Source organism: Lactuca saligna, chromosome 8, assembly GCF_052625555.1.
Source record: "Lactuca saligna cultivar CGN05327 chromosome 8, ASM5262555v1, whole genome shotgun sequence".
Taxonomy (NCBI): domain Eukaryota; kingdom Viridiplantae; phylum Streptophyta; class Magnoliopsida; order Asterales; family Asteraceae; genus Lactuca; species Lactuca saligna.
Window position 1 is genome coordinate 273,583,667 of NC_136424.1, and position 72,089 is coordinate 273,655,755.

Genomic DNA, 72,089 nt, shown 5'->3' on the forward strand with positions numbered 1-72,089 from the left:
CGAGCTCCATTTTTAACGTTCTTTATATCCACGCGAAGGCGAGAACGTACTCTACAACTTTCGTTTAGACACCGTTGACTAATTTTGAATTTATTTTAAAATTTATATTATTAACAGGCCAGGATAGGATTGGTTCGTTAAATTCTCATAACTTCTTCATATGACGTCCGTTTTCTCCCATTTTTTTCTCATTACGCTACTCTTAATGAGATCTTCGATTCTCATTTAGGTCGTGTTGGCTAAAAACTGCTCGATCTATTATTCGAATTTCAGGTTGTACACCGCTAATCCGAAACTTCAAAAAATCATAACTTCCTCATACGAAGTTAGATTTGGGTGTTCTTTTTATGGACGCTCTCGGTTTAACGTATTCTATGACTTTCTTTTAGACGGCTAAGGCTAAATCTCGCTCTATTGTAAATTCACTATTTACGCTTCCCAGTATCGTGTCGGTTTTAACGAAAAACTTCGACGGGCCATAACTTCTTCGTTATAACTCGGATTTCGGCATTTTTTGTGTGTACAGAAACCTTGTAACATATACTAAAAAAATTTAAGATTATTTATTCTAAATAATTATTTGTCGAAACATCATTTTCGACACTTATTGCCTCTAATTTGACTAGCCCGGATCTACGAGCATTACAATTATCTCCCCCTTAGGATGATTACATCCCAGAATCATCAACAAAACAGGTCTCACATGATGACTCCATACGTTATATCTTCATCCTAATTCATAACATTGATGTTCTTTCAAACGAGTATCTAACTCTTAGACTCTTTGACTACAGGCGGTGCTAGATCTTGCATCCGCTCTTTATCTCATGTTAGACTTCCAATCATGATCTTCATGTTCTTATGTGATTTAGTCACGTCGTAGTACTTCTAACTACAATTTTCTTACTTTAACAGTGATCAAAATCGCTTTGAGTATCTTCAATCTTCTGGCTTAAGTCGGATGTTACATCGAACTTGGTTCTCTGAACCAAGTAACATACTCATCGTAGCCGGACTTAACTTGATATGACCTTTAGGGTCGAAATAACAACAATCTTCTTAGTCGTTACTGAAACAATGGTAACAACATGTTTGAATAAAACGGTATCAATTACTAGCTTCTTGGTAACCTTGTGACTTTTCCTGATTCAAGTGTGAGTCCTGTGCTTCCGGTAGTATATGCATCTACTACCTTTCACACCTACTCATATTCGTCGCAAGTATTGTCTCGCAGTCCCCAAGTCCTAAAATCACAAAACAATTTAACACATACGAGTGTGTCCAAATAAATATAAAAATTTCCCTAGACTCTACTAGGACTTCTTCCATGCGTATCTTCAATCATCAGTTCTGCTTCAACTCGGTTGGTGATGGAAATTCTAGATGATAGGAAAACTTTAGGAACTACACCAATCATTCTATCATCTCGCGAATCAAATGTTTACATTCAGATGTACAATACTTCTCTAGGCGTACTGCTATTTTATCAGAAGTATTCTAAAGGCAAGATACATATCTTATGATATCTTCCGATGGGTATCATTCACTATCGTAAGCCATCTCATTTCCTCTATTTTCTCAGTCTATCATGGTTCCCATCACTTTCTGCACTTCTACCATTGTGATAGGTTCGGGTGCAGGCGCAACGACTGATGCATGACCCATCATATTCTTAGGCTCAGGTTGTCATCTTCCTCGAATATTTCCTAGTCTATCTTCACCATGCCGTTTTATACAACCAAGCAGACGTTCGGTGTACCGATGCGAGGATTTTAAGATAAGAAAGATTTAGTTTACGATAGACGTATATATCACCTTGTCACACCGAAAAGTTATATGTCAGTTCTAATACCGTAATCAAATGTTTAGAAATCTAAACACATAAAATTTCCAGATCCGGTCGGAAACAGACCATAGATTCGAACAAATAATAGCATATAAGGTATTTTTATAGCTATAACATAAAACATTTAGCACATAAAACATTTTAGGCCTCATTCCTAAAATAAACTAGTACTTGTGTCTAAAATATAGTAGACACTCATCTCACAATCATCGCTTAGCATTCTAAGTTTAAGTCTATAGATTTCCTACAAATTTCTAGTTCGCTTAAACTAATGCTCTGATACCAACTGTGACATCCCCATTTTCACGGCCAGAAAAGACCGATTTTGTTTATGCTTTGTTTGAAAATTAGAGTAACATTTTAAATAAATGTGTTGCGTAATTTGTCCCAAAACAAAATATGATAAAGATTTATCAAAAGCATTTCCAAGGAAATGTATTTCATTAAAAGACTTGGGATGTCATGTTCAATACAGATCAAAAGCAAAAACAACACAATATAAGCCTTACTACATTATTTTGTATCTAAAGGCCTATATCCATAATCCCTCATCCAAAACATCACATCTATGCTCATGCGCCACTACCTGTAACACAAGAAACTGAGTGGGTCAGGCTGGGGAGCCTGGTGAGCACATAGGGTTTTCAACCCACAATAAATAAGTTTATTAATTTCATCAATCAACAATAATCCAATTACCCGTTCCCGTTATCCTCACTTTACGTCCCTAAATACCTATCATAAGTGACCTAGCCTAAGGATCATCATCGGGATGGACACTATTGCTAAGGGGATTCCTCAGCAATAAATGTCCTTAAGCCATCTTAAAGGATTAAGCCCCTACTCTTCAGATCGAAGCTTCTTGTTTCTCATATACACTGAAAATCTCCTTTTAAGGGTAAAGTTTCCAACTTTACCCATTAATACGCTCCTTTATTAGGTTTAGCTCAAACCCTAAATCTTTAGGACTTAGATCTTGGTCCACAAGTCATCCATACACCAAACTAAAGCATACAAACAAAGATCTAGGCCTTAAACATCATTTGGACACATAAAGTTTCTTTCTTTACCTCCGTGCATGACCTTTTGGGGCTTAAAATGCCAAAATGACATCTTAGAGCTTACATGTGGGTTCTAATGGCTTAAAGCTTGCACCATTATTCCATAACAGTCCTTCAAGGTCCTAGGTCTGGGAGAATTCCAACTTGGTTTGTCCATTTCCCAAAAGCTAACATTCTTGGACCAAAAACCCCATAAAAGTGAAATGAAGAGATCTAAGAAATCATTGAGCAAGTTTGAGACTTGCGTACTCGAAAATGTTTCAAATGGAGTGAAGTTTCTGGATCTACTCTCTTCTTCTTGGGTCCTCTTATAATACCCGTAAAATTCAAGCCAATTTAAAACTTTTTAAACAACCCAAAAACCATTATTTATTACAAACTTGTTTTCAAAATGTAGAATATCACAGTATCCCAAAAACATAGTCTTAAAAAGTGAGGAGTTGTACGATCACGCCTTTGCCCTGCCACGATCCTCTGATGCACCTGAAACAATAAACTGAAATTGTAAGCCCGAAAGCTTAGTGAGTTACCCCCAAAATACCGATACGCATACAGTCCACATAGAAATATCAACTTTAACATATCATATCAACCAAAACAGAAAAACATGTATTGGGTCCACGGCTTTACAAGCTGGACTACCCCTGGGCCCTCAGTACGAGTCTAAAATGCCTACCGGGCCCTTAGCTCGTATCTGGAATGCCATCAAGCCCTCAGTACGAGTCTGGAATGCCTATCGGGCCCTCAGCTCGTATCTGGAATGCTCCCGAGTCCTCACTATGAGTCTGGAATGCCTACCGGGCCCTCAGCTCATATCTGGAATACTCCCGAGTCCTCTGTATGAGTCTAGAATGCCTATCGGGCCCTCATCTCATATCTGGAATACTCTAGGGTTTTTTGGCTATCGCACGGAGCAGTACAAGAGGGGCATATCGAGATTTAAACATGCCATTGAAAAGTTCAATGAATCTCAAAGGATCTAGGAGTTTTTATAGATTTAAAACTTAAATTTCTTTTTCGTTTTTCATGGTGGAAAATTAGTGAATCGTCATTAACTAACCTTCAGATATTATGCAACTAGATTACGGCATCCCTTTTCTAGGTTGTAGCATATTGTGTTGGGTCCTAGCCTTAATATCTCAATTGGGTGATTTATTAAGGACTCAATCTATCAACTAACTTGAATTTATGTTTTCTCCCATTTTGTAGATATCAAAGTTCGACAACTATGGTCTTCCCAAGTCCCGTGGAACAAGTATTCCACATGAAGATGATATTCCACGATTCGATCGAGGAACAAGAAATCATGCTTCACTTCCTCCTCCTCCTCCTCCTCCAATTATTCTCCCTAACACCCAAGATCGAAGAATTGACAGGTTCAATGTCAGTAAAGCCCTATTGGAAATGAAACATGAAGATGGTAAACCCGTGTGTCCCCACGTTCTAGGAATGAAATCACACATTGATAGGTTGAGAATGTTGGGTGTGTCATTCTTGGATAAGTTGGTTAGTGAACTGGGTTCTGCAGTCACTTCCCGAATCATATAATGAGTTCAAAAGAAAGTATTATATGATGGATCATGACGAAAGCCTCATTGACCTAACTTACATGCTCATTGATGTTGAATCAGAAATGATTTGGCAAAGCAATGGAGCGTATTTGTTGGGAAAGTCAACCAACCATGCTTCCGAGGACGTTCTAGGAGAACCGACCTGCGTTTGCTGCCAAGAGAAAGGGCGTTGGATACAAGTCTTCCCTAAGATCTTGAAGAGTCCAGAAGATGGGAGAGTCAAAGAGTATGGTTGTACTTCAGGTAAAATCAACTATCTAACTCGATTAAGTTCCTATTCGTTGATTCTTAATACATAATGTGATAAGATTGCATTTGAATGTTTTGCAGGATCGATGAAAAGAGAGGAAATAGCAAGATGAATCTAATCACGAAGACATGGATTCGAAGATTAGATTTTGAGCTTAGATAGAGTTGTTAGCAATATTTATTACATAGTTTTTCAGTTGATTTTGCATTGTAAGGACAAATGTTTTCCGCTGCTTTTATAAATAAAATAAATTTTGTTTGACGTGTTTATTTATTTATTTCCTTGCAATGAAATCGTTATGAAAAATTGGTGTTCGACAAATGGATGTGATTCTTAATTATGTTGTTTGTGGAAATGTCAAGAATTTACCAAATAAGGAAAGTTTCTCATCGCCCAAGTTTCTATTGGATAGAGATTTGGAATCGTACAACAAGAATTGTATGATGAATGAATAAACTTTCAGATTTGGAAATTAGACTAATTCGTTGACAAAGTGTCAAGTGATGGAAAGGAGATCGAGTACACAAAGTTGTGTATTGATCAAGTCCACCATAAGAGTCACAAAGATATTCGTCATGATTACTAAAGGTTTAGTAAATATGATTATACTTATAAGATTAAGTGTAATTCTGAATTGATTGAAAAAGGTTTAAATCGATAGCAAAACGAATAAGAAGAATAAAGTAGGCAGAAAGATAAATGTTTCTCCATTCTAAGAAGAAGGGAGGGTACCTTTTCCGCTTTATGATAGGTCTTAATGATTAAGAACCATATCTCAATTGATCCTCTAAGTGAGTCTTAGTACAACTATATGTCTAAGAAGAGGAATCAAGAATTGAAGAAATGGTTAAATCAAGAAGTCAATCATATTTCATTCCAAAACAAGTCTTAGAGTTAAGATTGTGACATTGAGTAATAAGAAGGTTTATAACATTCATCAAATGAGGAAAGTTGTGACCAACTACGACTTATTTATGAAGTGTTTTGATAAAAACTACACTAACTCTTGAATATTTGTCAAGAAATGTTTATTGACAAGAGAATCTTATATGTCGAAGAGTCAGTGGGAGTCTTAATGGTCTTGAAAGGTTTCAAGAACAAATCAAAATAGACCTTACTGATTATCACTAGCACACGACTTGAGGTTTATAACCTATCATGTTGATGTTATTTTGTTTTTGTGCCATTCAAATTGAGTTAGTTATGCATGTGAGTTCTATGAGTTCTCATTTGAATGAATAAAAGGAAAGGACCTTAATCAATGAAAAGTACATTGACAGGAAAGGGTGAGCTACTTAACTGCTTGGAAGACATGGTGGACAGCCGTGTTACCATAAGGCAAGAAATCAAGATTGAGAATGTTCGGTCCATATGAGTTTGAATTTGTCGCAAACTTTGGTTTTGACAAATTCACATGGATAGGAACACACACATACACCATTAAATCTAAGTTTCATAGATTCCCTCCTTCATGAAAAGGACTGTGAGGAAATGCTTTCACTAAGAGAGATTTTAAGAGGATAGCAATTGCAAAATTGTATTTTCGAATTCGATTATCGTTACGGTATCCCTTTCCATGATTCGAATTGTGAGATTTGGCAATTGGTCTTAAATGTTTAGACACACATATGAGCTATCTAAAGGAAAGGTGTATAATCTTAAATAAAGGATTATCAAAGCATTTGGTATTAGAAACATGAACATATGAAATTCAACAAGTATTGTTTTTCTGGAAGTTAAGCTGGTTTCTGAATACATGTCAAAGCTAGTGGGAGCATAAGTGTTATGTTTATAATAATCATCATAAGAGTGGGAGCATAAATGTTATGATAGAGTATGATTATTATGGAAAGTATTGCAAGTTAGCAATATTAATTATAGAAAACAAGAGTTATACTTTGCAAAGTCGCAATGGTTGAAAAGTTGTTTTGCTATAATTAAGGGAGAGAATATTATGTTTCATTTCAAATATGAAGGCTTAGGTTGTGGAATGTTAATAATTTAGTCAAGGATACATAGTGTGTTCTCAAATTTCGATTATGAATTGTGAGAACATAGTACATAGAATATTATGGTAGAAGATTGATAAAGTATCAAATCTTTATGTAAGACATTATGAATCGTGTCCCATACGCTTCGGGTATAGGATCGATTGCGAATGCTATAATATTTGAACATTCTAAATTTTTCCAAATGTCTAGCGCATTTAGAGGGAAAAAGGACAAGAATCGGTTTTGACTAAGATAATTAAACAACTATCAAAGGACAATCCAAAGTTCGCCGAGGATTGGTCGCTTGTGAGTAGTTGGAAGTATAGTATTGGATGGAGTATATCGACATTATTATGAATCGATAAGATTTTATTAAGAATAAGTTGTCATATGGTAAGTATGGAAAGGTTTCCGTATTGGGAGTTCGATATTGAGAATCTATGTCTAGATTAGAAACTTTATGCAAAAGGATGTTCAAAGAAATGTACTTTGAGTGAGAGACATCACAACTATAGAATTGTCTTGTAACAATCTCCGATAGAGGACTTTGTAATTTCATTGGCAATAGTCACTGTGATAAGTCACATGAATTTGATATTCTTACACTTGTGATAAGGATTGGGAGTTGTGGAATGAGTATGATTGGAAATGTGTTCATTTGATCTATTTTACAAAGTAAGAACCATAGGTAAACATTGTGCACATGCTGAGAGCATGGGACAAGTGTTATAATTCAAGTAAGAAGTTGATTACCCGAAACAACAAATAATCAGTAATCGATATGCTGATAAATAAAAGGTGTTTTATTTATACTCAAAGGTTTGAGGCCATATGGGATTAGTATTATTCTTGTGTTTCACTTTGCATTTTTTGACTTCCTGAATAATTTAATTGGTTGAGAACAATCAAATTATTCGAACGGGCCACAGTCGTTCATATGTTGGAAGTAGGTATGAATGAAGACTGTCGTGAATTGGTGTGTGGATTGTCTAAAGAGTATTAGATATAAGCAAATGTTTGCTGCAATGTTCATGAGTGCTTATGAATATGATTTGAGCATTGGATTAAACTCACGCTCACTTGGTTCACTCCATGAATTGTATCACAAGTGATTGGTGAGACGATAATATCTTATATTCTTGAAACCGAGATGTGTGAGTTGTATCTTGCGAGTCGGTTGCACATTGATAATATGTAAACACACCAGTAACTTGGTGTTATAAAACATATTGTTGTGTGTGATTTGGTGAGTAAGTGCAAGTGGGCATTGAGTCAAATCCGTTCCTTTTATCCAAAGTAGGATAAAAGCAATATATTTGGGCCCCTCTATGACTTAGTGATGACAAACGTAAATGCTCGGCCGGGCTAAGGCTAATTTGATTTGTTCAATTAGTCATTCATCATAAATCGAAAGTCAGGAAATAGTATAGAGAGAATGATCAGAATTCATGTCTTACGATATCTAGAATGGAGGAATATATGATCCCTTATCTAAAGGACACGCGTATCTGATAGGATCAGAGTTGACAGCGGCTTTAGAAAGCTACGATTGCAGATTAGGATCTGAAGTCATACGCATAATAGTTATTAGACTTATCCAGGTGGGAGATTGTTGGACTAGTGTCTAAGTCCATAACTATTTTGGTATGAACTAGACCCGATGGTGCATGGTCCTTTTGGGTTGCCTTCACCAAAGCAACTTGATAGGATGAATTATGGAGAAAAAGGATTAAATATGATTTATTAATACATTATGGGAATAATATATTAAAGGAGAAATCATATTGTTTAATTAATATTAGTCAAGAATTAATAAGAATTAAGTTTGTGACTAAAAGAGATTAATTAAACCTAAGGGACTGGAATTGTAATTATAAGATAATTGCAATTGGGCTATGGATTGCCTTATATTATAAGGTTGGACGAATTCTGTGGGGAAACCCATTGGAAATCGTCCAAGGCCTTTAAGAAAGGAATCCATGGGCTGCTTAGGGTTTAAGCAGTTAGATTAGGGTTTCCTAGTTTAAAACCCTAATAGCCTACATGTATAAATAGCACACTTAAGCCCCAAAAACGTGGTGAAGAGATCCTCTAGGGTTTTGGATGATTTTCGGCAGCTTCCACTCTCCTTGTTCTTCATCCTCTTGCTCTTGGTGTTTGTGAACCATTAGAGGAGTGACATTTGTGACTCTAAGCTTTCTAAAGTCATTACAAGGAGGATTTGAGATTGTTATTGCTACATAACAATTAAGGTATGATCTAAACCATAATTATATGTTGTATTGATTATCATATGCTAGATCTAGGGTTTATAGTCTTGGATAAATTGCATGTACAATAGAGAAACCTAGATCCAAGCATTAGGTTTTGTATGAGCACATAGGATGTTCTTATGGCTAAAACCCAACACTTAACATGTCGACATGTAACAAATAAATGCACATACAGGTAATCAATCAGTATCACAAGCAGTGCTACAGATCTACCCGACTAGCACATCAACTGGCATACATTACTAACTCAACTCAATATATCAATAACTACTAGGATATCAAATCCAATGGGCCGGTCATGGTGCCTTAGACCCCTTAGTATAGTGAGGATAACTCACCTCACAACTGCTGACTGAAAAGATAAGATCACGCTGCTCCCACCCCCGATACAAACACCACCACTAATCAATATCAAAAGACTGAACTCAATCAATACCAATAATTACCAAAATACACCTAAAAGTCAACCGGTCATCTCTTGGTCAAAGTCAAACTCCTCAATCAAAGTTAACCTTCCCGACTGACTCTACTCGCCGAGTCAACCCTCTGACTCGTGGAGTCCTTATACTCAGAAACTCCCAATCCATGACTCAACTCGCCGAGTAGCCCCAAGACTCACCGAGTCCAACAAACTCTGAGTCACTTCTTGCTCAACTCACCGAGTCGTCCCTCGACTCACCAATTCACAACTCAACCAAAAAGGTTAGGACTTCACGACCAAACTCGCCGAGTCCAAGAATAGACTCGCTGAGTCCAAGGCAATCTTCAACAGATCCGCCGAGTTGTTCTTCCAACTTGTCGAGTTCATGCATATATTCATACTACTCGGCGAGTTCACCCATGTGAATCGCCGAGTCCAAACGTGACATCTTCATCTAGACGATTTCAGGGCATTCCAATGCTTCCAATACACAGATCTTGACTCCTAGGGCCAGATTCACACGTAAAGTTTCCAACTTCACGTGTATGCAAGGCTCAACAAGCTTCAACAAGCTAAAAATGAAGGTTTAAGGCAAGGACGCTCTCAATCACGCCGCAAAGCTATCACTTTCTGATCACTTGGCTCCAAACCAACCTAGATCTGAAGTTGCAACCTCAAATCTAGTCTTCATACCCAAAATAGATCCCAACTATGCTAAAGAACCCCAAGTCACACACCATGGATGAAATAACAAGGAAATAGCTTAACGTAAGGTCCTTTTACCTTAGAGATGAGTCTAAACTGATGTAGGCTTCAGATCCACAAGCTCTCTTGATGCTATCCTCAACTTCCTCCAATGTTCTCTTCACCAATTCCTTCTTCAAAGCTTCAATTTTCTCAATAATGGAGTTACACACGCGATGAGGGTTTCTGGATCTCAAGTAGGAAGGTAAAGAGGCTGAGGGTGGCTATAATGAGCTTTATATATGGCACAAAACTTGGATTAGGGTTTTACTCCCTTCAGCACCAACTTGCCGAGTCCAGCCGCCGACTCGCCGAGTTGGTCACTAAGCACGTCACCAAAACCACGACTCGACTCGTCGAGTCTACCCATGGACTCGTCGAGTCGATCCTCCTCAATTACACCAAGCACCCTGAATCTGCACTTCAGAACTCGGGGTGTTACAATTATCCCCCCCTTAAATTAGGCTTCGTCCTCGAAGCCTGCAACAACACATCCCAGATGACACTCCCTCAATACATCTCCTAGTCTCAACCGACCCAGGTTCCTCCGAACACTGCTATCGGACCTCTATAAAGCCCAACTCTTTCTCATAGAGTCACGACACTACTTCAAGTCGGCCACCGGCTTCTTTTTCTGATAATAACCCTTGCTAACCGATGACCAACCGATGATACTTTCTTTATTCCAAATCCAACTCGTTCCTTCCTGAGCTGACAGGATGACACATCCTTCAGCTCCTGAGCATTCCCATGAGCTCTCCTTTGCAATCACATACACATGTTGTACCTGATCCAACATCCTCGGGCTGGAGCACCCGACACACTGATGATACCTCCAGACATCCCCAGGATGAATTACCGCTCCATACATAGCCTCCTGATCACAACCATACCGAAATCTAAGGCTCTATCCTTGCATCCTTTCCAAACTACTCCAGTTCTACACTACTGGAAATTCTTTCGCAACCTCAAAAAACACCCAACCCGAATGCGTTTCCATACCACTGGTACAAACCCAATACCTCTTACTAATGATTGAGACACGTCGGTCATCTATTTTCTCCACTTCCTCCCTAACGGAGGACCCACGCTCCTTCCGGAGCTACATACCCTTTCCTTTCTAGGAAATCCACTCAACAACTCTTACGCGCCTGCACGTGTCACTGAGATATACTTCTCTCTACATTATCCCTGTAGAACAACTGATATGCTCGAACTTCCATATACTCTGAATTTGTTCGCAAGGACTCTCGGGTCCATGCACCGCTTTCTACTAACATGACCCATGCTTGGGGCCAAACCCCATCAATTATCATCCCCTGGTGACGCTTTTTTTTTCATTCTCCTCGTACCGATCCACTAACACATACAGAGTCTTCAGTATGACTGGGCCGCCTTAACAAGCCTTCAGCAAATATGGACCACTCTCAAAACCTTCATCATGTCTGGACCGCCCTTCGAGCCTTCGGCCTGACTAGTATGCCCACCAGCCTTCTGTCTATCCGGACTGCTCAAATTATCATACATCATCCCGAGCTATCCTTCCTGGGAATCTCTCCCGTACATACTGTTCTAGCCCTCTAGGGGTTCCGAACTCTAACTCCATTCTATACACTCAAATCTTGGCCTAATTCTAGGCCTCACTCAACCAATTACTTTTTTTTTAAAAAACCTTGGTCTGTACTCCGCTCCATTTGACTACCACGTACTAATACCAGCCCACACTCTTGGCTGATTGAAACACTACTGAATCCCAATTAGCTAATCATCCTCAATTACTTGTTGATCCTCCTGAGAATTCTCCAATTCTCCCCACTTAGAGCACTGACTTCCGACCACCAGTGACCCAACCAGCATCAAATAAAATACCCTACTCAACACACTCCCATTATACATGAATTGATTCCCTTTAAAATGAGCAACCTTCACGAAATCACATCCCGACATCGCACAACTCTAAGGGAGTTCGACCCTCAGCTGAACACTCCTCAAATTGCAAATACTATACCCAACATCAGGCCAAGAAGCCTAGCCCCCCACTAAGAGTCCCCATGGATGATAACCATCTAAGCCTCCTAATGCTAAGACCCTCAATCATACGATAAACCCGATAAAAGGACGAACGAATACAATACCATGAATCATGCGAACGAGGCTAGCAGATATACAATACTCCATAATAACCATAAGATAACAAAATGGAAACATGCTTACAACTGCATCTGGCTTTGCCTTGACCTCCTCGACAGTAAGCTGAAAAGCTCGATCCTGAGCCCTCAGAGGCTCCGCTTCACCCTGACCCCCGTCAGTAGTCCTCAAAGTGATCGGGGCCAGAGCCGGAACCAGTCTTGCAACAAGCTGTGGATAGTTGACCCTCAAGTGTCCAACCTGATTTTCCCAAGTTCTGCTATGAAGCACCGAGAAAATGCAATATACATGCTAGGGAGTTTTACCAAATTCCCAACTCACAAAACACTGAAACCAGGTAACCACTAAGGTTGTCTTCCTTCCTAACAACTACGCGAAGGTTATCCCATGTTCAAAACTGCTCCTACTTTTGAATCCTGGAATAATTCTCCCCCACTTAGATTTGACTAAGTCCTCACAATACATTAAAGTTGAAGAACTCCCAATCCTTCTTACTTTCCATCGATCGATCTGATGACAACTAGACTTTTCCAAGTAGTTCTCCCTTAGTTGCCAATCCCGAATGATCACACGCTTCTAACAACTAGATGAACCCTTCGTGCATCCCAGGAAAAGAAACAGTCCCTAAAGCTCGAATGATCCCACACCCAATTCCTAAAGTCCAAAAATAGATGCTCCAACTAATATCTCAACAACGCGCTACTTCCCTTAGCGCTCTTATCCGCCAGTTAATAACGGTTACTAAAACCACTGAATACTGATAATGTTGAATAACCACCCTGTAGGACCCTGTCCGTAGACCTCCTACATAATAACCTTCTTCCCAAAGTGATCCAACAAATCTCCCGCTCTTGGCTCCAGAAATCATATAATTCAGGGTCTCGCACCCCTGACTCACTCACCTGCTCAATCATCCATAGCTAAACTGTAGTAGCTGAAATAACATCTGCCCTAAACCGGACTACAGACTACTCCCAAGACATAGTATTCAATCATGAAAGTGCAATAGATCGCATAATCAATCCTTACCGTCCGATACAAGAGATCCAAGGCGAAATGGACTCCAAAATACTTATGTTGCATCGACCCACCCATGCTCGCCAGCGTTGAAATACTATCGCTAATCCTGGCGACCAACTAACCCGAGATGGAACACAACCTGATCCTAGGGTTGCAAGCTTTCTCACTCCTTTGAGCTCGAAAAGATAAGAGGCATAGTTCTTGCCCTACAAAACGACAATCCAATCCATCAATTAACCATTCCCCTTCCAGCTGCAAAACCTCAACTGAATATAGTCATCCCTCCTTTCCGGAGTCCCCACCACTCTCATTCTGGCCTCGAGCAACCCTCAAGCCAAAAATCTAGAAACTCATGTACTAGCCTCTCCCGCCCAACCCGCGAAAAAGACAAATACAGATCATCTTCCTGATCCCAGATAACTGCAGCCCTCTGGTCATCAGAATATGTGCCAATAAAAAGTCCCAACACTGGAAAGTTCGACCAGCTCCTCTCCTACCGTCGATACAGTTGCTGAAGCTGTTGCGGTAGCCATCTATGCAATGGCTGCATAGCGCTTGTCAAAATACGCAACCATGGCGGTCTTAATAGACCCAAACATTCTCGGTAACTGTCCTCGAATGATCTTGATCACCTCCTCTCGGATGATCTCACTGACACAATTCCTTGGCAATACTGGCCTATCATGGCTGCCAGCTCCCGATCCCGATCCAGATCCGGTTTTAAAACATCACGCAATCGCCATACAGAAAATACACCACAAGATATAAGGCATTCCCCATAATACTCCGAGAACTAGCTCCTAACAAAACCCTAGGGTTGTGACTTCCTTGATATGCGTATGGGTCCTGTGCTTTCAGTAGTACGGGCCCATACTACCTTCCACACCTACCCATATTTGTATCAAGTATCACCACAACACCCTAGCAATAGCATATAGATAATCAACACTCGATCCCACTCCTAGAGGAGCATCACTATCTCATAACCGACCTACTGGTCTCACACAACCCACTCATCCATGAAACTTCCACCAACCCTGCAGCACTAGTGTATGCTAGCCGTATATAATGTTGGACCCCATAAACTTTCGAATATCCAATCCTACCCTAAGCTCCCAATCAAAAAAGAACAGAACATAAGGCCAAATCAAATATTCTCAGGCTATAAGATCTTAATTATGTACAACCATGATGCATACACTAAGCAACTATAGTAATGATGTCAATTTCATATAAAGAAATCCTTAGGCTATCTGGCATCATATAATCAGGCAATTCTTTCATGCAATTCCTGAAAATCCCTAGCCTACTACTAGCATGCTTTTCTAACATATCACAATATCAATTAACAGTATGGTACTTCAGGGGTCTACTTACTGGCTTCGACTGATCGTACACTTCGCATCCTCTTTTACTTATCTTGAAAATCTTTCCTTGATTTGAGACTGGATTCACACGAGTGTTCCTCCAATTCACTCAAACCAAGGCTCTGATACCAACTTGTAATACCCGTAAAATTCAAGCCAATTTAAAACTTTTTAAACAACCTAAAACCATTATTTATTACAAACTTGTTTTCAAAATGCAGAATATCAGAGTATCCCAGAAACATAGTCTTAAAAAGTGAGGAGTTGTACAATCACAGCTTTGCCCTGCCACGATCCTCTGATGCACCTGAAACAATAAACTGAAACTGTAAGCACGAAAGCTTAGTGAGTTACCCCCAAAATACCGATACGCATACAGTCCAGATAGCAATATCAACTTTAACATATCAAATCAACCAAAACAGAACAACATGTATTGGGTCCACAGCTTTACAAGCTGGACTCCCCCTGGGCCCTCTGTACAAGTCTGGAATGCCTATCGGGCCCTCAGCTCGTATCTGGAATGCCATCGAGCCATTAGTACGAGTTTGGAATACCTATCAGGCCCTCAGCTCATAACTGGAATGCTCCCGAGTCCTCAGTATGAGTCTAGAATGCCTGTCGGGCCCTCAGCTCATATCTGGAATACTCCCGAGTCCTCAATATGAGTCTGGAATGCCTATCGGGCCCTCAGCTCATATCTGGAATACTTTAGGGTTTGTTGGCTACCGCACAAAGCATTACAACCTCAACCCATCCCACTTAACATGTTAACATGTAACAGATAAATGCACATATAAATAATCAATCAGTATTACAGGCAGTCCTACAGATCTACCCGACTAGCATATCAACTAGCATACGTTACTAACACAACTCAACATATCAATAACTACTAGGATATCAAATCCAATGGGCCGGCCTTGGTGCCTTAGACCCCTTAGTATAGTGAGGATAACTCACCTCGCAACTGCTGACTGAAAAGATAAGATCACGCTGCTCCTACCTCTGATACGAACTCCACCACTGATCAATACCAAAACACTGAACTCAGTCAATACTAATAATTACCAAAATACCCCTAAAAGTCAACTGGTCAACTCTTGGTCAAAGTCAAAGTCCTCAGTCAAAGTCAACCTTCCTGACTGACTCGACTCGCCGAGTCAACCCTCTGACTCGTCGAGTCCTTATACTCAGAAACTCCCAATCCACGACTCAACTCGTTGAGTCGTCCCAAGACTCGCCAAGTCCAACAAACTCTGAGTCACTTCCTGCTCAACTCACCGAGTCGTCCCTCGACTCAGCGATTCACAGCTCAACCAAAAAGGTTAGGACTTCACGACCAGACTCGCCGAGTCCAAGAACAGACTCGCTGAGTCCAAGGCAATCTTTAACAGATCCGCCGAGTTGTTCTTCCAACTTGTCGAGTTCATGCATATATTCATACTACTCGGCGAGTTCACCCATGTGACTCGCCGAGTCCAAACGTGACATCTTCATCTAGACGATTTCAGGGCATTCCAATGCTTCCAATACACAGATCTTGACTCCTAGGGACAGATTCACACGTAAAGTTTCCAACTTTACGTGCATGCAAGGCTCAACAAGCTAAAAATGAAGGTTTAAGGCAAGGACGCTCTCAATCACGCCGCAAAGCTATCACTTTCTGATCACTTGGCTCCAAACCAACCTAGATCTGAAGTTGCAACCTCAAATCTAGTCTTCATACCCGAAATAGATCCCAACTATGCTAAAGAACCCCAAGTCACACACCATGGATGAAATAACAAGGAAATAGCTTAACGTAAGGTCCTTTTACCTTAGAGATGAGTCTAAATTGATGTAGGCTTCAGATCCACAAGCTCTCTTGATGCTATCCTCAACTTCCTCTAACGTTCTCTTCACCAATTCCTTCTTCAAAGCTTCAATTTTCTCAACAATGGAGTCACACACGCGATGAGGGTTTCTGGATCTCAAGTGGGAAGGTAAAGAGGCTGAGGGTGGCTATAATGAGCTATATATATGGCACAAAACTTGGATTAGGGTTTTACTCCCTTCAGCACCAACTTGCCGAGTCCAGCCGCCGACTCGCCGAGTTGGTCACTAAGCACGTCACCAAAACCACGACTCTACTCGTCGAGTCTACCCATGGACTCGCCGAGTCGATCCTCCTCAATTACACCAAGCACCCTGAATCTTCACTTCAAAACTCGGGGTGTTACACCTCTAGCTTCGTCTTCTTCCACAAGCAGGAACCAGGCGTTACACGACACAAACCCATCGTCTCTATCACTTGCGGGTCGTCACCATCAAGAATCCCAATAACAATGGGTGAGTTAGCGAGCAGAGGATGGATGGTGCGTTTCTGATGTAAACGCCAACCAATAGTACTACCACCGATATCCTCCTTAAGAGTGGAATCCGTAACAGCAGACCGACGTCAGGAGATGACTTGACTGCTAGCCACACCCGATCACTAACCGGAGAAGTAGCCCTAACCTCCGCTTCGACAGGAGGGACATTGCCCTTCAAAACAGGGCTAACTTTGGCTGGAGCTAATAGTGTCTCCACTTGAGGGACTTCCTGATATTGAAGATCCCCTTCCAAATCCCCTCGCAACACTTGTTCAAGAGATAAAAACCTCTCGCTACCTGCAACGACAATAACGCAAAACCCCCTTCTTTTCAGCAAAAGAAACTCAATATCAAATAAAGAAAGGCAAAAAAAAAGGGGGGGGAAGGAATGTAGCACTTACGATCATTGTCCACAAAAAACTGAGACATCTTTCCACGCGATCGCCAAGAAGCGCTCATTCCCGTTGCTACCAATACACAGTCCGGTCAATATTCACCGTTAAAACAAATCCCTCTTAACACATGAGATACCAAAAAACCGACCACCGATAGTTGGGGTGCCCGATCCGAAGCCATGGGTACACAAGGATAGCCAACCCTGACCAAATCACTATTAACCCACAGCTACCGATCATGTCAATTCTTCTAGGTGCGTTCTAGTTAACTATAAAGGAATGTGTGTTACGGTGCTGACAAAAGGTGTGAACACCCAAATGGGTAGATGTATTGAAGAAAGATTGGAATGCTTGAAGATGGGGAAGCACATCCAATGCTCGACACCCTAACATAAACCCAACTATCTTGTTCACAGCGTTGGGGGTCAAGTCGTGAACAGATAAACCATATTCTTGTGAGTAAATTACTGAAATCGTCCCTGTAGTTTGGTTAAAATTGCATATTTGGTCCCTAAGTTTTATTTTGCACTCGGATCGTCCATGTGGTTTGATTTTGTTGCATTTTTCGTCCCTGTGATTTGGTCAAAATTGCATGTTTGGTCCCATACTTTATGTATGTAAGGGACGAAAAACGCAACAAAATCAAACCACATGGACCAAAATTGCAACAAAATCAAACCATAGGGACGATCCGAGTGCAAAAGAAAAGTTAGGGACTAAATGTACAATTTTAACCAAACCATAGGGATGATTTCAGTAATTTACTCTATTCTTGCATAACCTTATTGGAGAAATAAAAAACAGGAAGACGAAACCCGGCCTCGAAGATCGCTACCGGAATACCGACCTTCCCTGCTGGCGGTTGATAAACTGTAGACCCTTCCGACAAGAATTGAACTCCATGCTCATGCATGAACCCAAACCGGAATTGAAGAGACTCGAACTCCTCGGGTGTAGGAGCTATTCCAGATCTAACAAAGGCCATCAAGAATTGGAGAGAAAATATGGGAGAAAGGAGAAGCAATAAAAGAGGATGAGACGGAGGACTATGGAGAGAGGAAGCATATAACCATTCTTAAAGATAGAGGGACCTTATAAAAAAGAAAAAACAATAAAATGAAATGACGCTATCTCGCTAGAACGACTTTATTACATCAGAAACACGTCATGAACCGTTCCTACCGAACGTGTGCCCAAGTCTAAGCTAGAACTACTCAACTACCCTAAGCAAACGCTGAGTTCAACTAGCCTAAGGAACTTGTTAATATATCCCACCAGGAATATGTCAAATATAGCGGAACCGTCTGTCTGATAGACGGTTTGGGCAAAGAGCAGCGTATGCCTAACACTGGGTCCTCACTCTTACGATCCTATATTCATTCCTTGGCACCCAAGGGCCAAAGCCAGTGTCAATACAAAATAGTACCAATCTCCTCTCAGAGTGATAGGTGTAGTGCTCAGAATATTTCTCCTGGAAAACCAACACCAATGGAAAACGACCACGTGCGGAGCATGATCTACTAATCAAAGGACGTCTATCCCTGCCAAACTGAAAAAGGTAAAAGATGTTGTCGGGGATCTTCTCCCCTAACCACAAGTATAAAAAGGTCCCTTCTCCTGCAAGAGAAGGGATCGAGAAATAAACCCTAAAACTCTTACATAACACTTTTTCACCTTCTAAGAGACAAACTGACTTGATCGTCAAAGTTACATTTCGTGACTGCCTCTCGGGCAATGATTGACGATCTTGTTTTCTTTGTTGTGATTCTCAGGCCCTTCATTTCCATCCCTCAAAGAGATGGAGTTAAGTTGGAGACATATCACAACACATACGATTTGGCATCCATGATTGTTTGTAGAAAAATGAATATTGTACCTCAAAGTGAAATCTTTTTTGGATATCCCTTCTCTAGTAGGTTGTATAATGATCACTACCCAACAACTCTGCAACAAAATGTCCCAACACTTTTTTGCTTGCTTGACGATGGTTTGGGTTCAATTGTTTTGAAAAACAAGTGTGTTGGTCCATAAGTTTGCGGACTTGGAACATGCTACAATTGTCCATTTTTACAGATGAAATACACCAATGACAATTTTCATCAAAACATGCTCCATGGAACCTCTTTTTTTTATACATATGATAATTTTGTACTGAAATACCACCTCCATATTTTTTCAGTTCTAGTGCTAGTAGTAGGGTGTCTTTGTATCTATTTTGTGGCTGTTTTATCGTATATGTAGTGTTTTGGATGTTTAATGGAGTGGTTGAATACATCGCGTCAGGACATGCTAGTATATCAGGCATACCAAAGAATGGTCTTTCTGAGTAATTATTTACTTCAACCACCCATTCATTTTTAGAATCATTTGCTTCTAAATCTAATATACCAAATCAAACTTCATCTGTTGACTCCTTAATTTCTATATAATCATCATTACCACCTTTGTTCTAACATGTACAAGCATCAACAACATTCATGAGTATACTATAATTATCATCATTGTTACATGTAACATTATTAGCCTCATTGTTATATGCACCAATCTCAACATCATTTTTATCTGTGCTAAAATCGTCATCAACTAAGTATTGATATTTTACTGGATCGGCATAATGAATTTGTTGTTCTACCTGCATTTGATAAGGACCTGTCGGCATTTGATATGGTACTATTAGTGTTTGATATGGTACTACCGATGTTTGAAACAATACATCATATCCATGATTGGCAAATTGAATGTGTCGATACGTATACATGTTTTCATAAACAACTTATATATTGAATTGTTGTTGTATCTGTGTTCTATATGCAATATATCAACCAAGATTATAAAGATCGTTTAGAGAGATTAAATACATTCTTGATTGTTGCTAGCTTTTCTGTTAGATCAGTTCTCATCATAGCTTTTGCCTCTTACGCTACTCGAGCCTCTTCTGTTGGATTGGTTCCTACCACCAACAGACCGCATTGTGGAATCGTATTAATCAGTTTATGCCACTTCCATAAGATTATTATTCACCAGATACAAATGTACATGAGTTGGAAGTTGATGAATAATTTTTTTAAATATTTCACATCACCCTCATTAATTATCTTTATAACATACTTCAATTTAGGTTATGGAAAAAAATACTGATATTAGGCATATCTCCAAAATATGTTTTTTGTTTGTGTAGCTACGTCAGGTTCTGTAATCGGTTATTCGGTTGTTGGGTCTAGCTCGTATATCCTTTGGGTGTGCGTAATGGTTGGATTTCGACTATAACACCTAGGCAACAATAAGAAAAAAAGACCGTTAAACTTGCCCCAATGACTGTTCCTTGGGAGCAAGCTCTGATGATTAAGTTAGATAATTAGTGTAGAGAGAGAGAGAGAGAGAGAGAGAGAAAGAGAGAGAGAGAGAGAGAGTGTGTCGAATCCACCTAACGGGTTGGATCCAATTGTGCGGAGATAGAGATGTTTCCATAAAAGAGGTTGAAATGAGTAAGAGGCGCTTACCTGGAGTGTCGAGATGAGTTAGTATTTATAGGAAGAGAAATGAAGCCCTTGGCAATATTATATTAGCTAGTGTACTAGTCTAATACTATAATAATAGATTTTATGTCCTTGCCATATCTCTTTTTACCATGTAGGAATATAAAGAATGGTTTGCTAACTGTCATAAACCATAAAAACGCACCAATAAAATACTATCCTGAAATATTTGAAGTCATGTTTTCTTTAACAAAATCAGAAAATGATAAGATGGTGAATTTTGCTAACAAATAAAAAACAGCAAAATTTGTTGAGAAATTTAGATAGCGCAAAATGAAAAGCATTTTTTAACAAAAAAATGTCTTATAACATAACTGTAATACGCTTACGTTGTACGGATTTTCATATTTGATGACAAATTTAGACAATCAAAAGCGGAAAACATGTTTTAACAAAAAGATGTCTTATAACATAACCATAATATTGTGTACGGATGTTCATAGTACATACTATGATTTTCGTAGTTCACTAGACATGCCAATACATGTTTTTTTTTTCTAGAAAGAATAAGCTTTTGACCAATTTTCACAGGTCCACTGCCGCTAGCAAAAATCTTAATTTTCGCAGGTGCATGCGATTTCCGCAGATGGTGACTTACAAAATTTATGACTATTTCGGTACATTTGCTAATCGTTGACTACTTTTTAGAAATAATATGTAAGACTAACCTAATTTATCATTTTCTCTTGAATATTTTGAAATTTGATTAAGTCCGATAACTCAGTATTTTTAATAATTATTCATCGACATCACATTTTTACATTATTATAGTAGAAATACATAGAAAATTAATTACGGGAGTAAATATTTTGTATATTAACGTCTATATAATAGTTTATAGATAATGCTTAACCCTGAAAGCTAAACTCACGATTATAAGTTAGCTTAACTATATATAAATACGTGTACAAACTTAAATTTGTTCTTGATAGGCATTTAGGATAAGAAGATATACATATTTAGGGTACGCCAAATATTGTTTTGCACAATCTTGTTCTTGATATGTATTTAGGATCATAAGATATACCCCAAATGCGTATAAATTTATAAACATCTTGTATTTCTTAAAATGTTTCATTTTATTGATATAAATAAATAAACAAATTAATAGGTAAATTTGAATCTCTTTTGACCAGTTTCATTGGTACATGAGTAGTCAATTGCTTGAAGCTTAAGGATCACAAGTCATGGACCATTACTAATGGTGGTGGTATGGGGGAATGCATATCTATAAGTCAATGGTCATCGGGAAAACTTAATCGAAATGCAATTTCCATGACAAGTCCTTGTAAAGTAAGTTTTTTTTTTTAATACTTTCCATTGAATTAATTTATGTAAAGCATATAAAACGAGTTGAATATGCTTCACCAAAGTAAATGGAATGAAACATGCATTTTAATTTATATACCATTTTTATATTTAGTTATTATGATATAATAAAAGTTTTTATATTTAGTTATAGTACACCTAACAATCGTGTCGTGTTCAGGTAGGCGGGTCAAAATAAATCAACCCAAACATAACTCATTTAAATATACATGTTACGGGTTGACAGGTCGCGGGTTGACGGGTTTGAAACATAAACCTATATATGACCCGTCAACCCATTTATTTATACAGCTTCACAGGTTGGCGAGTTCGTAGATCAGATTTGGGTTTGTGGATCAGATTTCATAAATAAAATTAACAATTAAATATGAATAAATTCTTGATGGTTGATACAAACATATCCGAATTTTAAACACTTAAATCTTAAACATCCAAATGAAAATTAAAAACATTTATGGAAACATGTTCAAACTAAACATTAATACAAATATAGATAATTCAAATGCTAAAGTAACAACCACAATTTCTATTTTTTTCTCCTAAAAAAACAAAATCAATTCTCCAATATGATTTCGATCCCTGATTTCAATCACAGAGTAACAGAGGGGAGAGTGAGACTGTGGAAGACTGGAAGTCTGGAAGAGGGAGATACACTCGTATGTGATTTGAAATTTAGATTATTATTTAGTAAAAATGGGCAAAATGGTTACAGACTTAGCCTTATAGGTTACGACTTACGACCTTAGATCATCCACCACGAGTTAAAATGTCAAAACAATTAAATCGTCTATGAATCAATACTATATATTATATAATACTTATTAAATATTAATACTTGATACATAAATATATTTAAAAATAAAATAACTTTTTTTATTAAAAATAAAACGGGTTGGCGGGCCAACCCGTTTATTTTTTAAAAAAACTCATATATAACCCGTTTAATAAACGGATTGGCGGGTTAAAAAACTCAATCCAAACTCATTTATTTTGTGTCATGTTACGGATTGTATCGAGAATTGTTGGTCCTAAGTTAACCAAACCGTATTTGTTATATTAGTTCTCCACTACAATTAACAAACAAAATCTCTTGAAAAAACATATTATTTCCAAAAGTAATATTACAACATAATATCAACAAATAATCCAAAAATGTCAAACTCCAAATTTTGTAACGACATATTACAAAAGAAATAGACCTCCCAAATCCCAATTTTATTTCCAATAAAAAAGTCACACATTGTATGTATTTCTGTACACAGCTTTCAAAGAATCTCTGAATCGACATGTTCACCAAAAACTACAACAAAATGATAAAGTATAAACCAAAAGATTCTATTTTTTTTTTTTTTTCTTTTCTTAATGAAATTAAATTAAATAATTAGAGTTATCAATTATTCAATCCAACGGTTGATATTGATTCTTATGCTGATGAAGATCGTACGGCTGCCAGAGATAATCCAATGGACAAGGTCTCCTTTCATCGAGTCTGACCCACGGCTTCCCTTTGCCACTCCAATGAAGCAAGCTCACCGGACCGGAATGCAGCGACCGACAGCTGCCTTTCACGTTATCTCCGCCGAGTCCGTGTTGGTTCCAGCGGTGGTGAATCGGCTCAATGTTACCGGCGAACACCAGTAGAAACGGCGGCAAGGAACCCAAGTCGTAAATCCTTTTTTTTCTTTGCAATTCCATCCAGTTTTCGATTCTCCGGCGATAGTTCCCAGCTCTCCATTTCACCATATCCATTACCATCACACCGGTGTTGAAATAACATGGATTCTTCGATGCGAATACCCGAGACATTAACGGGTCGGACCAGAACGTTTCTGTGAAGTATTTCGTGAAATTCGCGTGGCAATACTCCGGAGCTCCGATCACACGGTTGTTCTGCAAAGTGATGCTCCATAGCTTGTTAATGTCGTCGACCAAAACGACATCGGAGTCGAGGTAGATAACCCGTTCGACAGTCGGGTCGAGAATTTCGCCCAGATAGTTTCGGGCGTAGTTTAACGGGTTCTCGAGAGCGACCCGGATCGACGACGATATCAGATTGATCACTGTGTCTTCCCGGAAAATGTAGACTTTGAAGTTGAGAGACGGGAACGTATTCCGGACAATCCGAGTTAAGACCCGTGGACTCGCTCGGTCGAACTCGGCGGCGATGATGTGGAAAAACACGTTTTCTGGGCAAGAAGCGTGGCGGAGAACGGAGTGGATGGCGGCGACTGAGCCACGAAGGTACTCGGAATCGAGTGTCATTGCGATGTGGATAGTATTGTTTGAGCATTCGACTCCGTTACGATACTCCGGCGCTTCCGTGAAGCCAATCAAATCCGTTCCGAGCTGAGTCAAGATTTCTCCGTTCACCGGAAAAGAACGAATTCCAAAGCACACCAACGGGAGAGAGAGAAACAAAAAGCCAGCGACGACGGCGAGCACCACATCGCCGTTTGACGGCTTCCCGTGAAGCCGATTTCTACCCATCTCCGTTGGTTAATGGATCATGTACATCAATGGAGTCTCTCTCTCTCTCTCTTCTCTCTCTCGCGATGACTTTCTTAGAATATATATACAGGGTTTAAAGATAGGAGGCAGCGCGTGTAGTTTTCGTTTACTCACGCGCCGTTGCATTACACGCGCTGGTTAGGTTAATATGCTTTTATGATAAAATGACATAGTTGGTAGTTTATGTACAGGTATTTTTTTTTTCCCTAAAACGATAATTACTAAAATATATAAAGTTTCTATAATTATCTTTATTTTTTTATTAATTATATATATAATTTTAAATTTAAATTTTTTAATTGATGAAAATGTCAATTTTAAGATAAAAAACAATAAAGAGCAATAAGAAAAATGATATTTCATGAGCATTTTTAGCTTATATATAGAAAACAAATTACTTTGAGTTATTAAAAAGATTAATAAAAATAGGTCAAGGTGGATGTATGTGTGAAAGTTGACCCAATGTATTTAATTTTTACGTCTTTTAACCCATTTTAGGTTTTACAAAATCAGTACTTTTTTGACCCCTCGAATAGCCGGTCCATTTTTGTTATATCTAAGAGTTAATGCCTTTAATAGTTTTTTATTTACTATAACTATTTCCTTCTATCTTTGATAAACTATATACTTTTTTACCATATTCAACAATATATACAGATATTGGAAACGGATTAATTTAACGTTTTTCCTTAATGAGATTTGAAAGTAACGAAATGTTGAACGGATTAACTTGGATTACATTTCTTTCATATTCGTTGAGCACAATAACTTTTAGAAGCATCATCAACGTTAGAATTTATGATTCCTATGTAGATAATGATAAGTTATTGTTAAAAATAAGAAATTTCAGAAAATTTTCCAAACAAATACTAAATGACAATTAAAAACCAAAATCATAATCCCCAAGGATAGTTGTCGTAGTCTGAGAATTACTAAGCAACGGCAAGCTTTAATTTATTGAAAGGATCATAAATTTAATATTTGGAAATTCAAGTATAAACTTGTGTTATTGTAAATTTTAAAATGCTAAGAGGTTGAGGTTGTAACAACACATCAAGAAATAACATTTTATAATATGTAAACAAAAAACGTTGATCTTAATTTTCGTATTTAATCATAATTTATTATTCTGAAAAAAAAAAGGATATATAACAGCATTTGCAATTGCCGATGAGATGTATAATATTTTTTTGCTCTTTTACGTCACTTTTTTTTATTAATTTTAACAAAACAAATAGCTATTAACTTAAATTCTTCAATATCCTTGAGCAATTGAGCTATTAACTATAATATAATATAATTAACTGTTATGTTTATGAAATATTTTATAAAACTCGATCATCAATTTTTTTTTGTACACATATGTAAAAATTTTAAAATTAAAAATTATTTAATCAACCACAAAAACCGTTTGTACTCCCATTAGATTAAGGTTGAAAAAAAAGTAGCTAACAATAACATCAAATAAAATCGGTATATAAATAATAAAAGTAAATAGATAATGTTCAATCTAAAATAAAAAATTAGTAATAATTTTAAAATTATGTATAGTTAGAGTAGATAGGTGAAACAAAAAGTTATTGGATAAATAAAACTTATTGCATAAAATATGAAACTATAAATATACTTATCATAATAATAAAAAAGTTTGATATTATTAAAAAAAAAAAGACATGGGGTTGATTCTTCTTATTATTCCAGCTTCTAAAAAACTTCTCCGAAGATAAATAATATTGAGAAAAAAAAAAAAAAAAAAGTTAACCAAAAATAGATTGTGTTCTTGCGTGTTGTTTCGTATTTTATAGAACTTAACTTCGATTCGTTAAATATGCGAATCTTGTGTTTTGAAATTAACTGAAAAATAAAATAAAATAAAATAAAATCTGAGCTGGACAATGAAATTGGGCGATGGGAACAGCCAGCTGTCAAACTTAATGTTGCACCAACGCCCCGCTGTAATTGCAGGAGTAAAAGTTAAAGTGTTTGTGTGGGTTCCGGAAAGCTCCAAAATCTGATGTTGACGGCTTAAATTTGGTTGTCAGCCGCATAGGGCATTGCCAAACCTGGTCCCACTGCCAAGTGTACCACGTGCCCCCACGACCTTTTGTTTTTACGACAGCTCAGCACCACTTTCAGCTTCTGCTCTTTCTTTTCATTGGCTAACAACAGACCACAAGACACAAGTGTTCCTTTTTAAATTGGGAAACTTCATATTTCCTCATTGTGTATATATAGAAGGCGATCAAATTGTTACGAAGTCAGTCAACCCAATCAAAATCTTGAATATTAGGAAATAAAGTTAATTAAAAAAAGTCGGTTGATAAGGTAACAAATTATTTTGGAATAACAATGATCGGTTTTTGGTGACTTCTTTAGTTAACACTAGTTTATAATCCGTAAGAACCACGGTTATACAATTAATTAAAATTTTAAAATAAAATCTAAAAATTATTAATCAATTATTTTAAAATAATTATTAATTAAGAGATTTTTTTAGTTATATAAATTTTAATCATTGATTTAAAAAAATGTGAAATGATATCACTTTATAATTTGTGTTAAGCTTATTTTAATTTTTATTCTAATGTTATTAATTTAATGTAATTAGAGTGGGAAATTTAAAATTTAAAATTTAAAATGGAAAATCAATAGGTTTACAAATGTCATGTATTAATTAAGAGATATAATATGATGACACGTGACAAAAAGAGAATAAAATATGCATTAATTAAGAGGCTTAATAAGATGACACATGTCAAGAGGGGAATAAAACTATTCTTTTATTAGATAGGGAGATTTTTTTTTATCTCTATAGATTTTTTTTGGTGATATTACCGATAACATTCTCATTCTTAGAACATCCTTCTGATATGTGTCTTCTCAAACTCCCACCGCACATATCTTGAACTTCGGTCTTCGACTCCTTATGTATGCATGTTAAATGGTTCATCATCAAAACACAACCCTCGTATACTTTCCATCACCAACTTTTTCTTTGATCCTCAATGTCATCGCTCATTCATCCACTTGTATCTTGCCGGTAGTCTTTCTCTTACATTTACTCATCAAAATATAATTTAGGAAGATAAAGTCTCACATAGATACCGATGTTCATTAATTAAAATAATTGAATGAAATGAGCAAACTAATACCAAAGGGTGAAGCTCTATATGTATGAGATAATAGTGATTGAGTGTTCTTTTTAACCGAAATCTTTCAAAATACTTAGTCTTGTGGCTTGTATACCATTGAGTTATTACAATAGGAAAGTCTCATATCTAAAATCGTAAATATGATGGTGATGGAGTGAATACATATAGGTTTCTCATGGAAAATGGAAGATAGTGATGAGAGAAGATATAAATGATGATAAGGAGAACAAGGTAGGAATTGATATTCTTATTAGAAATTGTAGTTAAAATGACAGGGAAATGAAAAGTCATTAGATGAGTTGTTGGGAACCCGCTATATCGATTTAAGAGCATCCGCAATGCACTGAATTCATTAGGATGGAGGGAGTGGTGTCAAGTTTGTCACGATCCATATAGCCACCACCTAAAATTTGCCACACTCTCTCTAATCTTTGTTATTTACATGACGTGGGTTGTCACACTTGCATGCCAATTTTTTTTTCAAGCATACTATGTTTTTAAGCATAAATTTTCATTTAACTAGAATTATAATTAAGATTTATAAGTCAATGATTGATTTTGTAATTTCAGAAACTATTTATGTAGAAAATATTTAATGTCACACCCCCAAATCGGAATGGTGGAAACGTTCGGGGTTGGAGGACATCATGTTTAGTATCACAACTCATTCATCATAGTAATCAAATTAACAAACAACCATTGCATTAATATTTAAAGTGTTTACAAAGTATGTGATTCACAAAAGATTGACTTTAAGAGTAAATAACAAAACAAGACATGAAGCTACTATACTCCATCTTCTGAAGCCCAATGCGTACCTATCTACTAGTTTCCTAAGAATACAAGTTATTTTCAAAGAGAGGATCAACATTTAAGCTGGTGAGTTCGTAAGTATTTAAGTGATGTAAAGTATGTTGTAAGTTCTTTTAGAAAAGTTCGCATGTTCCTCCAGAAAATCAAGTATTTTCTTATATGATGGAAGATAAGTAAAAATGACTCCATAATTCCTTCTATGAGTACTAAATGGATACAAGTTATATACAGTTTAGGGTGAACAGACAATCGATTGTGTGAATCTGCCCTAAGCCCACAACCAAACAAGGAATAGGGAATGAGGCGGAAGTCACACATCCCATTGTTTGTTAGATCTTCACTGTATATAACCCTGATCTATTCATTTGGTACTTACAAAGTTAACTGTAACAACTCTTTATATTTGATGAAAACATTCTTTAAGGAAATCATATATTTCCTTTAGTAAAAACAGTAACCACAATAGTTCCTTCTATAATCACTTAGTTTATACAAGCTATATATAATCTAATATCAAACGGACCGTTAAATGGCTGAATCTGTCCTAAGCCCACAACCAAAAAAGGAACAAGAAGTAAGGCGGAAATCACACATCCAACTATCTATCGGATATAAATTATATATAACCTTGATGTATAAACTAAGATATTATAGAATTTACCAATAAAGGTCCTTTAAGTTATACTGGTTTAATAAAATGGATTAAACCCTTTTACTGATAAGTTTCTAGTTTAGCTTGCTAAATGTTCTATCTGAAAAGTATGTTTTTGTACTAGAAAAGGGTATATTGAATTTGTATACTATGACCTGACCTATAACTGGTACTCCTTATGATTACTTGGTGTATACAAAATGTATATCTAGCCAAGATCTAATAGATAATAGACTGGGTGAATCTGCTCTAAGCCCACAACCAAACAAGGAACAAGAAATGAAGCATAAAACACACATTCTACTGTCTGTCAGACCCGATTAATACATATCCTGAGTGTATCTACCGAGGAATCATAAATTTAGCATTATAGGGCACTTTCTAAATGAATGTACTAAGACTTGACTATACTGTTTGTCTTTTTAAGTTTTCCCAAGTTTAAGACTATCTCTACTAGAAAATAGTTTGCATTACCTTTTATGTGAGAAGATCACTATATGAATGTAATGGGAAAATGAAAGTGTATAGTAGTGTTGAAAAAGTAACTACTGACAACTAACTACCTTAAAACCAATTTGTTAATTAAGGTTAAGATGTGATGTGGTTGTAACCATACTGGGGTGTCAATCCCGTAAAGATCTATACACAAACTCATGCTCTCCCTGCAAGAGACTCTAGTTACAAAACGCGACCTAACAAGTATATTGCTAAGCCATGAAGTAGACTAACATTAATGTTATCTTGTTTTTGTTATTGTATGTTCCTCCCTGTTTCTCATTGTAGTATATTCTTTCTGTTTCTCGTTATAGTATGTTCTGAACCCCTAAACTATACCTATTATAGTTAACTAGTATTTTTGTTTTGAATTTTCTCTGATTTGTAGAAAAGACTCGATTATCTACTGAGTTACGCTCATTCTTTAAAACGGAGTTTTATTACCAATAAAGTAGCGTTACTTAAAAAGAGGTTTTGAAATGATTTTGATCATTTATAAAAGAATAAGAAATCCTTTAATGTGATGGTTATCACAAATAACATTTACACAATTATCATTGTGTTTAACTTGTATTCCCCCTTAAAAGCATTTAAAAACATTTAGAAGATTGATTATATGGGTATAAACTCACCTTATGTGGGTGATTCAATTGAAGATTCGCGTATGTAACACCTCGATTCTTCAGGTATTGATTTTATGAGAATTGTATTGATTTCAAGGCCTACTCGATGAGTTGACGATCTTACTCATCGAGTAGCAGCGAGTTGGTTCGTGTGTTTTAGTAACCTACTCGCCGAGTCCAAGAAGGGACTTGATGAGTAGGAGCTGGAGGGTGAAACCTAAATTTCTTGGGTTTTACACCTTATTTAAGGTACACTTATCCCCCCTTAGCCTCTCTTACCACTCCCCTCGAATTCGAAAAAAACCCTAATTGTGTTTGTTCTCTATATTGGTGTGCTTCTTAGCTTGAAAGAGGAATTTTGGTGAGGGATTTTGAAGATCAAGAAGGTTTTGAGCAAGGAACAGCTGAGGATCTGAAGTCTACCTCAGTTTATCACCATTTGGAGGTATCAAGTCGTCACTTTTGAGCTTCTTCTAGTTAGGCCCCTTCTATATTTGAGTTTTGGGTCCATTTAGGGCATTTGGTGTTGCATTCCGAGGGATGAACCAAGATCTGAAGTTGCAACTTCTGATCTAGGCTCTTCTTAGCTTTTATCATGATAAAGTCTTAGTCTTTAGCATTTTGGTGAAGATCTTTTGCCTAGAATCTATTCTTTAGCTTGTTTTGGGTTCTTATCACCTTGCATGCACATAAAGTTTGCAACTTTACGTGATAAACATGCCCTAGGAGCTTGGATCTACAATATGGAACCTCAACATCGCTTAAAAATAATATATATGGATGAAGGAACGATTAGACTCGGCGAGTCGGATGAATGACTCGACGAGTCCGATGAAGATAGTCGTAGACTCGGAGAATCGGATGAACGACTCGGCGAGTCAGATGAAGATTGCCTTAGGCTCGGCGAGTCGGATGAATGACTCGGCGAGTCGGCTAGGGTTTTTCCTAACCTTTGTACACGTATGAATGTGGCGAGTTGTAAGGGGAAAAACTCGCCAATTTGGATAAGAAGTTACGACTACTGACATTAGGAACTTGACGATTCACTCAAGTGACTCGGCGAGTTGGTGAGCATGCAAGGAACTCGGTGAGTGACTTGTTGTACTTGTCGAGTTGAGGTTATATGGACTATTGACTTGGACCTTGACCAAGGGTTGACTTTTGGACTTCTAGGACATTTTGGAAAAAATTGGAAATTTACCAGCATGGTTCTATGGTGCATTTAGGTGGTGGAATTGTACCGACAATCTAAGAGCTTAAGTTATCTTTGAGTCGACAGTGCGAGGTGAGTTATCCTCACTATATCAACAGGGTCTAAGGCATTGATGTCGGACCTTATCGGATTTGCATCCGGGTTTATTGAATGATATGTTTATTGTTTTACATTCTGGTCATTAGAATGGTTGCTATACTAGAAATCAGTTAGATCGGTATCCTGGTTATAAGATGAATGTTATGTTAGGCATCGGTTAAATCGGTACCATGGGTATAGGATGGTTGTTGTAGCATACACGTTTTGAAATCGTGTTTTAAATAAATAAAATTATGAAATATTATGTGAATTTGAATGTTGAGTTATAATAGATAGTTTTTACTAGAAATGAAGTAAAACTATGTTTAGAATCACTCATAAAATATTGGAAGTCTTATGAGATTCATTTAAAATCCAAATAGTAAAATATAGCGAAAATATAAAATTTGAAATAAGAAAAATTTTATTATTGAAAATTGTAGATAATCTCGTTAGAAACGCGTAGGCGAAAACCTCATCGAAATCCGAGTTATAACGAAGAAGTTATGACCAATCGAAGATCCACGACAAAAACAGCACAACGCCAAATGATGTAAAAAGTGATTTTTAATAAACTACTTTTTAGCCTTAGTAATCTAAATGAAATTCGTAGTATTCGTTAAAACGAGTAGTTCGATAAAAAGAACGCCAAAATCCGACTTCGTATGAGGAAGTTATGATTTTTTGAAGTTTCAGCTTAGCAGTAGACAGCTAAAAACTCGAATTTTAGATTGAGTAATTTTTCGCCGACACAACCTAAATGAGAATCGAAGGTCTCGTCATTAGTAGTACAATGGTAAGAAGTCTGACGAAAACGAACTTCAGATGAAGAAGTTATGAATTTTTAACGGATTTTCCTGTCTCGGTCTGTTAAAAATAATAATATCAAAATTAAAGTCAAAATTAGCTGACGAAGTCTAAATGTTTTTTTGTAGAGCATAATTTTAGCTATGTGTTCATATAAAGAACGTCAAAAATGGAGCCCGTATGTGAAAGATATGGATTTTACAAGATTTGGCACAATTTCCGAGAAATTCGCATGGATTGGAGTCGGCCACGTCACCCTCACGAGATCATGCCTTGTGTCCGACACGCGTCGCAGTCCAGTTCGCCCAGAGCTTCGGTCCAATATGCGTACGACGCACCTTTCCCGTGTCACACTTCGGAGCCTCGCACCAGGCCCCTCGCATGCGCGCCACCTGCCTGCTGACTCACCCTCCAAATCGGCCGACTCCGGATCTCCTCCCTTTATAGAGGGCCTACGAGACCTTTCGGGTAGTTTGAGAAATTTGGCACTTTCACCCCCTTTTTGATATTTTTACTATTCTGACTTCCCCCGAAACTCCGGTACTGATTCCAAAGCCTGAAACACGCCCCGAGACTCCCGAGAAGCCCAGAAAATTTATCTTTTCGGTTTTGAAGCTCTACCTTTGCAGAGCCCGGTTATCAAGAAAACTCTTGGTTTTCAACGAAGAAAGTGATATTTAGAGCCGAAGTGCTGCCCAAATTAATATTTTATTCCCCAGTTATTTCACGGTGAGTTTAATATATAGGAGCAATTGTATGTTATGTGTTATATGTGCTATGTGCTTTTCAGTGTTATTATTCCGGGTTATTTTCCTGAGTTATTTTTATTCGCTATTTTTAATAGCAAAGAAATACCTTTGACAATGTGATCAGTGAAAGGACTTAGATTCGCGTTGGTACTGGTATGCAGCCTCTGGCCATGTAGAACGTGTCTCCGTAAGATAATGATTTCTATTCTATGGTATTGGCAGAAGGTTAGACATGGCTATAAGCCTGAAATCTACCAAAATGTTAATCCGAAGTTGTATGTCTTCTGTGCCATTTGGGCCAAAGCTTTATTGATGTATATCAAGCATGGAAATTGTTATGTCTCATTGATTGTATATCTTTAAATCAAATCAATGATTGATATGGAATGTTTGTCACATGATTCACATATGCCCTTGTTGTTCCTTGTTCCTCTTTGTTTCTGCCATATTGAAGTATATATATGACATAACGTTATATTGTATCTATTATTGAACTCACTAAGCGTCACTGCTTACCCTCTTAATGTTTAACAAATTGCAGGAGATAAGCATCCAGTATAGATATATACTGGTAAAAGATTTTTGAATAGTTTGAAACTATTGTATCGATAGAAACTTGTGAATAGTTTGAAACTATTGTATTTTGCACTCCTATATGTATAAAACTATAGAATCCTCGAAAGTTATGTAATATATAACACTTTAAAATAGTCGGTTTGTCTCCAGTAGTTTGTAACCTCTTTATCAATGTAAAATATTGTTTTTATGAATATGCAAGTAGTATGTTTTGGAGTAACTAAATTGTCAAGTATGAAAGTTTGGGCCTTTCATAAATACGAAAGTGAGGGTCTTTCAGTTGCCATGATTAGTGATCTGTTAGATATGCATCCTTAATTGTTTATATTTTTTGTACATGTTTGTTGGTTTGGGGGAAAGGGTTGAGGCAGGTCCTGTTGTGTGCAGTAGGCCAAGATACCCTGGGAGGAACCGGGTAGACTGCAGGTCCGGGCCGGGCAAGTCTAGTCAGGTCAAAGGCCCAACGAGCGGTCCGGATAGGCTGAAGGCCCCGAGGGCGGTACAGATTTGCCGAGGGCTCGGAGAGCGGTTCAGATAGACTATGGACTGGGATTGGGTCAAGTCAGACTGATGTCTCATTATGCATGTTGTTATGTATCTGTTTTCTTATATGTTATATGATATGGTTATAACTGTTTGATGATTGGTATTTTGGGGGAACTCACTAAGCTTTCGGGCTTACAGTTTCAGTTTATTGTTTAGGTACATCGGGGGATCACAGCAAGGAAAAGGCGTGATCATACAACTCCTCATCTTTTTGTTATGGTTTTTGGGAAAAACTTTGATATAGACTATTCTGGAAACAAATTTGTGATACCTATTGACTTAAAGTGTTATTGGAAACTTTAAATTTGGCTTAAATTTTATGGGTGTTACTATTTGGTATCAGAGCCTTGGTTTGAGTGAATTGGAGGAACACTCGTGTGAATCCAGTCTCAAACTAAGGAAAAGATTTTCAAATTGATTTTTTTTTTCAAATGGTTTTCACAATACAAAAGAAGGATGCAGGGTGTACGATCAGACGGAGCCAGCAAATAGACCGCAAAATACCATACATTTATTTGATTATGTGGTATGTTAGAACAGTATGCTAGTACTAGGCTAGGGATCTTTAGGGATTGCATGATAGAATTGCTTGATTACATGATGCTTGCTAGCCTAGGGTTTTCCTTATATGAGATTGACATCATTACCGTAGTTACTTGTGTATGCATCACGGCTGTACATAATTAAGATCATATAGCCTGAGAATGTTTGACTTGGCCTTATGTTCTGTTCTTGTTTGATTGGGAGCTTAGGGTAGGATTGGATATTCGAAAGTCTATGGGGTCCAACATTATGTATGGCTAGCATACACTGATGCTGCGGGGTTGGTGGAAGTTTTATGGATGTGTGGGTTGTGTGAGGCCAGAAGGCCAGTTAGGTGATATTTAGTATTCCTCTAGGAGTGAGGGATGAGCGCTCGTTATAATTATGCGTATTGTTAGGGCGTTGTGAAGATACTTGAGACGAATATGGGTAAGTGTGGAAGGTAGTATGGGCCCGTACTACTGAAAGCATAGGACCGATACGCGTAGCAAAGAGGTCACAACCCCTAAGGTTGGGTTGGGAATTGGTTCCCTATTTTCTTTTATGTGGATACCTGATATCTTCCTGTTATATTTCCAGTATGGTGGTTACGAGATGCGTTACGACTGGGTCAGAATTAGGATCGGGAGACGGAGGCCAGGAGGGGCCAACAGCACCTGAGACTGTGACACAGATGGGTACAAACGAGTTGGATGCCAGGATCCAAGAGATCCTGCATGATGAGGTTTTTGCTATGTTTCGAGCACAACTACCGGAGATATATGGGTCCATTAAGACCACTATGGTTGAGTACATTAATGAGTGTTATGTAACCCTTGCAGAGACGGCTGCCGTAATAGTTGCATCAACTGTATCCGTGGCAGGGGGAGGAGCTAGTAGGGGTTTCCAGTACCAGTACTTCGATAACACAAAGCCCCCTAATTTTGATGGGATCCAGGACCCCATCAAGGCTATGAGGTGGTTGTCTGATGTGGAGGGGTGTTTCTTCACATGTTCATGTCCTGTTGACCAAAGGTCAGATGTGCCCGGAACTTGTTGTAGACTAGGGAAAAGGATCGGTGGAGGCTAGTGACAGGTGATGGGTTTTGGTCATAAGACATCCTATGTGCTCATACAAACCCTAATGCTTGGATCTAGGTTTCTCTATTGTACATGCTTTGAATCCAAGACTATAAACCCTAATTCTAACATACAAGTAATCATATTAATATGTAATTAGGTTTAAGATCATACCTTGATTGTTATGTAGCAATAACAATCCTAATTCCTCCTTGTATTGACTTTGGAAGGCTTAGAGTCACAAGTGTCACTCCTCTAATGGTTCACAAACACCATAAGCAAGAGGATGAAGATGAGAGAGGTTGGAGGCTGCCAAAACGTGTGTAAACCCTTACAAGAAGCTTAGCCAAGTTTTTGAGCCTTAAGGGGTCTTTATATAGTTGGGCTATTAGGGTTATCTAACAAGGAAACCCTAATTTGGATGCTTAAGCCCTAAGCAACCCATAGACTCCTTTTATTAAGCCCATGGACGATTTCCTTATGGGTTTCCCATTAGAATTCGTCCATCCCTTAATACAAGGCAATCCATGGCCCAAATTGCAATTATCCTATAATTACAATTCCAGTCCCTTAAGTTTAATTAATCTCTTTTAGTCACAAAACTAATTACCAATTAATTATTGACTAATATTAATTAAACAATATGATTTCTCCTTTAATATATTATTCCCATAATATATTAATAAATCATATTTAATCCTTACTCTCCATAATTCATCCTATCAAGTTGCTTTGGTGAAGGCAACCCAAAAGGACCATGCTCCATCGGATCAAGTACATACCAAAATAGTTATGGACTTAGACACTAATCCAACAGTATCCCACTTGGATAAGTCTAACAACTATTCTGCGTATGACTTCAGATCCCGATCTGCAATCGTAGCTTTCCAAAGCCGCTGTCAACTCTGATCCTATCAGATATGCGTGTCCTTAGATAAGGGATCATATATTCCTCCATTCTAGATATCGTATCAGATATGATTTCAAATCATTGTCTTTGTACTATATCTCGATTTCCGATTTATGACGACAGACTAATTGAACAAATCAAATTAGCCCTAGCCCGACCGAGCATTTACGTATGTCATCACTAAACCATCGAGGGGCCCAAAAGATATCGCTTTTATCCTTCTCTGGATAAAAGGAACGGATAAACTTTGATACAATGCTTGCTTGCACTCACTAACCAAATCGTACAAAACAATATGTTTTATAACACCAAGTTACTAGTGCGTTTACACATTATCAATGCGCAACCGATTAGCAAGATACAACTCACACATCTCGGTTTGAAGAATATAAGATGTTATCGTCTCACTAATCACTCGAGATAGTGATCCAAGTGAGCGTGGGTTTAATCCAATGCTCAAATCATATTCGTAAGCACTCATGAACGTTGCAGCAAACATTTGCTTATGTCTAATACTCTTTTAGACAATCCACACACCAATTCACGACAGTCTTCATTCATATCTACTTCTAACATATGAACGACTGTGACCCGTTCGAATAATTCGATTATTCTTAATAAACTCAATTATTCTGGAAGTCAAAACATGCAAGGTGAAACACAAGAATAATACTAATCCCATATGGCCTCAAACCTTTGAGTATAAACAAAACACGTTTTATTTGTCACCATATCGATTACTCATTATTTGTCGTTTCGGGTAATCAACTTCTTACTTGAATTCCAACACTTGTCCCATGCTCCTAGCATGCACACAATGTTTACCTATGGTTCTTACTTTTGTGAAATAGACAAATTGAACACGTTTCCAATCCTTCTCATTTTACAACTCCAAATCCATTTTCTTAAGTGTAAGAATATCAAATTCTTGTTACTTATAGAATATACTAGATTCTAACACTTTATGCAACGATCCTTTCGTAATGCCACTGCACCAAAGTCACAAAGACTATTGCCAATGATATTACAAAGTCCTCTATCGGAGATTGTTACAAGACAATTCCTTAGATATGATGTCGCTCTCTCAAAGTACATTCCTTTGAACATCCTTTTGCATAAAAGTTTCTAATCTAGTCATAGATTTTCAATATTTACTTCCCAATATGGACACGCTTCCATATTTTCCATATGACAACTAAGTTCTTAATAGAATCTTATCTATTCGTAATGATGTCGATATTGTCCATCCAATATGGAAACATTTCCATAATTTCCAATACTATACTTCCAACTACTCACAAGCAACCAATCCTCGTCGAACTTTGGATTGTCCTTTGATAGTTGTTTTAATTATTTTAGTCAAAACCGATTCTAGTCCCTTTTCCCTCTAAATGCACTAGACATTTGGAAAATCTTAGAATGGTCAAACATTAAATCATTTGCAATCGATCCTATACTCGAAGCATATGGGACACGACGCATAATGTTTTATTTGCTATGTTCTCAAAATTCGAATTGTGAAGAGGAATGCCGTAATCATAATCGAAACTTTAAGAACACACTATGTACCCTTGACTAAGTTTATTAACATTTCTCAACCTAATCCTTTAGATTTGAAATGAAGCATAATATTCTCTCCCTTAATTATAGCAAAACAACCTTTCAACTCTTACAACTTTGCAAAGTATGACTCTTGTTTTCTATAATTAATATTGCCAACTATGCAATACTTGCCTTAATAATCATACAATCATAACATTTATGCTCCCACTATCATGATGATTATTATAAAACATAACACTTATGCTCCCACTAGCTTCGACATGTATACATAAACATCTTAACTTTCAGAAAAACAATACTTATTGAATTTCTTAAGTTCATGTTTCTAATACTTAGTGCTTTGATAATCTTTTATCAAGACTTCTTGAACTTATACACTTTTGCCTTAGATAGTTTATATGTGTGTCTTAACAATTAAGATTAATTGCCAAACCTCACAATTCAAATTATGGAAAGGGATGCCGTAACCATGATCGAATTCGAGAATGCAATTTTACAATCACTATCTTTTAAAATCTTTCTTAGTGAAAGCATTTTCTCACAATCATTTTCATGAAGGAGGAAATCTTATGACACTTAGATTTAAACGGTGTATGTGTTCCTATCCATGTGAATTTGTTAAAACCAAAGTTTACGACAAATTCAAACTCATATGGATCGAACTTCCTTAATCTTGATTTCTTGCCTTATGGTAGCATAGCTGCCCACCACGTCTTCCAAGTAGTTAAGCAGCTCACCTTTTCCTATCAATGTACTTTCCATTGATCAAGGTCCTTGCCTTTTATGCTTTCAAATGAGAACTCACAGGACTCACATGCATAATTAACTCGATTGGATTGGCACAGAAACAAAATAATGTCTTCACGATAGGTTGTAAACCTCAACTCGTGTGCTAGTGATGATCGATAAGGTTTATTTGATTTGTTCTTGAAACTTTTCAAGACTATTAAGACTCCCACTGACTCCTTGACATATACGATTCTCTTATCAAAACATTTCTTGACAAACAAATATTCAAGAGTTAGTGTAGCTTTTATCAAAACACTTCATAAATTGGTCCAAGTTGGTCTTTGTCTTATTCAAGACATCACAACTTTCCACATTTGATGAATGTTATAAACCTTTAATACTTTTCACTCATTGTCACAATCTTAACTTTAAGACTTGTTATTGGAACGAAGTATGATAGACTTCTTGATTTAACCATTTCTTCAATCCTTGATTCCTCTTCTTAAACATACAATTGTACTAAGACTCACTTAGAGGATCAATTGAGATATGGTTCTTAATCATTAAGACCTATCATAAAGCATAAAAGCTACTCTCCCTTCTTCTTAGAATGGAGAAACTCTTATCTTTCTGCCTACTTGATTCTTCTTATTCGTTTTGCTATTGATCTAAACCCTTTAATCAATTCAAAATTACACTTAATCTTATAAGCATAATCATATTTACTAAACCCTTAGTAAATCATGACGAATGTCTTTGTTACTCTTATGGTGGACTTTGAACAACACGCAACTTTGTGTACTCGATCTCCTAGTCCTTCACTTGACACTTTGTCAATGAATTAGTCTAATTTCCAAAATATGAAATTTCTCATTCATCATGCAACCAAGTTGCGTGATTCCAAATTTCTGTCCAATTGAAACTTTGGGCGATGAGAAACTCTCCCTATTTGGTAAATTCTCGACATTTTCATAAATAATATAACTAAGAATCACATCCATTCGTTGTAGAAATATTCAAACATCAATTTTCATAACGATTTCATTGCGAGGAAATAAACAAACAAATAAGTCAAACCAAAATTTATTTTATTTATTAAAAGTAGCGGAAAAACATTTGTCCTTAGAATGCAAAATCTATTAAAAACTATGTAAAAGAAAATTTCTAACAACTCTATCATAACTATCTAAGCTCAAAATCCAATCTTCAAGTCCATGCGATCAAGATCCATCTCTTGTGATTAGATTCATCTTGCTCTCTTATCAAGCTTCCTTTCTTTTCACCGATCCTACATAACATTCAAATGCAATCTTATCACATCATGTATTAAGAATCAATGAATAGGAACTTAATGGAGTTAGATAGTGGATTCTTACCTAAAGCGTAGTCATACTTTTGACTCTCCCATCTCTTAGATCTCTTAGGTAAATAGGGCAACGTCGTCTCCAATGCCCCTTCTCTTGGCAATAAAAGCAAATTGACTCCTTTGGAACAACACATGGAACTACTTCAGACATCGCCTTTCTCTTATGATCAAACTTTTCGATCATTGCATGTCTTTCATTGCCATTGTCTATATCCATAGAGGTCTTGAAGGCAGATTCACCAATCAACTTTGCTTTTCTATTGCGCCAAACCATTGTTGATTTAGCAGCAATAAGCATGTAGGTAAGATCTATAAGTGTCACGTCGTGGTTCATCATATAGTACTCTTGTTGGGCTGAAGATCATTTTTGTAGATTGCGTCTTTTGGGCTCGTTTAGCATAAGGCTTTTTGTATTCCGGTTTGGGCCTGTCCAACCGTGAATCTTTTATGTATTGTATATAAGTTTACGCTTGCATGCATATTAGGTAAGGGTTTTAGAGATCTGAGAATAACGATACATCTAGACGACAACAGGTTTCTTTGATCGTTCTTGTAACCTTCCAATTCTCTACAGTTGATGTTCTTAATCGAGCTCTTCTGAGGATTTTGTTTAATCATTCGACACGTTTGATTCCATCTTGTCTTGTTCTTATTATTGTGTTTATATCGTCTTTGTTTACTTACTTGTTCAAGATCTAATCGATCTTTATAGATTAAAGGTTGTTTAATCTCATCAATTGGTATCAGAGCGGGAGGGTGTGTAATTGATACACATCTTTTCTGTGAAAAAGATTTCCATTAGGGTTTTTCCGCAATCATCAATATTTATTGAGCCGTCATCTCTTTATTGACGTATCTTGATATTTATTGTTTTGCCATAATCTGCTTTATTACAAGTCTGATCTTTGAACAGGTTTTTACGATCATAATGGACGCAACGCAATCAAACCTTATTAACATTTCCAACAGGTTCGACGACAAAGATTCCCATCTTATACACCCATGACTATGAAGTATGGGCGCATCACTTCGAAGACTACGTTATTGGATCGGAGGATAATGGGTATCTCATTTGGGAAGCCATCACCAATGGAGCGTTTTCTCATTCTGCAATGTCCAGAATCATTAAGACACAAAAAGAGTACAATGATCTGCTAAAGGACGTGAAGGATATTGCATAAGATGAAAAAGATAAATTCCAATGCAATATCAAGGCATTAAGGTTGATCAGATTCGCCCTTCAGTCCGACACATTCCGGTTGGTCAGCTCATGCACGACGGCAAAGGAAGTCTGGGATAGACTTCGGGAACTATATTCTACAGACGAGGATCTTGAACATTCTATTCAAACCTTGCTTTTATCTGAGTTTGGAGAATTTAGGCAAGGAGTCAAAGAAACCGTGACCCAGAAGTTTGATCGCTTCAATCATCTTCTCAGCAAGATGATCAAACACGATATTGAAAGGAAGCTTATCGAACAAAAGGTTACTTTCTTGAATGGTTTGAGGTCCGAATGGAGAGCGGTTGTTTCCACAGTCAAAGCCCATGAGCAGTTTAAATCATACTCTTTGGCGAAACTGGTGGGTATTCTCAAGTCCCAAGAGAGGATAGTGCTACAAGAACAGAACGTTGTTTCCAGTCTCGGTTCGTTGGCCCTCCTATCTAAAAGTAAGGCTGCGATGGAGGATGAAGATCTCAACCTGGAGGAATATGATCTCACGTCTGAGGATTATGCCATGATGGTGTCCAATCCCAAGAGGTTCATAAAGAAAAGATTCCCCAGCAACAAAAACCGAAACTGGCAGGGGAGTTACAGCTCTGAAAAGGTGAACAATGAACCGAAGGCTGAAGAGCACAAAAAGGAACCGAAGGTGGATGGCGATTCTGGAGTAAGCTGTTTCTACTGTGGTGGGAAGAATCACTATGCTAAGGATTGTGTCCTTAAGAAGATGGCTGAAAAAGATGATGGGAATGACAAGGAAGTCGTGTTGCAGAAAAGACTGGATGAGTTGAGAAAGAAGAAGTCTGCCGCTAACCCTTCTATTAATGCTCTTATTGTGCAGGGTTCGGTTAAAGGTGATGAGTTCGGCAGCACGGAAGTTTGGTCTACCGACTCAAAAGATGAGGAAGTGAGGCAGCCTACCCATGGAAAGGCCTACGTGACTAAGGAAGAAAGTAGTGGTGGAAAGTGCTTCATGGTAACTGACGTATCTCAAATGACGGGATACAACACCGATGGAGGAAGTGATGGACCGAAGGCAAAGGAGGACATGTGCTTTACGGCCAAACCGCTCAGCCAGCAGTTCAATAAGCTCGATGAACTGATAAAGAAGGTACAATCTGTTTTTATTTCATGCAAAGTACCATCATCCTCTTATGAGAAAGATCTAAAAAACGTCAATACAAGAATTTCTCATCTAGATAGTAGCTTAACTCAAACTCGAGTCACAAATTCTAACCTAACTGATCAATTGAGCAGGGTGGCGTCGAAGAGTGAGGAGCGGAGAATGTGGATCGAGTTAAAAGAGTTGGAATTAGTTAAAGTTAAAGATGAAAACATTTATTTGCAAAGAGACAATTTAAAATTGTTAAAACAGCAGAATGTTTTTTGTTTAATTGCTAAACGTCTGTATTCTAATATTACTTAGCTTCACTTGGATTGTGAAATAGGCCAAAAGATCCACCACATGATTTTGCCCTTCCTAGAGTTTAAGGAAGATGAAATCGATGCCGAAGCCTATAATTGTGAGAGTGTGATATCGTTTGATGATGTCAATCCGACCTACATGTATGGACTGGACAAAATTGAGTCTTTCATTAAATCCAAAGACCATAAAGACATGCTTAAAAATCTTTTGGATGAAAATGACAGACTTAAACTGAGAACCGAAACCATACAAAAATTTGATTCTTTAAACGCCAACGTAAGCTCAGAAAACAAAATTGATGTTGAAAATGCATCTGAGCTTAACGAGGACGAAAACATGAGTGAAATTTCTGTAGAGGACACGGTTGACTGCTCAGAATTTATTAAAACCGAATCTGAAATCACAAAAATCTTATTTCTGAAAATTCAGTGGAGTTCACTCGGTTGTCCCATCAAAAGTCCCCAAAATTAGTTGAGAAAGCAGTTGTGTATCAAAAGGTCAGGACCACTCCAAATCAAGTATACAAGGTAACAGGAGTAACCGAACATCAAACAGCTGAACTTGTAGCCATTGTAAACGAAGACAATGCTGATGGCTGCGATGAGTACTTTTGGGAAGCTCCAATTGATAATGCAGATGAAACCATTGGTTTATCTGAAAGAACTTCCTGGAAGAGCAAAGGAAGATATATACCTGAACCCTTGAATAAGCCAAATAACTTCGATGAGCCAAGCACTAGTGGTACAAAAGATATCCCTCAGAAGAATGATCACTCGGCAAAAGAAGACATTCCCTCGGCTCCTTCGGCTCAAAATAAAACTCATGCAGTTCAAAAAGAACCAGCCAAGGAGACACCGAAAAAGAAAGCAAATGTTCATCATCAACCTTCTCAGATGAGGAATAGGAAAATAGAAAGGAACAATAGATACAGGAAGAACCTTTCTGAAAGGAAACAATTCTGGCATTCCCAGAATGCATATTTCTCTCATCAAGACAAGAATCTGAAGTATGAAAACAATCCTGTAGGAAAGCTTGAAAGTCACAAAAACCGAAAGCCAAGGTTCAGTTCACAAGAAGACTTCAACCGAAACCAAAGGTTCGGTTCCAAAGACAGTTCCAACCGAACGCAAAGGTTCGGTTCTGAAGTCAAAAGAGAACAAAACTCTAAGGTCATTCCCTCCAATGATCAAAAGCAAAAGGGTCACCTAGAGTCTCAAGCCCGGAACTTCTCTCAATCCAAACCCTCTTGTTCAAATTCTTCTCGTTCTTCTAATTCCACTTCTCGGTCTCATAATTCTTCTACTCCCACCGATTCGTCTCTGTCTTACTCTAAAGCTGATTTCTTTTGCTTTCAAAAATCTCATTCGTCAGCTGAGCAAAAGTGGAAGAAAAAGGTCAATGAATCCCAACCAGAATCCAAACCTAACTCACCCAATCCTAACAAAATAAAAGTTTTACCATTAAAAGGAAAGATGCAACAACTCTTATAAAACGAACTTATCTTGTTGATGTCTCTCTTATTGTTACCGTTCCCATGCAAAGCTCACGTGGACCCAAGAAACTTTGGGTTCCTAAATCTGTCTAATTTTTGCAGGTTATAAGTGACGAGCAGTTCGACGAAGAATGGTACATCGATAGTGGCTGCTCACGTCACATGACAGGGAGGAAAGAGGAGCTTAGGGAATACAGATCTCTTGCAAATGGTGGCAACGTCAAGTTTGGAAACAATTCATTCGGCACCATAAAGGGATACGGGATGATAACAAATGGGGACTTCACTATAAGGAAGGTGGCTTATGTGGAAGGACTCCAACACAACCTCATTAGTGTATCTCAGCTTGTTGGAGGTACAGGTCTCAAAGTTTCGTTCGATGATGAAGGTTCTGAAATCATAGAGAAAAAGTCAAAGAAAGTGATTCTCAAGTCAGAGCGAAAGGGTGAAATGTTTCCCTTAAACCTTAAACCCATCAAAGGAAACCCAGCTATATGCTTGTTATCAAAAGCTCAATCTGACGAAAGCTGGTTGTGGCACCGAAGATTATCTCATCTTAATTTTAAAGACATCAACTGACTTGTCACTGGAGGTCATGTTAGGGGTCTTCCATTGCTCAAGTTCGACAGAGATCATTTGTGTGCTGCATGCAAAATGGGGAAGCAGAGTCGTAAAAGTCACCCATCTATAATCAACACAAAAGTTGTTGAACCACTCGAATTACTTCATATCGATTTGTGTGGTCCTTCATCTATTGAAAGCATCGGTGGTAGCAAGTATATTCTTGTTATCGTTGATGACTTTTCACGATTTACATGGGTGTTCTTTCTAAAGCTCAAATCTGAAGCGACTCAAAAGTTGAAAGTATTTATCAAGCAAATTGAAGTTCAGCTCAAGAAGGTTGTTCGCAACATCAGAAGCGACAATGGTCTCCAATTCAAGAACAGGGAGTTTGAAGAATTTCTTGCAAAAAAGGGAATCAGTCACAATTTCTCAGCTCCCTACACACCGCAACAGAACGGAATAGTCGAAAGACGAAACCGATCTTTGTGTGAAGCTGCCCGAACTATGCTAAGTTTCGCCTCCTTACCTCTTTATTTTTGGGCTGACGCTATTTCGGCTGCTTGTTTTACACAGAACAGGTCATATCTCAACAAGAGGTTTGCACTCACTCCATATGAGATACTGAACAACAGAAAGCCAAATGTGAAATTTTTCCATGTGTTCGGCTCAAGGTGTTTCATCTTTAATTCTAAAGAACCCCGCAACAAGTTTGATGTCAAAGCCGACGAGGGTATATTTCTGGGTTACTCGCTCACATCCAAGGCATACAGGGTCCTAAACAAGCGTTCGAGAAAGATTGAAGAGACATACTATGTGACCTTTGATGACAACTACGTCAAGAAGCTACAGGCTAAAGAAGACATCGCTGGGGAAATCTTTCCTCTAAATGGCCAGGTTACAGTCTCGGTCGCCAGCTTATTCGAGACATTTCTGGAACTCTTTGACGAACCGGAGAACGCTTCACTCTCCGAATCAGGTGTAGCAGACAACAAAGTTGATCACATGAAGCAGATTGTCGAAGATGCTGCAAGGAGAATGCATGAAGAAGCATCAATCTTTAACGACTCTCCTTCCAACGATGCTCAAGTCGAGGGGGAGCCAAGCGCTCGAGTCCAGGGGGAGCCAAGTTCTACAACTTCAACCGAAGAGACCTCAACACCAGGAAGCTCAGAATCACAAGAACCACCTGAACCTCATATCTTTTAAAGCTCATCAACTGAGGGGGAACATAATGATATGACATTCGGTTACGATAGCCAATCTGAGCCAGGCGAAATAATTAATGCTGAACTAGACCCAACCTTTGATCCAAATTACCCTCCTCTTATCAAATGGACCAGAGATCATCCTGTCTCTCAAGTAGTTGGAGATGTCTCTGAAAAGGTTTTGACCCGATCACAACTGAAAGCAAAACAGACTTCCTTATTTTCAAAGGTTGAATTTTGCATGTTCAACTCATTCATATCAAAAGTTGAACCTAAGACAGTTAATACTGCCCTAGATCACTCTAATTGGGTTCAAGCAATGCAAGACGAGCTGAATGAATTTGAAAGGAACAAAGTCTGGCGCCTAATTCCAACTCCTCCAGATGCTTCGGTTGTTGGTCTTAAATGGGTATTTAGGAACAAGATGGACAAGGAAGGTAATGTTATACGGAACAAGGCTCGTCTGGTGGTAAAGGGATACTGTTAGGAGGAAGGGATAGACTATGAAGAGACTTTCGCTCCAGTAGCTAGGCTAGAATCTGTTAGAATATTTCTGGCTTATGCTGCTCACAAGAACTTTGAGGTTTTCCAAATGGACGTCAAGTGTGCATTTCTCAATGGAGAACTCGAAGAAACTGTGTACGTGGAGTAACCTCCTGGATTCGTGAACGAAAAGCATCCAAATCATTGCTATATTCTGGATAAAGCTGTGTACGGCCTTAAGCAAGCTCCGAGAGCCTGGTATGAAACGCTTACAAAATTTTTAAAGATGTCTAAATTCAAACAAGGTTCGGTTGACCCAACCTTCTTTCGCAAAAAGGAAGGTAACCACCTTATGATAGTTCAAATTTATGTCGATGACATCATCTTTGGCTCTACGAATCCTAGCTTAACAGCTGAATTCAGAAAGCTGATGGAGACTAAGTTTGAAATGAGCTCAATGGGTCCTATTAATTTTTTCCTTGGTTTAAACATAAGACAGGGACCTGAAGGCATCTTTATTAATGGGCGACTCAAAAGTCAAAGTCCCAATGGCATTCGGCACCAAGCTTACCCCATCCCTAGACAAACCAGCTGTCGATATCACGCTCTATCGTCAAATGATTGGCTCATTAATGTATCTAACTGCTAGCAGACCTGATATCATGTTTTCTGTGTGTTACTGTGCTCGATTTTAGGCAAACCCACATGAACCTCACATGCTTGCAGTGAAGAACATCTTACGATATCTCAAGCGAACCACCTCCTTAGGTCTATGGTATCCATCCAACTCAGGCTTCTTTGTTCAAGCCTATTCTGATGCTGACCTTGGAGGATGTGGACTCGACCGTAAAAGCACAACTGGTGGTTGTCAATTTCTTGACGGGAAGTTAGTCAGCTGGCAATCCAAGAAACAAATGTGTGTGTCGTTGTCTACTGCCGAAGCGGAATATATTGCAGCTGCATCCTGCACATCACAAGTGATTTGGATCCAAAGTCAACTTCGAGACTACGGACTCAATATGAAGAAGATCCCACTATATTGTGACTCTGAAAGTGCAATTAGGATCTGTCATAACCCAATGCAACACTCCAAAACCAAACACATAGCACTGAGGTATCACTTCATCAAAGATCATGTGGAAGATGGAAACGTTGAAGTTCACTTTGTAAGAACCACTGATCAACTGGTTGACGTCTTTACAAAAGCTCTTCCTGAAGCATCATTCAATAAAATATTGCAAGGCTTAGGTATGATGGTTGCAGAATCGGTCCCAAATCCTCAAGTCTCTATTTAAAAATCAAGAACCGAAGCAACCAGACCGCTCTGTTGCTTTCTGCTCTGGCGCTTTAATGGAACCGAAGCAACCAGACCGCTCTGTTGCTTTCTGCTTTGACGCTTTAACGGAACCGAAGCAACCAGACCGCTCGGTCACTCTCTGCCTTGGTAAAATAAAGGAACCAAAACAACCAGACCGCTCGGTCACTCTCTGCTCTGGTAAAATAAAGGAACCGAAACAACCAGACCGCTCGGTCCCTCTCTGTCCCAGTAATTTAAAGGCGCTCAAACAAACAACACGCTCGGTCTCTCTCTGTTCTAAAAGATTTACGGAACCATCCAAGACAGACCGCTCGGTTCTTCTCGATTTTGAAACTATCACCGAAATACACAGATCGATCGGTCTATCTCTGCTTCTTAATTTTGTACAAATTTTTATCTTTCTATTTTTATTTATTTTTCAGAAAATTCCAAAATTACAAAAATATTTTATCTTTCTGTTTTTATTTATTTTTCAGAAAATTCCAAAATTACAAAAATATTTTGTCTTTCAGTTTTTATTTATTTTTTAGAAAATTCCAAAATTACAAAAATATTTTGTCTTTCTGTCTTTATTTATTTTTCAGAAAATTCCAAAATTACAAAAATATTTTGTCTTTCAGTTTTTATTTATCTCTCAGAAAATTCCAAAATTCCAAAAACATTTTATCTTTCTAGTAGGTCTACGTTTTGCACAAGTAAATACAAGCATCTCCTTCTTTAATGTTCACCCAGGTATGTTTTATCTTTATCAGACTAGTTAGACGTCCCTAGAAGCATATTGCTGTATGTTGTCGCAAGCCTCTATGACCTCGAGCATGCCTTAATGATTCGATCAATACCTATCGTTTCTTCCCAATCAGGCTATTCTCTCATACTCGGTCTAGAGATACCTTCCTCTACTCATCTGAAACATGAGTTGCTCTGCTTTGTCCCATTTTTGTAGCAGAAGGTACATTCGGTCTCTTAACCCTCTCTTCATCTTCTTCATTTGCCTTCGATTCCCCAAAGTAACCCTTGATGCTCTCGGTCTTTACCACTGAGGCTTATGGTTGCACAACATTTGTGTTTATGATCTTAGATTTGTTTACCACGTTCTAAGTGAAACCCAAAATCCAACACCTGAAATGAATTGACGGTGAGAAATTAAGTCAAGCTATTACTTGGAAATCTCTTTTTCTTTATGCGTGATCTTTTATGAAATTGTCTCAACCTAAGAAATTTCTTCCCAAAGAGGTCCAGTTTAATTTTTTTTTGAATTTTGTATCTACCTTTCATGTCACGAAATACTTCACACCTACCTGTTCAACAGATCTCATCGGTCTCACAGGTAACTCTACCAACACTCAGTTTTATGTCAAGACTTAATGCTTGGTTTGAGTTCAGCCACCCTTCAGCCATTATCAAAAGATGCCTTTCATTGTTTGTTAAAAGAAAACTGATCGTATTTCTCGGGAAACCACACAAGCACTTCAGGTCTCTCTTGGCCTTGAAGGAAGCGATTCTTGCCCGGAATCTTCCGCTTTCTGTCTTCTTTCTAGACAACACCCACATTCCAAACACATTTGATTTATTTCTTTGTCTTTCACACTCTTATGCACGAAAATTATTTTCCAACATTCTGATTGCTGTTTGGTACATGGTTTTAAGTTTTAGTTGTAACCAAACAAGGGCACAAGGAATTTCAAACGGTACGAAAAAGATTTGGGCGCGTGCAAATGATTCGTTTCACACCCATGTGTGCTGACGTATTCCTGGGATACACCATAACTTCCAATCGCGCTTTTTCAGGCGACGTTTTGGTTTCTTCATCATCACGATTTTCTCTCTCCTGTGAACGGTATAAATAAGACGTGATCATGTTCTTTGGCAGTTACCTCTCAAGCATTCTCTCTCTGAAAAAGTTACCACTGCTCATCTTCTTCCACAACTCAACAATGGCGACTTCTTCTTCCGCTCAAGATCAATCTGCATCCTCTTCTTTGCTCACAATCAAACCAAATCAGAATTTGATCATAGAGATGACCCCATTCCTTTATGATTCATACATGCTATACGTGGTGGAATGCCTCAAATATTCCCCACTCTTGTTGGCACTTACGCAAGTGGAAGCTGCTCCCATGTCCCTGCTCTCCCAAGTCTACTCCACAGCCACCTATGACAAACATAAAGACCGCATCTTCTTCACCATTCACGACAAGAAAACTTCAGTGTCCAAAACACGGTTTTGCTCTCTTCTAGGGCTTGCCGTCGACTCCTCTGTCATCTCACCGGACTTCATCTCCACCGCACAACTTTTTACGATGATGTATGAGATGGGGTATACAGATGTTCTTACCTCCATTGCCAAAGTCAAGAAATCTTGTCTTCCATCTCAATGGAACGGATTGCTTATCCTTCTGATTAAGGGTTTAGCGGAGAGATGTGGTGGTTCCGACACCACAAGCAAAGGGTTTCTAACAATCATGTACGGTCTTTACAACGACATTAATCTCGATTATGGGTCCATCATCTGGGCTCAAGTTGTTCAGAGTCTCAACACTACTGCCAGGCACTCCGAGATTTCGTGCGGCAGGTTTTTGACCCTTATCACCAAAAGGGCTATAGATTCACTTGACATCCCGGTAATGAAGGATGTTCTTACGGCTTCAATTGCCACTTACCACACCAAGAAGATCATAGTCTCCGATCCAAGTAAGTTTCAGCACTATGGACTAATCCCTGAGTCCATGTATAGGTGCGTCACGCCACACAGCACGATTATGGCGGACTACAGCACCAGAACCCCCTTGCCTCCTAGGGTTCTTTCTGAGGAACAACGTGCTGCTCTTGAGGCTCTGGATCAGCCTGCCAACCGTGGAAAGAGGGCGAGCAAAAAGGAGAAGGCGGAAAAGAAAGAAACCGCACCACAGAAGGAGAGAAAGAGAAGGTCCTCCAAACGCAAATCTGAGGCAGAGGCACCTTCTCAGTCTAAATCGAAAAAGGTAAAGAAGATGGCTAAAAGAGCCAAAGGGTCTCCTTCTTCTGAATCAGAACCGAATGCACCATCAGAAACAGAAGCTGCTGATCCTCAAACCGAAACAACACCCGTTCAGTCTCCTCAACAACCATCCTCACCAGCATCTCCTTATATTCCCAAATCACCCTCCCCACCTAAATCTCCCCAAATTACCAAATCACCTACTCCTCCTACTTCCCCAAAACTTCCAACCCCACCCCTATCACCCAAACAGAAGGTCACACTTTCTGTTCCTATCTCTACCCCTAAACCACAACAGAACCTAATATTCCCTTATCTGTTTCTCAACCTTCATCCTCTATCTCCACGCCCATTATCACCGAATCTGTTACCATCACCACTTCCCAACCACCAGTAACGGTCAATGTATCTGATACGGGGGCTGCTACTGTGGTTGAAACCCCAGTCATCAACCTTCCCTCATCTCCTTCTCCATCCTCCAACTCCGGTGCTACCTTAGGGGGTGATGATGAAGACTTCGACTCCATCTATTATAGCCCCTATCGGATTCCTACAGACACCGATGCCGATACCCCTGTGTCAAGTCAGCAGCTTCAGGAAATTCACGCCAAACTTGACAATCTGCTAGCTGACAGCAAAGCTTATGGGGGTGCTGTGCTAAAAGCTTTTATAGAGTTGGCGATCCAGACTTACATTGAAGCCTTGGATCGTTCAACTGACGCGGTAGATAATTCAGCAGCTTCATGCTCAAAAGCCACCCAGGAAGTTTCCGAGGTTGTTCATACAACTCAGATCTTTCTTGATTCTCTCAAGGCTCATGTTGACTCTAATGCGTCCAAATTTCAAGCGTCAGTAGACTCTTTTTCAGCTGCCCTTCAGGGAGAAACCACAAAATTTGAGGCTCTGCGTGCTGACCTCAAAACTGAATCCACTTCATTCCTCAAATCTTTGGATTCACGTTTTGCCTCTCTTGCAGCCGAGAGCACCCTGAAGGAAGATCTTCTAAAACACCAGGCAACGATTGACTTACAAAAGATCCAACTGGCCCAGGCACAACAGGAAATAACTTTGCTACAGACTCAGCGGGCAGTTCTTCAAAGTTGCGCTGGTGACGTTAAGAATATGTTAACAAGTGTTCTTGACACCCATGATCTCTTCCTGACCCTCACTATTCGACAACATCTCCAGGCAAAAATCCTTCCTACAATTAATATCTTAAGTGAAATGAAGGGTGTCTCGGAGAAGCTTGTTCTTCCGAGACAAGGGGGAGAGGAAGGTGTGTCCAAGACAGAACCGAAGGGTAATGTAGCTTCAGGTTCTGGTAAACAAGTCCTAGTTGAGAGCGAATCAGATTCAGACGAAACTATCACTGAAGCTCTTCAACGCAAGAAAAGGGACAAAGAGCTTGATGAAACGTTATGGATAGCTCGTGAGGCCGAGGCCAGGGAAAGAAAGATCAGGGAGGATGAGGAAGCCCTTCAAGCCAAGAAGAATCTGTTCCCAGATTGGGACAAAGACACACTCATCACTCAAGCGATTGAGTTTCCTTCCATTTATTGGTTGGAACCGATTGCATCCTTTGAGTGTGAAAATTCAAAAGACTCGCAGTTCGACATGCCTATCACGTGCAAAGCTTTCACATTTCATTGCTTTGATGTCACTGCCAATGTCCCTCATCCGAACCTGAAGGTTGACAAAGAGCTCATCGATTTCTATCTGAAATACGGTCAACCGCAGTACTTGACATGGAGTGCTCAGAAAATTATTAAAGTCAAGGTACTGAAACCAACACAGGCTGGGAAATTTGTGAACGTCAATTTCAAAATCAACAGAGGAACGGCCTACACCGAACATCTTATTTCTCTGGCAGATCTTCCCAGTCTGAATCCACATGATTGGATTTTGCTATACAACATTCTTCTCTCCAATCAAAGAGAGTATGAACCAATTCTTAAACATCTTAAGAGAATGTTGGCTTCCTATGTCCATGAGCTCGCCACTATGGATCAGGAAATAGCAAAAGTGATGAACAAGAAACCGACCGTCAAGCCCACTTCCAAGACCGGAGATGTTCATAAAATGAAGATAGGGCAAATTGATTCTTCCAATCTAACGGTTATGTTCACCAGGGGCGACAAGCATAAGTTTCTGTTTGCTTTGGTAGAAAAAAATCTATATTCTACAGAGTGTCTGGAGCATATCATCAATATCATTCACCGATGCAAACAGAACTCAACAGCAGACAAGAAGAACTTTACTGACATGCTTCGTTGGTATATTACCTTCAGGCATCATATTCTGGCTTTAATACCGAAATTTTTTGAAACGGTAAAGAAGACCTCTGCTGTGAAAAGAGAATAAAGGTCTCGCTCCAAATTGACGCAAAGGGGGAGATTGTTGGGCTGAAGATCACTTTTGTAGATTGCGTCTTTTGGGCTCGTTTAGCATAAGGCCTTTTGTATTCCGGTTTGGGCCTGTCCAACCGTGAATCTTTTATGTATTGTATATAAGTTTACGCTTGCATGCATATTAGGTAAGGGTTTTAGAGATCTGAGAATAACGATACATCTAGACGACAACAGGTTTCTTTGATCGTTCTTGTAACCTTCCAATCCTCTACAGTTGATGTTCTTAATCGAGCTCTTCTGAGGATTTTGTTTAATCATTCGACACGTTTGATTCCATCTTGTCTTGTTCTTATTATTGTGTTTATATCGTCTTTGTTTACTTACTTGTTCAAGATCTAATCGATCTTTATAGATTAAAGGTTGTTTAATCTCATCAACTCTCTTACGAACTCACTATACGAGTTAGGAAGTGATTGAAGAACCCAATCAACAGCCATCGCTTCACCGACAACGGATCCCATCATTCTTAATCTATCAATGTGTGACTTCATCCCTAAGACATGTGCACACACCGGCTTGCCCTCTTTATGTTTACTTGCCAAAAGGGCTTGAGTGATATTGAACCTTTTAATTTTACAATCTTGCGGGTTAGGGGGAATAATTGGAGGAGGAGGAGGAAGTGAAGCATGATTTCTTGTTCCTCGATCGAATCGTGGAATATCATCTTCATGTAGAATGCTTGTTCCACAGGATTTGAGAAGACCATAGTTGTCGAACTTTGACATCGGGAGAAAAACGAATTCAAGTTAGTTGATTGATTGAGTCCCTGGTAAATCACCCAAATGAAATTCCAAGGCTAGGACCCAACACAATATCCTACAACTCGGGAGAGGGATGCCGTAACCCAAATTGCAGAACATTTGAAGGTAAGTGAATGACGATTCACTAGTTTCCACCATGAAAAACGAAAAAGAAATTTAAGTTTTAAATCTATGAAAACTCCTAGATCCTTTGAGATTCATTGAACATTTCAATGGCATGTTTAAATCTCGATATGCCCCTCTTGTTTGTGACTGGGATGCCGAGGATCACAAAGCGGGTGTGAATAACCATGCAAACTACATGGTGCCTCACATGTTACAATCACCTATTCGATGTGCCGGTAAACCACACACGCTCCACCGAACTATGACAAACATTGAGTCACCCTTTGCTACCTTTGCTTAGAACCATTTAGTGTGCCGGTAAACCACACACGCTCCACTAACATCTTCGCAAGGGCACAAAGTGTAATTTCATGGAATTGCATCAATTCACTTTTGCCTAAGTAACTAAGATTGGGAATTTGAAAAACATTTAGTTACTTTTTATTTCATTATACTTATAATGGAAGGTTTCGTCCTATCCTACCCGTTTGGCTAACGACCCTCCACTAGTCAAGAGTGCGGTGGGTAAGAGTGGATACCCATTCAATCGCCATTTTATAGGCAATTTCCTTAAACACCCCTTATAGACCAGCTTCGTGAATGAGGCCTACTAACGGTAAGACTGAATTTTACTCATACATATATATAATGTTAGACTTTTAATGTTATATATAGTATAGGGTGTATTTTATACTTTTAAAATACTATGTGGTTAACTTTAACAATTACACTTTTATTTCAATTAAATGGTTAACCTAAACTTTTATGGATTTATTAAACCTCTTTTAATTATACTCCTTAATTAATTAATAAAACCATAAGGGTGTGATTTGAACTTTTCAAAACATTACTAGGGTTTTAGAATTTAACATTTCTAATTAAACCTTTAATAAACTTTTAAATTCCAAAACTTGAGGGCAAATTTTGAAACCTTTTTCAAACATTAGGGTTTTAACTATTTAAATTTCAAAACTCCAAAACTTTTGGGCTCAAATTTAAACTATAAAACCTAAAGGGGAAAATATGAAACCTTTCATAACAACAAGGATCAAATAACAAATAATTTTAAATTAACATTTAATCACATAATTATCCATATTTGATTTATTTAATGATTTCTTGCAAAACAATTTATCAATTTACACAAAATAATTAATTAATTATCTTATAAGGAAACAATTATCTTGTTAAATGATAATTATCTTTAATTAGATCAAGAATATAGTCATATATATCATAAAATCGGATTTATATTGATCTAACATGATAAGGTAACTATCCATATGGAAAAACGGCAAGAAATCCCGAGATAAGCATTATCTGATGAGTTGACTCGTCGAGTCAGGCATGGACTCGTCGAGTCTGCATGGACTCGGCGAGTCCAGCCTCCACAATCCAAAAAATCGAATTTTCCAGTTATGCAAAGCATCAATACAATTGAAACCAAGCTAGGCTCTGATACCACTGATGGGTTTTGGTCATAAGACATCCTATGTGCTCATACAAACCCTAATGCTTGGATCTAGGTTTCTCTATTGTACATGCTTTGAATCCAAGACTATAAACCCTAATTCTAACATACAAGTAATCATATTAATATGTAATTACGTTTAAGATCATACCTTGATTGTTATGTAGCAATAACAATCCTAATTCCTCCTTGTATTGACTTTGGAAGGCTTAGAGTCACAAGTGTCACTCCTCTAATGGTTCACAAACACCATAAGCAAGAGGATGAAGAGGAGAGAGGTTGGAGGCTGCCAAAATGTGTGTAAACCCTTACAAGAAGCTTAGCCACGTTTTTGAGCCTTAAGGGGTCTTTATATAGTTGGGCTATTAGGGTTATCTAACAAGGAAACCCTAATTTGGATGCTTAAGCCCTAAGCAACCCATAGACTCCTTTTATTAAGCCCATGGACGATTTCCTTATGGGTTTCCCATTAGAATTCGTCCATCCCTTAATACAAGGCAATCCATGGCCCAAATTGCAATTATCCTATAATTACAATTCCAGTCCCTTAAGTTTAATTAATCTCTTTTAGTCACAAAACTAATTACCAATTAATTATTGACTAATATTAATTAAACAATATGATTTCTCCTTTAATATATTATTCCCATATTATATTAATAAATCATATTTAATCCTTACTCTCCATAAATCATCCTATCAAGTTGCTTTGGTGAAGGCAACCCAAAAGGACCATGCTCCATCGGGTCAAGTACATACCAAAATAGTTATGGACTTAGACACTAATCCAACAGTGTCATATATAGATGACCAGAGAGCTGTTGTGACTTGGGAGTAGATTAGGGATATGTTCCGTGCATGCTACATTCCTCGTGTTGAGCGCGAATTATTGGCACAAGAGTTCTTGGACCTGAGGCAGGAGGGTGAGTCGGTGACGGAGATCATGCGTTTGTTCACTGAGAGGGAAATGTTTTGTCTGGAGTTTGCCTCTGAGAAGGCTCAGATGACATGATATCTGAGCAAGCTCAAGACTAACATTCGTCAGTTTGTTGCTACTCAGCGATGTGGTAACCTATTAGAGCTACAGGAGGTCGCTAGACAGTGGGAGTTAGAGATTGAGCTGCAGTTGAGGGAGTAACGGCGGGCCCCGACACAGTCTCAGCCGGCGCCAAGGCGGTCTAAGACCGCTGATTCTAGAGCGGGGGGACAGCAAGGCCGCACTTGTGGCAAGTGCGGGAAGGGTCATTCAAGGGTTTGTATGTCGGGTAGCACATGCCGCAAATGCGGCCAAGAGGGTCACTTCACGAGGTATTGCCGCCAGATGGCCCCGATTTAGGATATGAGGATTTGCTACCACTGTCATCAGGTTGGTCACGTGAAGACCAACTGTCCACAGCTCGCTGCAAGGCTGGTGCAGGCTTCAGCGCCGGCTACACTACGGATTACCGATGGGAGGCAAGGTAGAGTAGATCCCCAGAGGGCTTAGGGACATGCTTTTCAGCTCACGACCGAGGAGGCCAAGGCAACACCAGATGTGGTTGCTGGTATGTTTCTATCCCTTACCTCATTTATTATATTTGTTTGGTGCTTAACTGTTGTACCTATGATTAGGTACGTTTTTAGTGAACTCCTTGCCTGCATTGTTTTTATTTGACTTGGGGGCGAGTCGGTCTTTCATATCTCTAACATTTACTAAGGAGTTCAGTGTGGCAGTTAGTGAACTAGAGTGTCCTTTGCGAGTCTCTATCGTCAATGAACACAGAGTTTTTGCTTCTTCGGTTTACCAAGGATGTGAGTGGAAATCTTTGGAGTGTCCTTTCCGATTGATTTGATTATGATTCCCATGGGGGAAGTATGCGTGCTTGTGGGGATAGAATGGCTTAGTCGACTTGCTACCATGATAGATTGCGAGGGCTAACAAGTTGTAGTTCGAACCCCAAGTGGGGGAGAATATTCACTCGCAGACCTGACATCCTTGCCTTTTTGCTCATGATAAGATTTCATACCTGGTCCATCTATCATCACCTCGTGTATACGAGTTGTATATAATTAAGATTAGTAAGACGGTCGGATGTGCGACTCTGCCCCAGGTCCACAACCAAACAAGGAACAAGAAATAGGGCGGAAACACACATACTAAATCTTCCTAATCATAATTATATGCCACCGTCGCGCGCACACTTAGTAGTGATAGGTGGGTTGTATTTATCCTTAGCCTCTATGCTTGAACTTGGCCTGCTAGGCGAGTGCTAGTTTGGAAAGGTCTATGGGTTATACAATCGTCAAGGTTTCGAAGTGCAAGGTACTCCTCGCATGAGTACTTCGAGGTTTAGAATACGACGCAGATGATTTGGAGGTCTGGGTTGAGCTGTCGTTATGAATGAAGAGGGTTTCGTGAGTTTGACGGTCAACACGATGGAAACATATGAACTTAGTATGGTGAGGACCATGCCAATCCGTGATGAATGATGATGACAGACTCTTTACCGAAAAAAAAGTTAGGCCGATTTGAAAGAAATGTTTGTTATATGATGGTGTATTCTAAGTGTGCTCGACAATGTACTTTATGTAGACTTTCTAGTACTTTCAGTTTTCTCCTTGATGTTACCACTGCCACACTTTGTATCGCGATAAGCGAGTACTAACAGTGAGAGTGCTTTGACTAGTGTTGATACTTTATATTATCATCCTCCTCGGTACCTCTATGATGGACTCACATATACAAATTATGTATAATTAAGATGAATAAGACAGTCGACTGAGTGGCTCGGCCCTAAATCCACAACCAAAAAAGGAACAAGATTCAAGGTGGAATCACTCACTCTAAGTCTGCAAAATCCTTGCTATGCACAACCCTAATGTACATACTAAGCCATCATAGCTCACCTGTACGGATCTTTAGTTCTCTTATAAATGTTGTGCCTTGTTCAGATGAGTGAGATATTATAATTACTTTTAGATGTTTTTCCATAAGTTTTAATCTTATATAAATATAAATTAAATTTTAAAGCAATTCTTATTTCGAATACGTACCGCTGGTCGCTAGGGACTTCAGGGTAGTTTCTCCTTCGGTGATCATCAAAATCCGTCCATCCACACCTGAGTTCTTCATTATTGGGCAGTCCCTCTTGTAATGTCCTGTCTCCCCACACCCATAGTAGGCCTGGTTTACTTCTACTCCAGGGACTTGGGAGATCGGTTGTGTCGGTGCCCTTTAGAACTGGGCAGTGTGCCCCTAACTTTCTCTCAACTAGCATTGGAAGATCTTAGAATTGCCTGTAACAGTGCTAAAAGGTTGTATACAAAACTAACTGATCTTCATCATTCTTATGATATAAGCAAAGAACAATATAGGAAGTTATTTGATTCCTTCGTTTTTGAAAGAGAGAAAATAGATACAACTTCTGATGATTGTGAGAAGAAAATCTCAGAATTCGATAAATTCCCTAATGATTCTTATGCCTATGGAATTGCTAGAATTGATGAATGTTTGAATGCTAATGAATTAGTGCATATTGTGAACGAGACTCTTACTAAGACTGCATAAATCAAAATTTTGAACATGACTAAGACTTTGACTTTAGACTCTCAATTTTTTTTGCTGATATCAAAGATGTCTTTGATAATATCAATGAGATTGAGGAAGATTAAAGTATTGACTATTCTCAATTTTCTATCATTAATGTCACTTGGATGTCCACAGACATAGAAAATTGTCATGGTTCAATGGAGAAGGTTCATATTGACCAACCCTCTACATTGAAAATTCATGAATATGACCATATGGTTGTCGAAGACTATGAGATAGATAGTGATGATGATGATGATTCAATTGAAAAAAATTATTCATCAAGTTGTTGTCGAACATATTTACGAGGAAACATAACAGTTCGAAAAAGGTGATGAAAGAAAAAGGTCCTCATTTTCTTGAATCTAACTTAGTTGTATATCCGAATTTCAAATGCACTAATAAAGTTGTCTTCCCCAATCAAGTGTTTGTAACCACTGGAAAGGGTGACAAAGTGAATCCTGAAATCAACAAAATTATTGAGGAAGACAACAACAACAACAAAAGAAGGATTATTTGTTGGATTAGGTGTCTAAGTTCATAACTATTTCTGGAATTACTTGACCCGGTTGGCATGGTCCATTTGGGTTGCATGGCATTGCAAGACTTGGATAGACTAAATGAGAGAAAGGACACATAAGGATTATTAATATATTATAAGTTATAATATATTCATAATATTATTTAGTTAGTATTGATCAAAGAATTATTTTGGAATTAATTAAGTGATCAAAAAGAGACTAATTAAATATATGAGGTTTATTGTGTAAATCATCCATTCTTGTATAGTGGGCTAATGATCTGTAACACCGTAAATTTTCAAACAAGATTTTCGATTTTAAATTTCCAACATCACATATAATAATTCTCAAAATCTAAAATGTCGGTGTCATAACATATTTCAAAATAGTTTTCAAAAGTAATTATCAAAATCTAGGATCCTCATTCATGACTCTTTTCTCTTGTGTGTACAATCGAGCCGCCGCCTTCCCGCGATCCTGATAAGAACCTAAAACACATAACACACAACATGGTAAGCACGAAGCTTAGTGAGTTCCCCAAATTACCACATACATATAACAAGCAAGTCGAGGCTATGGCTCTACAAGACCTTCCGGTCGATGTGTTTCAGTGGACCTTCTGGCCCCACAACTTCGGTAAACCTTTTGGTCCTACCCATGATGACCTTTGGGTCCTACAGCTCGTTGGACCCTTAGGTCTGGTCTGGTTGAGCCTTCCGGCCTCATATATCATTGGACCTTTCGGTGCGGTCTGGTTGAGCCTTCCGGCCTCATAAATCGTTGGACCTTCCGGTCTGGTCTAAATAAATCATAGCATAATATCACATAGACCAGAAGAATAATTCAAGTAAGCACATAAGACCTTCCGGTCACACATAAATACCACTCTAGGTAACGTATAGTGAGAAGACTCACCTCGGATGATGAACTGTTCCTATAAACGCTGCTGCCACGTACCGACCTCTAACTCAATGCGAAACCCACAATTATCCCAGTTAGGAACTAATTCTCAACTCTCGCTCATTATGTCTAAAGGTAGTCCGCTAGCCAGCCCATCAATGACCTAAAACCCATTGGCCCCACCAAGGCCCAATAATAAATGGGCTCTCCCGAGGCCCAACTCTCTCACATCTAATGGCAAGCCCAACTCAAGGGCCCAAAGCACACACACACACACACACACACACACACACATATATATATATATATATATATATATATATATATATATATATATATAATCCTCTAGTCTAAGACTCTATTGCAACAAGTCCAAACTCTAGGGCCAACACTCAAGGCCTAAAATGAGACTAAGCCCAAAAGTCCATAGTGAGGTTATGCGAGGCGTAGCTCTCTTGGTACAACAAGTGATCACAACACTAGATCCACATGATAAATCGACCAAGATTCAAAATTAATTCTTTCTGGAGCTAGATAAGCATGATTTGGGCTTGGATCCACAAGCTCCAAGCTAAGAAATACTTCCTCAAGGAACTCCTTCTTCCATAATATGCACCAAAAATTCACCCAATCACCAAAATGCTCAAGAATCACTCAAATGGATGCCTAGGGTCGATTTCTAGGGTTAAGAGGGATGGAAGCTGAAGGTATTAGGGTTACCTTAAGAGATAAGGAGCTTAAATAGGGTCCAAGACCTTAAAATAGCGATCAGGTCTGATTGGCGTACGCCCAACATACTCTGAAGAGCATTCGCGACCACCCCTGGTCAGTACGTCTAGCATACTCCAATATTACGCCCAGCGTACTCGGCTAAGCCTGCAAACCTCAAAACTTATAAAGCCCATAAATTCTTCATTATAAATCCGTTTCTAACGATCCTTATATCCACGAAATGGTAACGAGAAGCCCTACACTTCTATCAACTTTATTCCTCATGAAGCCTACTCACACTCAGATCCAAAATGCATGAAAAGCATGCACTAGCTCCTTTAACAATACATTTGGGCTTTAAAGCACAAACCGAACTCTTTTATCACACAAACTACCTTACTCATAACCCAAAAAGGCCTAAACCTTTCTCCTTTAAAACCTCAAAACCTTCTCATACTCGGATTAAGGCCCATGGGCCTTAAATCACAAAACAATCTGGAATAGGATTTCATAATTCTCCCCCACTTAAATTAGATTTCGCCCTCGAAATCGTTCCTTTTCTTCGCATAGATAAAAACAAATAACCGGGAAGCACAATCGGAAAATCTCTTAACATCCAACGATCCTTCTCCCAAGACATCCGAAACTAAATAGAAATTTTCCAAGCCGAAGAAGGACGAATCCCTTTACCGTGAAGGTACATGCTCTAAAACTTCAGAATTGGAAACTATAGGGGTCTATCTCACCGACAGACCGCCCATGTAGAATATCACCCTAATAATTGCTCATCGAATAATAGACTCAGATAACACTCCCAACTCTGAGTACCAGGTTAGCTCTCGACCCAACGGTTGAACTTCAAAGGGCTACCCCTTGCACACCCAATAAAATGACTTTACAACCCTCCTTCTCACAATATCTATCTCAGCTCATTGCGACACACATGTCACGTAGTTCGATTTACCCTAAGAGAATACTACAACTTATCTGAAATCGCTGCACGTTTGACCTTTGTCGTCTACCAACCACTAATTCCATGCGTTTCGCAGTTCTTCCCATGCCGACAAACTAACTCTCTCTGGTCTATTACATCTGATGGAGAACAATACTTCTCAAAATTAACCCATCTACGAATCTGAAACCTCATCTTGCCTACAAAACACACGAAAGAATCCAGACTCAACCTAGAGAGTCGAATTCAACAACAGAATTGGAACCACTGAATTTCAATCTGGTACTGAACTTGTGACCTAAGATTCACAATCCACGTGTACATAATTCTCTAATTCCCTTCGGTTGGGATAACCACGACTCAACTCAGAATATAATGATCCTTGAGAAATTTGGAGACCTCGGTCTCTCCCTTGGTTCAACCACCAAGATCCTACAGACTCAATTGATGAGGCTACACAACCCTAGAACTCTTCTGCATCATGATCTAGTTGGTGAAAACTAAGGCTCCCCGTAATTCTACAGGGCTCTCCCTTTAACCAGTGAAAGCTAGGGCTCCCCGTAGGTCCATAATGCTCCCTTATTGCTTGGCGATTACCATGGCCACCCGCAATATCGCCACACCATCTCGTTGCCTGGTGGATACTACGGCTCCTTGCAGTATCAGTACACCCTCTTGCTAACTGGTGAATACTACAGCTCCCCGCAATATCACCACACCCTCTTTGCTGACTGGTGAAGACTTCGTCTCCCCGTAATGTCACCACACCCTCTTGCTAACTGGTGAATGCTATGACTCACTGTAGTATCACCACACCCCTTCGTACTAACTCAAGGATGTTGCAGCCCACTGCAGCCTTACAATACTTTCTCTTACCATCCCACGGTCTCATTCTCTAGTCGACGCCAAACTCTACATCCATTAACCCATGTTTCACGGCTAATCATAGACAGATGATCACGCACCCATCCATAAATAAACATCACTATTCCTGACGGCTACCGTCATGACAAAACTCCTTCTCTTACAACAATTCACATGCTTAAATAATCTCGTATCTAATCTTCATTTCCCCACGTCACACAACTTCGGGATATTCCAACTCTAATGGATGAATCTTCAATGACTCAGAACACGTTGACGAACATCCGAAACTTACTACTCTATTTCTCCAAACTCATGCAAGTATACACACACCGGCCCTGGAGTTTGTTTTCCCAATCCACTTCTACCCTTTCCAAAATGAAGATAACAACCCGTAGGCTAAGATCGAAGTTCTTAACCACCGAGGCTATCCTTTGACCCAATTGCCTCAAATTTTACCATTACAACCTTGAAGAATTTCTAATCACCACATGGTATCTATCCAACGGCCACCTGCCGTGGGGACACTTGTCCTTTCCTAAACACATACATCCTGCATTACCTTGCTCTACACTTCGCCTTGACCACCAATAACCCTGGTATCATACATTCGAACCGTAGGTCTTGATAACCGTTCTCTAACCGCACTTGAATGAATTGCTGGTCCCTTTATTGGAAAACCAGTTCTCCCCTACTTAGGGTTCGAACAGTCACCAATTGGGAGATCCACAATGTACTCAGTAGATTGTCTCACCAGTTATGTCACACTTGACTCTTGAACGTATTACACAATCATCCCAGGGCCTTCCCAAAGGAAACCAACAAATCACCATATATGCCATCCCTGATAAAATCTCGGAATCCTCGTTACGCGACTGCCTCTAGGCATCTTGAGGCCTCAGACTGACACACCTCTGGAAACCCCACTATTCTGAATCCAATCTGTCTCTAATTCGGAAATAGTGTCCTTTCACGCACTACAATTCTAACTCCTCGACCCGCCTCCCAAATTGGGAATAATCATAAAAGCACAGACCTCATTCTCGTTGTCGATACACAACATAGACCACAAGGGTCACCACCCCAATATACCCCTTTTCCACTGAATACTGCTAATAAAAGTACTTTCCCCCTAACAAGGCACCTCCTTGTTCTCTTCCATCTTAGTCCCACTAATGACTCTTTCCTGGTATAAGGATTTCTCGCAGCAAACATACTGCCCAAATACTCTGGTGAAAAGGTCACCACACTTACTACCCCACAGGGTTTACCTCCAACTCAGAAACTCATATCTCTTCTCCTCCTCACAGAAAATAGCACACTGCGGTCACAGTAATAGCCATCCCCACTATCGGCCGACTGCGTAGCTCAACCCGTAATCCTCCACGAAGCACCACCTCTACTTATTCCCGAGTCTTACGAATCTAATTGTCAACTCATCTAACTTTCTCGGAAACCAACTCGATTTCCCCCTCAAGGTGTGCTCCTTTGAAACTCGTTCAACATGGCCCTCTGTGCCTACACTCTATCGCATCTGATCTCAATCTAATTAATCACAATGGAATAACTGATAACACCAGAAGCACTAATCGCCACAAATCATGGTACTCGAACCACATTATCACCCCTTATCTTCTACGGATAATGGTACTCAAACCATGTGATCACCTCTCATCTGCTATGGATCATGGTACTCGAAAGATGTGATCACCTCTCATATGCTACTTAGATCCTCTAGAATTTTCCCTGTATCAAGTATGGGTCCTCTGCTTTAAGTAGTACGGGCCCATACTACCTGCCACATCTACCCATACTTTCCACATGGATCATCCCAAATTTCCTAAGTAGCTACTCAACCTCCTCAATCATCAATCCCGTCATACCTGGTTGCTCCCTTACGAATACTCTTCCTCAATAAGGATACTCATCTAACAAGGGTCACTCCCTAGGCTCTTCCTAGGCTCTCACACTTCTCCACCATCAGCTGCTGGAGAACTCCTCATGATGCCAACCATCTACCTCCTGAGTGTCGTCATATTCACTTAGTAGCTGACTCCCATCATCTAGAGTTCCATAAAGCACGAAGCAAGCATCATTCGGGCATTGAATATTCTCTATCAACACGTATAACCACTTTAGGTTACAACTCTACTTGTTATGCTCGTACTCAAAAGGTATCGCCGAGCTCAAGCAACTCCACCCCTTTGCGGGTATCTGAATACCCTCTCAGTAGGCTCTTCAATGCTCATCTAGGTATCTCTCCTAGATTACTCTTCTACTTAGATCCCTGTCTAAAAAGGATTCCTGCTGAATACTCTTACTCCACACATACTAAAAATCAATTCACAGATAATAGTTACTCCTAGGCTAAGGCATCACAAATCAGGCCACTCTAGTCCTAAAATATGAAATACCTAGCCTACTCTCTAGCATGCATAACATATCTCATAACAACTTATAACACATAAGTAAGGGTATTTTTGGAAATCACCATTCGGGGGATTGGATGATTGTACACACCGCTCGTTTCCTCTTTCTCTTAAAATTCTCTTACTCATTTTTATAAAAATCGCTCCTTTTGAAATTTTTTCTCAAATCCTTAGTTTGAGTCGAGACGTACCCGAAGGTGTATCCGAATCCCTCAAACCAAGGCTCTGATACCAACTTGTAACACCGTAAATCTTCAAACAAGGTTTCCGATTTTAAATTGCCAACATCACATATAATAAGTCTCAAAATCTCAAGTGTTGATGTCATAACATATTTCAAAATAGTTTTCAAAAGCAATTATAAAAAATCTAGGATCCTCATTGATGACTCATTTCTCTTGTGTGTACAATTGAGCCGCCACCTTTTCGCGATCCTGATAAGAACCAAAAACACATAACACATAACATGTTAAGCACGAAGCTTAGTGATTTCCCTAGAATACCACATACATATAACTAGCAACTCGAGGCTATGGCTCTACAAGACCTTCCGGTCGATGTTTTTCAGTGGACCTTCCGGCTCCACAACTTCGGTAGACCTTCTGGTCCTACCCATGATGAACTTCCACTCCTATAGCTCGTTGGACCCTTAGGTCCGATATGGTTGAGCCTTCCGGCGTTATATATCGTTGGACCTTTCGATGCGGTCTGGTTGAGCCTTCCGGCCTCATAAATCGTTGGACCTTCCGGTCTGGTCTGAATAACTCATAGCATAATATCACATAGACCAGAAGAATAATTCAAGTAAGCACGTAAAACCTTCTGGTCACACATAAATACCACTCTAGGTAACGTATAGTGAGAAGACTCACCTTGGATGATGAACTGTTCCTATAAACGCTGCTGCCACGCACCGACCTCTAACTCTGTGCCAAACCCACAATTATCCCAGTTTGGAACTAATTCTCAACTCTCGCTCATTAGGTCTAAAGGTAGTCAACTAACCAGCCCATCAATGACCTAAAACCCATTGGGCCCACCAAGGCCCAATAATAATTGGGCTCTCCCGAGGCTCAACTCTCTCACATCTAATGGCAAGCCCAACTCAAGGGCCCAAAGCACACACACACACACACACACACACATATATATATATATATATATATATATATATATATATATATATATATATATATATATATATATATATATATATATATAATCCTCTAGTCCAAGACACTATTGCAGCAAGTCCAAACTCAAGGCCCAACACTCAAGGCCTAAAATGAGACTAAGCCCAAAACTCCATAGTGAGGTTACGCGAGGCGTAGCTCTCTTGGTACGCTCAGTGTACTCATAAATCACTATTGGCCGTCGGGGGCACTGGGGCAGTACGCAGGGCGTATAGGAATTATGCTCACCGTACTCCCCAGATTCACTCTTTCTACTCATTTGGTCTTAAATTGTTAAGACATTATCTTTATCCCAGATCTGGACTCCCTAGGGACACTTACTGCATAAAGTCAGTGACTTTAAGCCTTTGCATGGCTGGAAAGGTCACAAACATCCAAAACAATCACTTCCTTATTTCAAAAACCTCCTATCTCATGCATGGCTTGATTCCAACGACCAATATTGGACTTTTATGACATAACACCACTAAATATACTCAAAGCGATATATATTATGCTTTGGAGTTCAACAACTCATAAAGGTTCAAGTTTTGGGACCGAAAACCCTAAAATGGACCCAAAACAAAAACTAGCACAACAATAAGCAAGTTCAAAACTTGATACCTTTGGAAGATGCACCATCAAGAGAAGAACATAGATCCAAAAACTAGGTGCTTAAGTTATTCTCTTTCAAAGCTCGTTCTTGTTTAAAATCCAAACACAACAAGTGATCACCCCACTAGAAACACATGATAAACCCACCAAGATTCAAACTTTATTCGTTCTAGAGCTAGATCAATATGATTAGGGCTTGCATCCAAGAGCTCCAAGCCAAGAAATGCTTCCTCAAGGAACTCCTTCTTCCACAATATGCACCAAAAACTCACCAAATCACCAAAATGCTCAAGAATCACTCAAATGGAGGCTTAGGGTCGATTTCTAGGGTTTATAGGGATGGAGGCTGAAGATATTAGGGTTAGGTTGTGAGATAAGGAGCTTAAATAGGGTCGAAGACCCTAAAATAGCGTTCAGGTTGATTCGTGTATGCCCATCGTTCATATAGTATGCCTAACGTACTCTGAAGAACATTCGCGACCACCCCTGGTCAGTACGCCTAACGTACTCCAAAAATACGCCCAACATATGCTTTTTGTGTACGCCCAGTGTACTCGGCTAAGCCTGGAAACCTCAAAACTTGTAAAGCCTATATTCTTCATTATAAATCCATTTCCGACGATCCTTATATCCACAAAAAGGTAATGACAAGCCCTACACTTCTTTCATTTTTATTCCTCCTGAGGGCTACTCACACTCAGATAGAAAATTCATGAAAAGCATGCACCAACTCCTTTAACAATACATTTGGGCTCTAAAGCGCAAACTGAACTCTTTTATCACAAAAACTACCTTACCCATAACCCAAAAAGGCCTAAACCTTTCTCCTTCAATGCCTCAAAACGTTCTCATACTCGGATTAAGTCCCATGGGCCTTAAATCACAAAACAATCTGGAACAGGATGTCAAAATTCTGTCCCACTTAAATTAGATTTCGCCCTCGAAATCGTTCCTTTTCTTCGCATAGATCGAAACAATTAACCAGGAAGCACAACCGGAAAATCTCTTAAGATCCAACCATCCTTCTCCCAAGACATCCGAAACCAAATAGAAATTTCCCAAGCCGAAGAAGGATGGACCCCTTTTTCCGTGAAGGTACATGCTCTAACTCTCTAGAATTGGAAACTATAGTGTTCTATCTCCCCGACAGACCGCCCATGCAGAATATCACCTTGATAATCGCTCATCGAATAACAGACTCAGATAACACACTCCCAACTCTGAGTACCAGGTTAGCTCCCGACCCAATGGTTGAACTTCAAAGGGCTACCCCTTGCACACCCAATAAAATGACTTTACAACCCTCCTGCTCACAATAGCTATCTCAGCTCATTGTGACACACAAGTCATGTAGTTCGACATACCCTAAGAGAATACTACAACTTATTTGAAACCGCTGCACGTTCGGCCTCTGTCGTCTACCAACCACTGATTCCATGCGTTTCGCGGTTCTTCCCATGCCGACGAACTAACTCACTCTGGTCTATTACATCTAATGAAGAACAATACTTCTCAAAATTAACCCATGTATGAATCTGAAACCTCATCTTGCCTACTAAACACACGACATAATCAAGACTCAACCTAGAGAGTCAAATTCAACAACATAATTGGAACCACTCAATTCCAATCTGGTACTGAACTCGTGACCTAAGATTTGCAATCCACGTGTACACAATTCTCCTATTCCCTTTGGTTGGGATAACCACGACTCAACTCAGAATATAACGATCCTTCACAAATTTGGAGACCTCGGTGTCTCCCTTGGTTCAACCACCAAGATCCTACACACTCAATTGATGAGCCTACACAATCCTAAGAACTCTTAGGCATCATGGTATGGCTGTTGAAAACTATGGCTCCCGGTAATTCCATAGCGCTCTCCCTCTGACCAATGAAAGCTACGACTCCCCGCAGTTCCACAATGCTCCTTCACTACTTGGCGAGTACCACGTCCCCCTCCCTGCAGTATCACCACACCATCTCTCTTCCTAGCGGATACTACGGCTCCCCGCAGTATCACCACACCCTCTTGCTAACTGGTGTATACTACGGCTCCCCGTAGTATCTCCACACCCTCTTGCTGACTGGTGAAGACTACAACTCCCTGTTGTGTCACCACACCCTCTCACTAACTGGTGAATAGTACGACTCACCGTAGTATCACTACACCCTTTCGTACTAACCCAAGGATGCTACAGCTCCCTGTAGCCTTGCAGTACTTTCTCTTACCATCCGACGGTCTCATTCTCTAGTCAACACCACACTCTGCATCCATTAATCAATGTTCCGCGGCTAATCATAGACAGATGATCACACACCCATCCAGAAAAAAACATAACTACTCCTGACGGCTACCATCATGACAAAACTCCTTCGCTTACTGCAATTCACATGCTTAAATAATCTCGTATCTAATATTCATTTCCCCACAACACACAACTTCAGAATATTCCAACTCTTATGGATGAATCGTTAACGACTCAGAACACGTTGACGAACATCCGAAACTTACTACTCTATTGCTCCAAACCCATGCAATTATACACATACCGACCCTAGAGTTGGTTGCTCAATCCACTTCTACCCTTCCCAAAATGCACATAACAACAAGTAGGCTAAGCCCGTAGTTCTTCACCACCAAAGCTATCCTTTGACCAAATCGCCTCAAATTTTATCATTACAACCTTGAAGAATTTCTAATCATTACATGATATATGTCCAATGGTCACCTGCCGTGGGGACACTTATCCTTTCCTGAACACGTACATCCTGCATTACCTTGCTCTGCACTTCGCCTCAGCCACCAATAACCCTGGTCTCATGCATTCGAACTGCAAGTGTCGATCACCATTCTCTGATCACACTTGAATGAATCGCTGATCCCCTTACTGGAAAACCAATTCTCCCCCACTCAGGGTTCGAACAATCACCAATTGGCACATCCACAATCTACTCAGTAGATTGTCTAACCAATTATGTCACACTTGACTCTTAAACGTATTACACAATCATCCCAGGGCCTTCGCAAAGGAAACCAACCAATCTCCATATATCCCATCCCTGAAAAATCTCGGAATCCTCCCCACGTGACTGCCTCTAGGCATATTGAGGCCTCAAACTGACACACCACCGGAAACCCCACTATTCTGAATCTAATCTGTCACTAATCCATAACTAGTGTCCTTTGATGCATTTCGACTCTAAATCCTTGACCCGCCTCCTAAATCGGGAATAATCATAAAAGCGAAGACCTCAATCTGATTGTCGATACCCAACATAGACCATGAGGGTCACCGCCCCAATATACCCCTTTTCCACTGAAAATTGCTCATAAAAGTACTTTTCCCCCAAAATTACGCCCAACATACTCCAAAATTACGCCCAACGTACGCTTTGTGAACGCCCAGCGTACTCGGCTAAGCCTGCAAATCTAAAAACTTATGAAGGCCATAAATTCTTTGTTATAAATCCGTTTCCAATGATCCTTATATCCACGAAAAGGTAACGAGAAGCCCTACACTTCTATCAACTTTATTCCTCCTGAAGCCCACTCAAACTCAAATCCAAAATCATGAAAATCCCGCACCAGCTCGTTTAACAATACATTTGGGCTCTAAAGCACAAACCGAAATCTTTTATCACACAACATACCTTACCCATAACCCAAAAGGGCCTAAACCTTTCTCTTTCAAAGCCTCAAAACCATCTCATACTCTGACTAAGGCCCACATGCCTTATATTACAAAACAATCTGGAACAGGATGTAACATGATCCATGGTTTATATGAACTGGGCTAAACCCATAAGGTATTCTATGAATAGTGCATGGAGGTTATAAACCCATGGATCAGAGAATATGGAAATCCATGACAATTAGAGTTTACATGGTCTAACCTTACTTGTGAGACAGGTATATAAAGAACCGATGAATAGCAAAGTCGGACTACTAGAAAGTACAAGAGGGCTAGCCGAATTTTGTGTATTAGTGAACTTCTCTTAAGGTTATTCCAAGTGTTGTGGTGTTGTGTGAGACATTTGAGGCATCAGACTTGAGGTGCTAGGCTCACAAGGTTCTCAAGGAATCCAAGCAACAAAAGGTATGGTCTTCTACTAGCTATTATGACTCAAAGTTCCCCATGCCGTTCTAGTTAGGTTAAGAAGCTTGGAAAATCAAAATTGCATGTATCTTAATAAAACATAGATCCAAGTTTTCTATAGTTTCATGTACACCTTA

The 72,089-nt window shown here is 39.0% G+C and overlaps 1 protein-coding gene across 1 annotated transcript; it reads right to left on the reverse strand.

Annotated features, from left to right (window-relative positions):
- Positions 1-23,500: 23,500 nt before the first annotated feature.
- On the reverse strand, positions 23,501-24,864 carry LOC145010987 (putative galacturonosyltransferase-like 9). The gene has a single exon (XM_078969588.1). It carries the CDS (start codon positions 24,791-24,793, stop codon positions 23,705-23,707), a length of 1,089 nt encoding a protein of 362 aa, XP_078825714.1. The 5' UTR covers positions 24,794-24,864; the 3' UTR covers positions 23,501-23,704.
- Between the last annotated feature and the right edge of the window lie 47,225 nt (positions 24,865-72,089).

Excerpts from the sequence above, each read along its gene's own strand:
- LOC145010987 (XM_078969588.1), bottom strand. The coding sequence starts at position 24,793 with ATGGGTAGAAATCGGCTTCACGGGAAGCCGTCAAACGGCGATGTGGTG.